This window comes from Ailuropoda melanoleuca, chromosome 2, assembly GCF_002007445.2.
Source record: "Ailuropoda melanoleuca isolate Jingjing chromosome 2, ASM200744v2, whole genome shotgun sequence".
Taxonomy (NCBI): Eukaryota; Metazoa; Chordata; class Mammalia; order Carnivora; family Ursidae; genus Ailuropoda; species Ailuropoda melanoleuca.
Window position 1 is genome coordinate 6,503,573 of NC_048219.1, and position 70,017 is coordinate 6,573,589.

General features: G+C 52.3%; 2 protein-coding genes and 1 long non-coding RNA gene across 3 annotated transcripts; 2 read left to right on the forward strand and 1 right to left on the reverse strand.

The window, feature by feature from the left end:
* Nucleotides 1–20,555: 20,555 nt before the first annotated feature.
* TRNP1 (TMF1 regulated nuclear protein 1) lies at nucleotides 20,556–26,536 on the forward strand. The gene is made up of 2 exons (XM_034647427.1): nucleotides 20,556–21,215; nucleotides 25,756–26,536. The coding sequence occupies exon 1, from the start codon at nucleotides 20,659–20,661 to the stop codon at nucleotides 21,046–21,048; it is 390 nt and encodes a 129-aa protein (XP_034503318.1). The 5' UTR covers nucleotides 20,556–20,658; the 3' UTR covers nucleotides 21,049–21,215; nucleotides 25,756–26,536.
* A 3,117-nt stretch (nucleotides 26,537–29,653) lies between these two features.
* Nucleotides 29,654–36,906, reverse strand: TENT5B (terminal nucleotidyltransferase 5B). The gene is made up of 2 exons (XM_002913314.4): nucleotides 36,468–36,906; nucleotides 29,654–31,594 (listed from the first exon to the last, which is right to left on the reverse strand). Exons 1-2 carry the CDS (start codon nucleotides 36,729–36,731, stop codon nucleotides 30,575–30,577), a joined length of 1,284 nt encoding a protein of 427 aa, XP_002913360.2. The 5' UTR covers nucleotides 36,732–36,906; the 3' UTR covers nucleotides 29,654–30,574.
* Nucleotides 36,907–38,627: 1,721 nt separating this feature from the next.
* Nucleotides 38,628–50,609, forward strand: LOC117797022. Its single transcript, XR_004621841.1, has 3 exons — nucleotides 38,628–38,792; nucleotides 39,330–39,478; nucleotides 49,271–50,609. It is a non-coding gene; the product is annotated as an uncharacterized LOC117797022 (long non-coding RNA).
* Nucleotides 50,610–70,017: the final 19,408 nt, after the last annotated feature.

The window sequence follows — 70,017 nt, forward strand, 5'->3', positions numbered from 1 at the left end:
AAGTTCAAGCCCCACGTTGGGTGTAGAGATTACTTAAAAATAAAATCTTAAAAGACGAATGAAGTTCTGATACATGCTACAGCATAGATGAGTATTTCTCTTAAGATTTTATTTCTAAGTAATCTCTACACCCAACACGGGGCTCGAACCTACAACCCTGAGATCAAGAGTTGCACATTCCACTGACTGAGCCAACCGGGCACTCCTGCACAGATGAATCTTGAAGACATTATGCTAAGTGAAATAAGCCAGACACAAAAGGACAAAAAGTGTGATTCTACTTATATTCAATATTTAGAACAGACTAATTTGTAAAGACAGAGATTAGAGGTTAGCAGGGGCTGGAGGGAGGGAGGAAATGGGAAGTTATTGCTTAATAGGTACAGAGTTTCTATTTGGGATGATGAAAAATTTTGGAAATAGATCATGGCAATGGTTGCACAACAGTGTGAATGTAATTAATGCCACATTGTACACTTAAAAGTGGTTAAAATGGCAAATTTTATGTTTTTATATATTTTCTTCTTTTTTTTTTTTAAAGATTTTATTTATTCATTTGAGAGAGAGCATGAGCAGAGGGGAGAAGCAAACTCACAAACTCACCACTGAGCAGGGAGCCCGATGAGGGGCTCGATCCCACAACCCTGAGATCATCACCTGAGCCAAAGGCAGACGCTTAACCATCTGAGCCACCCAGGCACCCCTATATATTTTCTTTTACTATAATTTTTAAAAAACCCCAAAATTGATGACCCTCTTTTTTTTTTTAAGATTTATTTATTTATTTATTTGAGAGAGAGAGAGAATGCACGCACAAGCTGGGGGAAGGGGCAGAGGGAAAGAGAATCTCAAGAACACTCCCCATTGAGTGCGGAGCCCAATGTGGGGCTCTATTCCGGGACACTGAGATCATGACCTGGGCTGAAACCAAGTGTTGGATGCTTAACTAACTGAGCCACCCAGGCGTCCCAATGACCCTCTTTGAAAACAAAACAACATACTTTATGGGTCCAACATTTGGTTTAACAAAGGAAAGAAGTCTACTGGAGTGAATTTTCCAGATAACAACCAGCCTCTCCTGTGTGCTTCCCTTTACAGTTTACAAAGCAAACACTTAAATTTGATCCTACAAGAGCCCGAGGCAGGCATTGTCATATTCATTTTACAGATGGGGAAACTGAGGCTCATCAAGATTCCCAAGGCCATACTGTGACAGAGCAGTACCCAGCCCTCTGGCTCCCAGTGTCATGTTCCTCACTGTGACCTCCTCCCAACCCTCAGAGCTGTGTTTGGGCTCCTTTCTAAGCAGAAAGGCCTGTCTTTCTAACCAGAGCCTGAGCTCAGTTTTGCCTCTCGGCCATGACCAGGGGCCATCATCTGTTGCTGATGTCTACTTCTCTGGTGTCCTTCCTCAGCCACCATTCAGGCTCCTTGGCTGGCGGCAGACTGGGGGGAAGAAGGATATGTCAAGACGGCTGGGGTTCTGGCTTGTGCCACTGGCTGGCTGGAGGTGACTGAGGGGGGCAAGTTTGGGGTGTTAAAGTATAGACTTGGAGTTAGAGTTGTTGGATTTGAGGATTTGTGAAATAGTCAAAAAATATCACGATTGTATATGTAGATGGCTTTCAGAGTGCTGTTTAGAAACTCCAAGAAGGGCAGCTTTGGTCAGGGGCCGGAGCCATGGGTCAGGGGAGTGTGAGTCGGGCTGCGTGGGTGTCTGCGGCTGGCCTCTGGTGTGCGTCTCCCCTAGGGGGCACTAGGGGGCAGTATGCAGCAGTGGAAATTGCCAGAACTTCAGAGACCGGATCTGAGTCGGAGTCCTGGATGTACACCGGTTTAGCGGCAGTGTGAATTTAAGCTTTGGAACCTCAGCATTTCTCGTCTGAGGCAGGATAGTACGGTGGTTCAGGGAGTGAATTCTGCAGCCCTAGGGCCTGATTTTGTGCCCCTGTTCTGCCACTTGCTCGCTGTGTGACTTTAGCCAAGCTATTGAACTTCTATGCACCTCAGACACTTTATCTATAAAGTGAAAGTAGCAATCGCTTCACGTGGTGATTACAACAGAGGCTGGCATGTACTTAGAGCTAAGTAGCTGCGAGCCATATTATTTTAACCCCTTCTTCCCTCTCTGCCTCCCCAGCCGTGCTGGGGCCAGGACTCTCTGAGGCAAGGCCACGGCCTCTGAGAACAAGCAGGAAGACGAATTACCGCCACTGCCCGTGACCACCTGTGACGTGCTAGGTATATTCTGGGCCTTATTCCGTATAATTCTCACAATCACTCAACGAATAGGTCCCAAATCCCCATTTTATAGCTCAGAGACCAGAGGGTCAGAGATTTAAGCCACGTGCCCAAGGTCACACAACCAGTAAGCGATAGAGCCCAGAGTTCGTCCTGCACAGATAGCCTGAGCTGTTGCAGTGGCCTCTCTGGGTACCCCAGAAACTGGGCCCTGGGGGTTCCAGGCCCCAGCAGAGTGGGGGAATATCCCCTCAAGAATTTCCTTCTGTAATCAGCCCCAGTTCTGCTCACCACGTGCCTCTTTCCCAGGTAGAATTTCCTGAAATTCTGAGTGGAATAAATGGAATGGAACCAGCGAAAGGGAACCCCCCAGGGTGGAAGGGGACAGAATGGTGGAGGATAAGTGGGATTGCACTATGGGAGTTGAGGCCGTTTTGGCTCCTCTGATGAGCCAGATGTGTCTGTACAGGTCAAACAATGGGCCAGTGAGTTGCCTCTCCCCTTTCCTTCATTGGCCAAAGGGTGGTGTGTCCTGGAGGCTGAAGAGACCCCAGGAAGTCTGGAAGTTATGCTGGGGAGTGAGGGCCAGTGAACTGGGGTTAGGCCTGGGAGGACACCGTGCATAGAGGTGCAGCTGGAGCCCTGGGATTCTAAGGAGCTGGGCCGTGGTGGCTTCTGGAACTCTAGGTAGACTGTTGGGTGGGAAATCCCAGGTCCACCTGTGGGGGATTCCTGGGGCTCCCCGGCTTCTGCTAGTGCAGCACCCAGTTGCTAGGCCTGGAGGGAGCTGCAGGCTGAGAAGCCGTCCTGTACCAGGTTGAGGCAATGGCTGTTCCTTTGGTCCTGAATTTGGTTCCGGTAGAAGTATTTTCGGCAGAGTCCTTGTGTTGAAAGTACCTTCATCCAATGCCCTCAATGTACTGATGAGGAAATGAGGCCAGAGAGGGGAATGACCTTAGCTGAGATCGTATGGTGACTAAGCAGCAGGCCCTGGAGGGGGTGGGCCTCTGCCTCTACTCTGTGCTCTGTGTGGTGGCAAGAGAGGCCTGGGTTCCAGTCCTGCGTTTATTGTTGTGAGCTGAGGCAAGTGGCTCAGCCTCTCTGGACTTGAGTTTCCACATCAGTAAAATCCGTTTATTCATTCAACCCTTTTCTTGTCTATCCTCCAGCTCACCCTGGTAGGGTTTCCTCACTCTCTTCACATACACACACGCACACACACACACACACAGCAGGGCACGGACACCCATGGCCAACACTGAGTCTTCTGGTCACTCACAGGGGACAGCAGTCAGCTCTGAACACTGAACACCAGCCCTACTTTCTGGCCCTCCCCCCAGCCAATCTCACATCCCCTGCTAAGCCTTCCTGGAGAGCTCCCAGCTTGAAGGCTATCTTCCTGAGCTAACCCCAAAGGCTGCCTGAGCCCCTCTGTTGCCCTTGACCTCCTCTGCTGCTTTCCCTGTCCCCAGATGGGAGCTCCCAGAGGGTAAAGTCTGGTCTGATTCATCTCTGAGCCCCCAGCACCCAGCCCAGGGCAAGGTCCAAAGGCTACGGCTGGAGTGTTTGTAGAAGGAGTACGTGAAGCAGGAGGCCCCTCTGACCCCTCTCCTTTCTCAGGTGCCCACGACCACCACCGTCATCCTCCCAAACCGCCGTCGCAGCAGAAAGAGCCCTACAGTGGCGTGATGGGGGGTGGGGGGGTCATACAGACCCACGATTGACTATCAGCCCGGCCTCTTCCTGTGTAAACATGGGGAATGATCATGACCTCAATTCTCTAAGCCTCAGTTTCCTGAGTAGCTTTCCTGAGGGGACATGTAACCTGAACCTAGATGGAAAGACCTACAGGAGGTCTGCTGGGCAGACTGGGGCAAAGGCCCCGAGGTGGGGATATGCTTGTCACGTTCAGGAAACAGAAAGGAAGCCGGTGCTGCTGGGGTGCAGTGAGCAACGGGGAGAGCCACTGGAGATGGGTTTGGAGACATGGCAGGCGCTGGACGACATAAGCCTTTGAAGGCCACGGAGGACTGCGTTTTAGTCTTGGTGATGGGGAACTGACTGGAGGGCCTTGAGCAGAGGTGCGGCTTGATCTGACCAAAACTCCAAAAGCTTCACCTCGGTCACTGGAGGGTGACTGGAGGGGAGCAAGACTGGAGGCAGGGAGCCCAGTGAGGAGGCCGTGGCCATGCTCCAGGCGCGAGATGATGGTAGCCTGGACCAGGGTGGTGCCTGGAGATGTGGTGAGAAGTGGTCAGATATATGATGTCTTCTGGGGGTGGATTCCACAGGACTGCGTGTGGAGGAGAAAGAAAGAGAAAATGCAGGAAGGGGCCTTGCTTCAGTTATCTATTGCTGGGAAAGAAACCATCCCAAAACTTAGTGGCTTAAAACAACAATGATATATTTTTTCTGAAAATTCTGTGGTTTGGCTGGGGTCAGTGGGTCAGTTCTGTGGTTTCGCCTGGGATTGCTCATGTGATTGCATTCAGCTGGGGCAGCTGGGGCTGAATTACTGAATCACCCGGGACCTCTCTTCACCTGACCTCTCATCGTTCAGATGTCTAGCTGACCGTCTACAGGGTGGCAGCTGGCTTCCGAGGAGACAAGCCCCAGTGTGCAAGCGCCCGTTGAGTCTCTCCTCCATGCTTCTTGATGTTCCGTTGCCCAAAGCAAGTCATCAAGCCAGGCCCAGAGTCCCCATGGGACGGCACACACACAGGGACATCCAAACCTGGAGGCCTGGCTCATGAAAGCCCCCAATGTGACTGTTGAGCCCACCCCTCTGGGTTTGTGGCCTGAGGAACTGGGTGAAATTCAAGGGTAAAGCGGAAAAGCCAGGGTTTGCCAGAGGCCCTGGGGTGGTGCAGTGTCCTGCCCCAGGACCTCCCAAGTGAGACACTGAGGAGGACGGTGGGCCCGGGAGACCGGCAGTAGTGGAAACGCAAAATGCTGGGCAGGTATGGCGAGGCCGGTGGGGATAGGGAGGCTGTGGTAATCAAGGTAGAGAACGTGAAAAATCTCCAGGCCATTCTCTCGCTCAACAGGCATCACTGAGCACCTACTCTGTGCCTTGCCCTGGCCTGAGCGCTGCAGACATGGAGAAGAATGAGACTTGCCATGTGATCTTGGGGAATGCACAGTGTGTGGGAGAGACAGACCATTCCCAGAAGGGCCAACAGTGTGAGAGGTGACAGCTTAGTGCTGCCTCGGAAGTTCGTCCGGGGTCCCAGGGGAGGGATTCCGGAGTGGTTCCCAGTGCAGGAGTGCTAGAATACGGAGTTGGTCAGACAAGATTTGGGAGCTGGAGCAGGTAGAGCCCAGCCTGGGCCACTGCCTTCCAGGCCTGGCAGTGAAGGGGTGAACGTGGACCCACAAGTGGGCTCTGGGAAGACCATCTGCGGATACTGTTCTTCCCATTCTATGGATGAGCAAACTGAGGTTCAGAGTACGGAAGTCATTCTACCCAGATCTGGCTCCTCACATCCTGTGCTTTTTTCAACTATGTTCAATTCTTGCCAAAATCATGGGAAAGGTGGGGGAAAGGACGGCTTTCTCCTGAGCTTGCAGGACCGCCTGTCGGGGCTGGTGTGGGAGCTGCAGTGGGGTACCCCTCCCCGCTGTGTCCCAGATTTGTCCCGCCTCCCCTAAAGCAGAGCCCTGTGAGGAGACATAAAAGGAGGCGGTGACATGGACTGGAGATGAGCAAACCCAGAGTTGGAACCCCCAATCTGAGCAGAGAACACCACTCTTGCCCTCAGGACCCTCCTGTGGAGTCCAGCCCTCCAGGTCCCCTGTCTGCGGAGGTGGGAAAACATAGTCTGAAGGATGAAGGATGGAGGGGAACTGTGTGGAAGTTAGGGGTCAGAGGTCAGGGCCAGGGGACAGCATGGGGTCCCTCTGGCTAGCTGGTTCTCTATCAAGGGGGGAAGGGTCGGAGGTTGTCAGGTTTAGCCCTGGGGGCTCAGGTGCGGGGAGGGAGGGAGTCTGGGAGCTTAGAGGCTGGTCTAGCTCAGCCTCAGCCTGAGTGACCTGGAGTTTGTCCCACTGTTCTAGGCTGGTGCCCAGAGTCCCCAGAGCTCTGCCAAGTGGAACCCCCAGCACAGGAGTTCAATAACACGAGAGCCAGGTGGGCCCTAACAGCCCCCACATCCGATGCTAGCTGGAGCCTTGCTGCTCCTTCCTCCCAGCTTTTCTGGAGGCACCAGTGCTGGTGGCTGCTAAGTCCAGGCCTCAGATACCTGAGTGGGGGAGGGGGGAAGAAGATGGAGGGAGGGGGAGGGCAGGTCCCGGGGGCATCCAGTGCACAAAAAAAAAAAAAAAAAAAATTAGGGTGGGGGGGGGGAGAAGGCAGAATCAGAGAAAGACCTGGAGAAGGAGGTGGAGATAGAGAGTCTGAAAGAGAGAAAAGGGAGAAAAAAGGCAGAAGCAGGTGTAGTAGGTATGAAGGTAGGCAAGAACAAAGGCTGTTTTTATGCACATTATTTTAAAAAGATTTTATTTATTTATTTATTTTAGATATATTGAGACAGCTAGCACATGAGTGAGCAGGGGAGGAGCAGAAGGGGAGGAGCAGAGGGGGAGGGAGAGGGACAAGCAGACTCCACGCTGAGGCCAGCTCAATCTCACCACCTGAGATCTTGACCTAAGCTGAAATCCAGAGTCAGACCCTCAGCCGACAGCCGATGGAGCCACCCTTGCACCCGAAAACAGACTATTTTTAAAAACTTACTCAGAGTCCTCATAATCGGTTGGGTGTCCGACTCGATCTCGGCTCAGGTCTTGATCGCAGGGCTGTGAGTACAAGCCCCATGTTGGCCGTGGAGCCTACTTAAAAAACAAAAATTCCAGAAGTTACTCAGAGCCCTCGTTCCAGCTGGCCAGGGGGAAATCCAGTCTCTATGATTGTTGGGCTCTCTCAACCTATGCCAGCCCTTGGACAAGGTCCTTCTGTCTGGTCACCTGGCTGGCATGACCCCATTAGGTCAGGTACTGTGTGCCATTCACCACCAGCCATGCCCAGGGCATGAAACCTTGGTGATCTGGGGGCCACTCAGGTGGCTCCAGTCAGTGTGGGATCCAGTGTTCTGAATGCCACTGGTCCCCTTGTGCTCAGGGCCTAGATCCATCCATGTGCGGGGACTGGGGAGCTGAACTACCATGCCCACCCCCATAGCAAAGGTTGGGGAAGACTCTCCCACTCTGGTCCCTAGAAGCCCTAGGTAATTGTCTGTCCCTCTGGCCCCTGAGTGTGGGGATCTGTCCCTTAGCAGAGTCCCTGTTCCTATGCATCCTACAGCTGAGCAGTCAGGGCCAGGCCAGCAAACCCTCTGGGGCCCAGAGTCTTTAGACCCAGCCGAGCGCATGGGGGAGGATCCCCAGAACCTCACCGGCCACCCCTGTTGTGATGGGGGGTGGCAGATAGCCAGAGCTGGAGCCTTATCCTGAACGATCAGGAGGGACCTGACCCAGGGCCAGACAGTCCTCACATTATTCAACACTCATTTATGGGGTGCCTGCAGCAGGCCAGGCCCCACCCTGGTCCACAAGGCCCCACACGACCTGGTTCTTACAGATTGTGTTGTAAAAATGTTATTGTGAATAATATGTAGAAGAATGTGTGTGTGCGTTCGTGTGTGTGCGTGTGTGTGTGTGCGTGTGTGTGCGCACGCGTGTGTGCGTGTGTACATACATATAAAATAATACGGTTGGGGGCGCCTGGGTGGCTCAGTCATTAAGCGTCTGCCTTTGGCTCAGGGCACGACCCTGGTGTTCTGGGATCGAGCCCCATGTCGGGCTCCTCCGCTGGGAGCCACTTCTTCCTCTCCCTCTCCCCCTGCTTGTGTTCCCTCTCTTGCTGGCTGGCTGTCTCTCTGTCAAATGAATAAATAAATTTAAAAAAATAAAATAAAATAATACGGTTGACCGTGAACATCACAGGTTTGAACTGTGCAGGTCCACTTACATGAAGAGCGTTTTCCATAAGTACAGCATGGCTCTGTAAATGTATTTCTCTTCCTCATGATTTCCTGAATATTTTCCTTTTTCTAGCTTACTTTATTGTAAGAATACAGTATATGAGACAGACATGTGCTTGTTGATTGTTACGTTATCAGTAAGGCTTCTGGTGAGCAGTAGGCTGTTCGTAGTTAAGTTTTTGGAGAGTCAGAAGTTATGCATGGATTTTTGACAGCACTCCGAGCCCCACACTGTTCAAGGGTCAACTGTATATGTATTTATACATGTATCTATATAAAAGTATATGTACCATTTAAAGAGTAAAGGTAAAAGGAACATCCAGGGGATGCCTGGGTGGCTCAGTCAGTGAAGCGTCTGACTTCGGCTTAGGTCATGATTCCAGGGTCCTGGGATCGAGTCCTGCATTAGGCTCCTTGCTCAGCAGGGAGTCTGCTTCTCCCTCTGCCTGCCGCTCCCCCTGCTTGTGCGCTCTGACAAATAAATAATTAAAATCTTTAAAAAAATCAAAAGGAACATCCAGGCACCCACCACTAGTTTAACAGGACACGTCAGTACCTTCGAAGCCCATGTAAGGCTTTTGTCTGTTGCCTCTCCATTCTCATCCTCCCAGAGAAAAATACCATCCTGAAAGTGGTGTCCATCATTCCGTTAATGGTGTTCATCGTTTGAGTTGATTTATCCATTGGGCACAGCACCTCAGACCCACAATACTTCTAGAAGCCGTAAAAATGTTTTCTTTTATAATCAGAGATGACTGAATGAATGGGTTAATAGCGCTTCATACTTATGTTGCTAAGAATTTTTAACATAAATATTGTTGAATTATCAAATGCATTCTCTGTATGAATTGAAATGTTTACTTGCTTTTTCTCCACCAGCATGCTAATGGAGATTAATGTGATTAATTTCACTAGTGGATTTTCTGCTGTTGAGCCAACCTTCCTAGAATAAGCTCAGCTTGGTGATGATGTGTTTATTATCTTTTGAATACATTGCTACATTTAGCTTGCTGATATTTCGTTGAGGGCATTAACATCTATATTCTTAAGTAACATCGTTCTGTAATTTTTCTTTCTCATACTGTCCTTGACTGTTTTCTTTTTTAAAAGATTTGTTTATTTATTTTTAGAGAGAGAGAGAGCCCACACATAAGCCGAGCAGGGGGAGGGGCAGAGGGAGAGGGAGAATCTCAAATAGATTCCCCGCTGAGCGTGAAGCCTGATGTGGGGCTCGATCCCAGGACCCTGAGATCATGACCTGAGTGGAAATCAAGAGCCAGACACTCAACCGACTGAGCCAGCCAGGCACCCCGTCCTTGACTGTTTTTGATGTAAATTTTTATTTTTCCAGGCATTTGCTGATTTTATCTTTTTTAAAAAAATTTTTTAAAAAAGATTTTATTTACTTATTTGACAGGGAGAGAAAAAGAGCACAAGGAGGGGGAGCAGCAGAGGGAGAGGCAGAGGCAGGCTCCATGCTGAGCACGGACACCCCCCCACCCGGGCCCCAACGTGGGGCTCGATCCCAGGACCCTCCCCAAGACGAAGGCAGACACTTTACAGAGAACCACCCAGAGGCCCCTGATCTTACCTTTGTTTTGAGTTCATTGTCGTAAAATTGTCTGGAATATTCTCCTGTTATCTTTTAAATTTCAGCTACTGCTGCAGTTCCCTAGTCTGTTTTTCAAACCCAACACTGTTTCATTGTGCCACTTTCCTTTTCTTTCTTGATCAGTCTTCCCAGGAATGTCTCAGTTTTGTTCCTGTATCAGTTCAGAATCAGTTTCAGCTGGAAGTAACACCCCCTCCCGCACTGTCCTACTGTCCCCAGAGTGAGGCCCTTGTCTTAAGGTTCTCTGTGACACCCATCACATCCCCGTTTCTGGCAGCAGGATGGGGAGAAGGAGAAGGAACTGCTTGTCAGCTGAGTGCTCAGGCTCTGTCCTTGGGGCTCCCCCTCTCTCCCTTCTTCATCCCACTAAATACTGCCTATGTCCTGAGAATTTGGAATTCACATCTGCAGCCTAGCCTCTCTCTTGAGCTCCAGACATGCAAATTCAATGACCCACTCAAAATTTCCACTTGAATATCTGTCTAAAAGGCATTTAGAACTCCACGGGGCCAAAATTTAACTCCCTATAAAAGAAAAATCCAACAAAATGCTGGAGCCTCAAAGGGTCCCTTTCTGCTGAATGCTTCCTGATTGCAGCTTGGAATTTGATTGCAACCTGGCTCCCCCTTCCCAGATAGAAGGCTCTGCAGCTCCTGGCATGATATCATTGAATGGAGCTCAATGAGCATTTTTTTAAGAGATGCTGTTTTTGAGTCATCTCTACACCCAGTGGGGCTCAAACTCACAACCCTGAGATCAAGAGTCACATGCTCCCCTGACTGAGCCAGCCTGGCACTCCAAACAGCACTTAAAAAGAAGATGAAGAAGAGGAAGAGGAAGAAGGAGGAGAAGGAGAAGAAGGAGAAGAAATAGAATAACACAGAATAGATGAGACCAGGAAATAGAAGTGTGCCTCACACATGTAATTAGGGTGAGTACAGCTTACACATCTCTCATCTGCATATTGAATCCTAATGTAAAATGTCTTATCATGTGTTGAAGTAAAAAATTTTGACTAGGCTTTGGGGTTCAATGGGTGCCTTTGGGGCGAACACCAGCTATAAGCCTCTTTTATTTCTGAGGAATTGTCCTTTCTTATCATCTCTGGCCTCCCTTACTTTGTGGTCAGCTCATTGATACTTTACAAAAGATAATTTAAAAAATTATCCATTGTTTTTTAAAGACTATATATGGGGGAGTGTTTCTCTGCTCCCCTTTCTGCCATTTGCTAGAAATGGAACTTTCTTCCTGTGGTTCTATCCCATTTCATTCCACCACCACGGCTCATTATATGTCAGCTTCACTTGCCTCCTCTGTGTGGCCCAAATGCGCCACATTCTCTTCTGCAAAGAATCTTACACTTCCTTCTCCTTGCACCTGGATCATTTCTCCCTGGCGCTTGTAAGCCTGGCTCCTTTGCATCCTTCAGGGCTTCTTCATCAACCAGGATTTGTTCAATTATAAGGACAGAAAACCCAGGGGCGCCTGGGTGGCACAGAGGTTAAGCGTCTGCCTTCGGCTCAGGGCGTGATCCCGGCGTTGTGGGATCGAGCCCCACATCAGGCTCCTCTGCTATGAGCCTGCTTCTTCCTCTCCCACTCCTCCTGCTTGTGTTCCCCCTTTCGCTGGCTGTCTCTATCTCTGTCAAATAAATAAATAAATAATCTTTAAAAAAAAAAAAAAGGACAGAAAACCCAGCTCAAAACAGCTTAAGAAAAAAACAAACAAAGAAACAAAAACAACAAAACACTTAACTGAAAAAGCCAAGGGGAGTACCACCTTCAGGTACAGCTAGAATCAGGTGCTCATGTAATTTTTCCGCTCCCCTGGATCGATCCCATCAGCGTATCAAGGTGTTCCTGGTAGCTCCCATCCTACCGAACTCCTGTTCAACCCCAGTTTCTTGCCCACTACCAGCCACTTCTCTGTTTCTTTCCAAAACAAAACTGCACAGAAGCGCGGTCTACATTTGCCATGACTTCTTCGTCACTCTCAGTTTATTCAGTCACTTTCTTGTTTTGCCTTTTTATCACCAGCCACTCCTGCTCAGATTCCTTGGCTGGTTCCTTGCCATCAGCCTGATGTCTAAATACGGCACCTCTGCTGCTCTTCTCTTCTCTCTCAGCTCTTCCTCCCAAGGCCGTTCATCCTGCCCCATGCTTTAAGTGCCATCTGTATGTTGATGACAAATTGAAGTCTCCAGCCCTGACTCTCCAGTGCTGACTTCCAGATGCATCTATACACCTGCCTACTTATCATGGATATTCAATTTGGGTATTACGAAATAATAGAAAAAATATATATAGGTCTCTGCCCCCAGTTTCTGGCACAGGGCTCCTAAAACCCTTGTGATTTCCCAAGTGATAAAAGCATAAGGACCATCCTTTTGCTCCAATATTCAGTCTTTGACCCTAGTTCCAGACACTGAGCTCCTAGATCCCTTGGAGTTTCCTGGGTGGCAGAAGCATCTTTGGCTCTAATGAGGTGACGACTCTTGGTGGGCTCCTGGATAGCTTCAGAATGGGGGCTGGTCTCCAGAAAGACCAAGCCATGATTAGAAGCTTGAAACTTTCAGCCCCATCCTCTGGGAAGGGGAGAGAAACTGGAGATTGAGTTAATAATTGATTATGCCTGGGGTGCCTGGGCAGCTCAGTCTGTGAAGTCTGACTTCGGCTCAGGTCATGATCTCAGGGTCCTGGGATGGAGCGGGGCCCAGCATCAGGCTCCAAGCTCAGCGGGGAGTCTGTTTCTCCTCTTCCCTCTCCCACTGCCCCTCCCCCTGCATGTGCTCTCCTCCCAAATACATAAATAACATCTTTATTTATTTATTTTTAAAGATTTTATTTATTTATTTGACAGAGAGAGAGACAGCCAGTGAGAGAGGGAACACAAGCAGGGGGAGTGGGAGAGGAAGAAGCAGGCTTCCAGCAGAGCAGGGAGCCCAATGCGGGGCTCGATCCCAGGACCCTGGGATCAGGCCCTGAGCCGAAGCCAGATGCTTAACGACTGAGCCACCCAGGCGCCCCAATAACATCTTTAAAATAATTTAAAGGAATTAATGGTGAAGGCTCCATAACAATTCCCAAAGTAGGGGTTTTGGAGAGCTTTGGGTTGGTGAGAACATCCACGTGCTTGGAGGATGGGACCCTAATTCTCTGTAGACTGGAGCTCCTCTGCTTGGGGCCCTTCTGGACCTCGCCTTCTGTATCTCTTCTTCTGACTGTTCATTTGTATCTTTTATCACATCCTTTATTATATAATAAACCGGTACAGATAAATGTTACCCTCAGTTCTGTGAGCTATTCTAGCAAATGACTGAATCCAAGGAGTGGCTCCTGGGAAACTCGTATTTGCCAAGTCAGACAGGAGTTGTGGGTAACTGAGGCCCTAGTGCTTGTGACTGGGGTCTGAAGGGGACAGCAGTCTTGTGGGAAGGAGCCTCGTCCTCTGCAGTCTGTACTAGCTCCAGCTGGTGCCAGGATTGAATTGAACAGCAGGACATGCCGCTGGTGTTGCAGAATTGGTTGGTGTGGGGAACACACACACACATACGCATTTGGTGACCAGAAGTGTCAGAAGTCAAGTATTCTGGGAGTAGAGTATTTTTTTTTAATTATATTATGTTAGTCACCATACAGTACATCCCTGGTTTCTGATGTAAAGTTTGTTGATTCATTACTTGCGTATAACACTCAGTGCACCATGCAATAGGTGCCCTCCTTACTACCCATCACCGGTCTATCCCATTCCCCCACCTCCCTCCCCTCTGAGGCCCTCAGTTTGTTTCTCATAGTCCATAGTCTCTCATGCTTCATTCCCTCTGGGAGTAGAGTATTGAGAGTAGAGAAGAAAAACAGAAAATGGTTTCCAAAATGTGTCCAAACCAAAATTCTTTCCAAAAGTTTACCTACCCACTATGTGTGTAGACCTTTACTGGAAATATATTTTTTCCTCCCCGTATTTTTTTGAATTTTGCCTTTCCACATTAGACTGATACTTAATGAACATGATTTTGCAAGTTATATTTCCATTTTCCAGTGCACAGTAACTCAAACCATATTCTCTGAATGCTATGTTAATGCCACTTGTTTCAAATAATCGTTCACCTTTGAAACTGAGTATATACCCCCTGTAAAATATATTTCTTAGCTGGACTAAGATATGGGAAGATATAATGAGCTATTACCACAGACCCCTTCTGTTCTTATTTTTGTAATGAAGCAAGTAACATTTAGAGGAAAAGAAAAGAAAAATCCTCTTGACCTTGATTTCTCCATGAAACTTGTCCCTCCCTTGGTCTTTTCCATCTCAGTCAAGGGCACCACAATCCATTCTGCTGCTCTGTCCACAAACCCAGAGGGCATTCTCTGCCCGCACCCCACCCCTCCCCCACTAATCCATCGCAAGTCCTCTCAGTTCGCCTCCAAATAGCACTCAAATCCATCCCCCCTCCCACCTCTTGCCATTACTCCTGGCCTGGCCCCCGTCCTCTCGGCTGGTTTACTGCGGTAATCTCCTAACCCGTCTCCCTCATCCTCCTCTTGCTCCCTTGCAGGTCACTCTCAACAGGGCAAACAGCACAATCTTTTAAAAACAAATCAGATCACGTTGATCCCTATTTAAGCCTTTCAAAGGCTTCCCCTGCACTTAGAGTAAAATCCTAATCCTCGCCCTGACCTCCAGGCCCAGCCTGATTCTCTGACCTCAGCTGTCCCCATTCACCTATTGGCTCACCAGGCACTGAGCACACCGATCTTTCCGTCTCAGGACCTTTGCACGTAATATTTTTTTTCTGCTGGGAAATCTCTCTCCCTAATTCCACGTGACTGACTCCTGCTTATCTCTCAGGTCTCCGTTGAAATGTCACCTTCTAAGGCGAAGCCCTGCCTGACTCTCCTTTCTATCATGTCACCGGATGATTCCTTTTTCATGATTTCTAGGGAAGTACTATAGATAGCATCATGGTTGAAAATAGGTTCTGCAGACAGTTGCCTGAGTCGAATCCTAGCTTGGCCATGCCTCGACCATGTGACCTTAGCCACATTACTTAAGAAGCTTGTTCTTCAATTTCTTCATCTGTAAAATGGGTGTGCTAATAATAGTGCCTGCCAGGATTAGTAGCCAATGCACAGAGTAACCACTAAGTAAATATTAGCAGGTATTTTCTTCACGGCACACTTCTTGGGCCTTAATTATTTTGATTTCTGAAATTTAAGCTTTGGGGGAATCTTTTACTCACTGCCGTGCACCTTGCACGCGGCTGGTGCATAGCAAGGGCTGGATAATTGTTGAATGAACACATGAAAACAGAGGCAGTCTCACCCCTTTTGGACCTTACAATCTAGAGATCATGGAGTCTGACTTTGTTCTACTTACCCCTTGACACTTGGCCACTTTAGAGATGTGGAAACTGAGACCCATAAAGGTGGAGTGATTTGAGTGAAACTTCAAGGTGGGAGGAGCATTGCTCTCCCCAAGTTCCCGAGGGAAGTAACATTTCTATTTGTCAAAAACGTGACGGAGCACCAAATGCATGCAGACCTGATGTAGGAAAGCCGTTCTGGTTTTCGATGCCGTTGGCCAGAAAGAATTCTTGAGACATCTTTGGTGCAAAAAAGGTGGTTTTATTACAGCACGGGGACAGGACCCGTGGACAAAAAGAGCTGCTCTGGGGTCCTGAGGAGTAGAGCATTATATGCTTTCAAGTGGGGAGGGGGTTAGGGATAGCGTAAGCCTCCCAGGTATTTTGGAAACAAGATTTCCAGGATCCCGAGGGGGTTAGCTCTTGTTGGGAAAGGTCATTCATTACTGTTTAGTACAAGCTCAGTCATGAGGCTCTTCAGATGTTTATCTGTGGGTCGTACTTGGGGGATGTTCTTGGGGTGGAGGGGGGTAGAGATAAAGGAAGTTTCTAAAGGGATTTTTTAAAAAAGATTTTTAAAATTTATTTATTTGAGAGAGAGAGAGTGAGTGAGAGTAAGCACAAGCCAGGGAGGGGTGGAGGCAGAGGGAGGAGCAGACTCCCCGCTGAGCAGGGAGCCCTAGATGTGGGGCTCCATCCCAGGACCCTGAATCAGGACCTGAGCTAAAGGCAGACGCTTAGGCGACTGAGCCACCCAGGCGCCCCCCCCCCAAGAAATTTGTATATGTTAAAATAGACTTACAAGATCCTGGAGGGGCGGGCTAAGATTGCCTTTTGTCCTTAGCGAAGTATTAACATTGAGGCAGCTGAGTCCCCAGAGGAAGATCACTCTGCCTGTTTCAAGGCCTTGTCAGTGGGCTGTATGTAGGTAGTAAGGACATTCAGTAATTTTTCTTCTGCCTTTGTTTCCCACTTCAGACCTGCTGCTTCCATTGTGAGCACAAGTCATAGCCTTTTATTCTAGGAATACAAACCAGGGCAAAGTTTTCATCACAAGAGAAATGGAAAACAAAGAAAATCTGTGAGCTCTCAGGAGGGAGCGGCAGGGTGGGTAGCAGTGCTGTTGACTGACACAGAACTGACGCTGGACTTGTGCCTTCCTGGGAAAGATGTCCAGTCCCCTGTCCAAATAACTACCACCCTCCAGACATTTTCTCCATGCTACTGCTAGGAATCCAGAGGCCTCATTTTATAATTGTGGGAACAGAGGCTTAGAATGATGGGACTTGCTCAAGGCCTCGTGACTTAAACCCAAGATTCCTTTAAGCTCTCATTAATATGAAAGCTTTTAACATGAGAGTGGAGAGAAAGAGGAGGTGAGGAGGAGGGAGGAGATGGAGAAGGAGGTGTCACGTGCTCCTTGGCAGGCAGGAGCCCTGGCAGGTGTGGGGTAACCAGAAACCTTGCGGGGAGGGCAAGGGAGTCTGTTGAGGAAAGAGGAGTTGGAGGCTGGGGCCTAGCCGGGTTATTTTCAGAGCTGCTATCTTTGCCTGCATCTGCTGAATTATTAAACTGTTATCACATCCTAGTAGGGGCCAGGCCAGGTTGCCAGGAAGAGGCTGAAAAGGAGGGGTTGGATCTCTTGGCGAGGCCTCAAATCTTCTAGGCTGGGATGGAAGCAGACTCTTCAGGCCTTGATCTCCTGTCCCACCCCACTCTCAGCTGATAAAGGAGGATCCTGTCTGGGCCATAGCCTCTGGCAGTCTCTTTTTCTCTTCGCTGGCTTCTGGCCTGGGAGGAGCGTGTATATAATGGAGAGTCTGGAACCAGGTCCCCCTCGCGGGGGCCTCTTTTCTTTCGGGTCTCTGACTCAGACCGCAGACAGATATGATCAGCTTGTGAGACCTTGGAAAAATCTTTGCATCTGTGTCCTTGTTAGTGCTGTGGGTATTGGCAATTCCGTTCCTAGACCCCGAAGCTCACAGAGGAAAAGTACCTTTCTCAGGATTGCACAGCTAGGAATGGACTGAGCTTCAATTCAGACTGAAGTCTCTCTATTCTAGATGCCTTTCCCCTCCCTCCCTTTTCTTTCAAAATATTTTAATATGTTCTTTGTTTCTCATCTTTTCTACAAAAGGAATGTATAACTTTTGTAAAGATCAGACAAGCCAATAATCCTTACAGTTTTGAAACGTATTCCCTAATTCCAAATGTATTTGTCGGGCTGGCTGTGTCCTTAGAGGTGGTTGCCTGTGCCCCCCTCCCCCCCATCCACCCCCAGGAGCAGGAGCGCAGGCCAGTTAAGGAAGCTGGGCAGGAAGCTGGCAGATGCCAAAGGTCTCTCACCTCTGGTCCTGTGCACCTGGTTTCTCATCCTGAATCTTCCTTCCTTCCTGTCCCCACCCCCCACCCCCATCTGTGCATCACTCAATTTGATTCATCCTTCAGGTCTCAGTTTAAATATCATCTCCTGCAGTGAACTCTCCTGAACCCCTCCCCATCCAGCTGGGCTCAATGTCTGCTCTATGTCTCCACAGCCTCCATGTTCCCCCCATCCCAGTAGATATCTCACTGAAATGCCATCACCTGGCTGTGTTCCCCCAACTAGACTGTGTGCTCCCTAAGGACAAAGCCCCATCTGATCATTGCTGTACGTCCAGCAGCCAGCCTGACAAAGAGATAATGATCACTTTTTTTTTTTTAAGATTTTATTTATTTACTTGAGAGAGAGAGAGGGAGCACGGGGTGGGGGGTGGGGGGCAGAGGGAGAAGCAGAGCCCGAAGCTGATGATCCCAGGCTTCTGGGATCATGACCCGAGCCAAAAGGTAGATGTTTACCCGACTGAGTCACCCAGGTGCCCCTCAAATTCACTGAATGAGAGAAAGAAAGGAAGGAAGGAAGGGAGGAAGGAAGGAAGGAAAGAAGGTAAAGAGGGAGGGAGGGAGGAGGGGGAAGGGTTTCTACATTCCCAACAAGCTCTACCCTTGCATTATTTTTCAATTCAAATAAACATTTATTGACTGTCCTATGGGGTCAGGCACTCTACGTAACTTGAGGTGATTCTAATGATAAGCAAAACCAATCTAGGGAGAAAGACTATTGAACAACTAAACAAATACATAGATATCTGTAACTTATGGGAAGTGCCATAGAGAATAGGAACAGGGGACAGATCAGAATAACAGGGAGGTGAAGGATGACTTTGGAGTGGGTCAGATCCATGTTTGAATTCTTTCTTGGCCGCTCATCTGCTGTGTGGTCTTGGGGAGAACTTTTCACTTCTCTTTGGGCTTTGTTTTCTTATCAGGAAGAAAAGGCTGCTGATGGCTGTCTCTTGGGGATGCTGTGAGGATATACAGAATATTCATTCATTCATTCATTCATTCATTCATTCATTCATTCATTCATTCAATAAATATGGGTTAGGTATCTCCTATTCAGAGAAATGACTTGCTCAAATGGGCAATCTGTGTGGGATTTGAATTCAGGTCTGGGTGGGTCTCTGGATCTGGCTGACAATGGGGGTGGGGGGCAAGTTCTGGTCTTGTTCCCCTTGATTTGTCCCCCAGAAGTTGGGAGTAGTGATCTGCCTGATGTAGGCAACATGCCTGTCAATCTACCCACAGTGATGGGGGTGGGGAGGCTTCTGCACAGAGAAGGACACAGGCTTTGACACAAAGGAGGCCATTCAAAGAAAGGACAGCATTAGCAGGGCATTCCTCCTTGCTGGGGGCAATCTGGAAACTCCTGAGCCTCCATCATCCCCATGGAGCCTCTCTGACTACCTGAGCCCCCATTCCCCTCACTGATCCTCCCTTCTCCCTCTGTGAGCCTCTTCCAGCACTAGCGAGGCCACTAGTTCTCTCCCCCCTTACTGAGCCCATCATGTTCACTGAACCCTTCTTCTTCCCCTCACTGAGCCCCTCCCTCCTCTTCCACTGAGCCTGGTCACTGATCACTCTCCTCCTCACTCCTTCCAAGTCCTCCCCCCTCTTCCTCATGAGCCTGGCATGCTGTCATGAACCACTCCCCTCTCTGAGTCCCGTCTGAGCTGCCTCTTGGGAGCCAACCTTTCTCACCCCATCTCTCAGTCTAAGGCACCTGAAAGTACTTAGAGATCATGGTTGGGGGGGGGGGTCTCCATTCTCCTCCTCAACATCAAGTGAGTGCAGCTTCCCCATCAGCCTCCTCTTCAGGCTCAGACAGTAGTCACACGGGCTACACATTTTTGGCAGGTCCTCCAGAGTATAAGGTTTGCTGGGGTTCTTCCCAGTCAGTCTCAGAGCTGGTTTCTGGCCCCCCAGCCCCTGCCCCTGCCCACAACAGACACGTCCCATCTCTCATGGCACCTTCAAGTGGATGGAAACTGAGGCAGGGCCATGGTGTCTGGGTCAGTGTTTGGAGGTGGTAGGGCAGGGTCACTTCTACTTCAGGGAAAAATGGGCAGGGGTCAGTCCTATCATTTTGCCAGGATGACTGAAGTCCCATTTAAGGAGGGTCCCTCAATGATGGGAGACCCAGGTATCTGAGCTCCGAGAGGGCATGAATGGTCCAGTTGGTCCCATTCAGTGGTCCAGATTCAGCCACTGACCTGCAGTGTGACCTTGGACAAGGCACCACTGCACCTTCTGGGTCTGTTTCCCCCCCTGTTTCTAGATGTGGGGATACCCACCTACTGGGAGGAGCAAACAGGAGCAAGGACACAGGAAGAATTTTGTACACCATGGGGTCTGGGGCTCCTTTGTGAAAGCCGCCCCAGGCTCAGCTGCTCCACTGTGGTTTGTTCTGAAAGTGAAGGGCTTCCTTGGCGGGGAACCAACTGGGCCAGATCTCCACCGGGACGCCAGTCACCCCTCTACATTAACCTCTCCACTGACCCAGGGAGATTGGAGAAGGGGTCCTGGCGAGACTTGTGGCCCAAACCAGGCAGAACCGATTCGGCCAAGCGCCTGCGCGCGGTACGAGAAAGAGCACTGCTCGAGTCAAGTCTCCTGAGTTCTAGGCCAGAGTCACTCGCACACAGTGTGGCCTCAGGCTCCGCCCCCCGCCCCCCCCTTCTCCGCGAGGGGACTGGAGTCCATGATTTCTAAGCATTAGCTACCACAGCTTATGACTCAGGGACCAGACGAGAGAAGATGCGGTCCTCTTTCCACCCCAAATTTGGGGGGAGGTGGATGGGGACCGGATGCCTGGGCAGGGCAGAGCTGGACGACGAAGGACCGGGGACCCGAGGGGTTTGGGCAGGGTCCTGAGGAGGCGTGGCCTGGGAGGCGGGCTCAGGGACGCCAGTCTCTGATTGGCTGTGCTGCCCACCGCTCCGCCCCGTGTGTTATAAGACGCACCCGCGGCTCGCGCGGGGGTTGCCGCGGCATCTCTCTAGCGTGCGCGGCGTCGGTCCTCCCTCTCGCGGGGGCAGCTGTCCAGACCCGCGGACTGACAGCAGTAGGCCGCCGGGGGGCGGGGGATGCCGGGCTGCCGCATCAGCGCCTGCGGCCCGGGGGCCCAGGAAGGGACCGCGGAACCGGGGTCCCCGCCGCCGCCGCCCCGGGAGCTCCTGTCGTCCCCTCAGCCCCCGCCCCCAACTCCGACCTTGACTCCGACCCAAGCTCAGGTCTCGCTGCCCGCCGACGCGGCTCCGGCGTGGGCGGGCTCGGCGGAGGGGCTGGAGCTGCAGCGCTGGCGCCAGGGCGCTAACGGGGCCGCGGGGGGCACCGGGCCGGCNCTCGCCTCGGCGTTAGGCCTGGGTGGCTGCGTGCCCTGGGGCGCCGGGCGCCTGCGGCGGGGCCACAGCCCGGAGCCCGACTCGCCCTTCCGCCGAAGCCCGCCCCGCGGCCCCGCCTCCCCCCAGCGCTGACCTCAGCCCCGGGACCCCTGGCCTCACCCGACGGGCCATCGCCGAGGTTGCCGACCGACGGATTGGGACGTCGGCTGGATGGACGGCGTCACCAACGCGGATGGACGGACTGACGGACCCCAGGAAGAGACAGTCGGGGTGCCGGGGGCCCAGTAAAGGAGGCTGAGGTGCGGTCTTAGCGTCTGGTGCATCTGAGGGGGCGGGGCGGGGTGGTGCCGGCCCCGAATCTCCCTTCCCTGGGGTTTCTGGAGTCCGTTGGGTCCCTAATAAAGCAGGCCACTTTGTAACTGCCTCTCCCAGCCCTCCTGGGGAGTGAGGTGGTAGCACCAAGTCCCCATGATAGAGTTGGATAAATTGAAGTTGCTCAGATTCCAGGAGGGGTTTGCCAGCAAACTTTTACCAATTGGAGTCTGATGCACTGACGCAGGCCTCCCCCACCCCCTCAACCCGCGTTGCCTTTCCTGGGTCCCTTGTGGCTGTAAGAAGAGTCTTGCCCTTGAGACTTCTGCTTTCTGGCACTGCCCAGCTCCACACCTTCGGGGAGGACAGAATAATGAGGTCCCAGGATGGGGTGGGGGCTGGGCCAGCGATGTACCACTGAATTCTCTAAGCCCCTGTTTCCCATTTGGGGGGATGGCATCCCAGAGAGGGTGAGGATTTGTTTCCAACATACTTAGGCCCTTCCACTTCTAGGAGATAGATCTTTTCTCATGCTATCAAGCAGTTTTGCCAGGAGTATGTCCTGACTTAGATAACCAGGGTGAGGTGTTTGGTAACTGCCTAACCCCTCACCTGCTCTCCTAGGGACCCCCTCCCAACCTGTCTCTAAGATGGCTCTGCCAGGGATGGAGCCAGGTTACATCCTTTAACAAGCCCCAAGGGGGCAGCTATGTCATCTGCTTCTAGAAAGGGAGGTCTTAAAGGGCCAGACCTGAAATGAGATTGACTTCTTTTCCTGTCCACATGCCCTTCAGGACCCCCCCCCCCCCCCCCCCNGGCTGTTGCTTTGCTGCTCATCAGCTGATTGGACTGCAGCCTCCCTTGTCAGTCTGTGAAGTGGTTATCCTCACCTCTGGGAAGGGCTGTAAGTGAGGTTAGCACAGAGCAGAGGTCTTTCTTCTTCCCCCTGAAGTCACAGAGGAATGCTTTATTCTTTTAAATCCCACCTAGATGGTGACTAACATAATATAATAAAAAATCGTTAAAAAAAAAATCCCACCTAGAAACAGGCACTGCTTTTGCTGATGGAGCTGGCAGCTAATTTAAAGTCCTCATTTTATAGAGTGGCAAGGTCACATGCCAGTACTGGCCAGAACTAAGTCCCAGGCCTGTGTGTGTTCTTCCCATGGTGTCTCTTCCCTTCCCAGGGGCAGGGGCTACAGAGAACTGGTGTCCAGCCTATCTGCTAATGTGACCTATAACAACTCTGTCTCCTCTTTGGGCCAGTTTCCTCAGTCCCTCTCTGAACATTGCTATCTTTCCTCATGTCAGGGCTTGGGAACAGGGAGGAGAGGGTAGGATGAGAACATCAGAGTCACAGGTATCTGGTTTAATCCTAGAGTCTTGAGGGCCAGGTGCACTGCTCCGAAAGGCAGAGCCCCAGGGGCCCTCCCCTGACTATCATCAGCCTTTCCTCAGGTACCAAACTTTGGGGCTGGTTTCTAACATCCAGGCCTTTCCAAACCCCATTCTTAGCTGGGGAAGGGAAGTCCAGGAGGAGGTCTCAGGGAGTCTGAGAGAGCATGGGGACCAGGAAAGCAGTGAGGGGCCCTGACATCCTCTGGCCTCCGTGGAGAGGGAGAATCTTCTCAAGCTAGTTGGTTCATTTGGGGTCTAGAGGCCCAGAGAGAACAAGGACTTCCTGGAGGTGACAGTGAGGAGCTCAAGCTGCAGCGCTGGGCTGCAGCCAGGACTGTTGGTTTTCTGCGTTGTAGGAGAGGGGCACTTGGTCCAGAGAAGCTTTTAGCTAATGGTGTAAAGTGCTCTGTGCCATCACAGTGTGCCTTTCTCTGAGATTTATTATCATCAGCTCTGTGCTGATTTGGAGGGGGCAGGGAATGAGGAATTAGAGCTGGCTCTTGCTGGAGAAAGTGATGCATGTGTGTGGGAGATGGAGATTTGTCCTAGTGTCACAGGCAGCTCTGTCCCCCCTCCCCCCTTCTAGGTGTCCCACTGCCTCTCACCCAGCGTTTTGACCTGGGGAACACAGTACTCAGTGACTTGAACCCCAGCTCATGGTTCAGTGCTTTGCCCACTACTCCTCAGCCAACTAGTAAAAGTCACTTTCCCACCCCTGTCTGTCCCACTCAGCCCCCTCTAGGAGGTTCCGTTTTCCCTCAGTCAACAAACACTGGTACCTACTCAGTCCAGGGGCACAAGAAGGAGCACTAATTTCAGAGGGTCTCTGCTTTTAAGGATTTGTGTCTCCCAGCCCTCCTCTAGGCTGCCTTGGCAATCACTATCCCAGGGGACCCACTGGGGCTGGGCAGTTTGTGGTGTTGGAAGGCTATTTTTAGGCCTTCACAAATAACTACAGCCCCCGGTCTGGTGACTGACACACCCCTCCCTCTTTCCCCCAGTTTCCTGAACACTTTCTTGACGGCCCCAGCCCTGGGAGTCTTGACAACATCGATGGCCAGCAGTGAATCTGGGATTTCAGCAAAGGGAAATGAGAACAGAAGCCTTTCTTCAGGCCAGCGTTTGGGGCTGGGAGAGAGCTCAGGGTTCTAATTTAGAACTTGCCCCTCCCCTGGATAAGTCCTTCCCTCTTTTGGAGGGCCCTAGCCCAGTGAAGGCATCTCGGAGCGGCGCCACCAGAGGGCAGTGTGGGGCTGCTTCCCGGGGCGTGGGGGCGTGGCCTGGAGTAGGCTAGGTCCCCAGGGTCCGCGCCCCCGACCAGCCCCCTCCGGTCCTGCAGAGCCTTCCTAGGCCTTGAGTTTTAAGAGTCTGGCAGAACGAGCGGGGTGTGGCGGTCATTCAGAGAAGGGGCGTAAGGTTGGGCGTGTAGTTGGGCCTGGGCCCCGGACCTCAGGAGGAAGGTCCATCAAGAAAGACTTTACTGGAAAAAGGTTGCTCCTGTTGGCGGTCACGGTCTGAATGAAAGCCTGTAGTCATTTCGCTCCTCACAGATTTGTTACACTGATAATTGATCAGAACACCCCATTCTGCAGCCACCTGGGGACCAGGGTGGCTTCCTAGAGATTAGGCTTAAACAGGTCACAGCTAAGGTGCTCCAAACCTGTAGCTGGCAGTCTCATGGAGGCTTCCTCAACCTCCCCGCCCCCCGACCCGCCAGGTCCCTAGAGAAAACCCAATAGCCCAGGCTTCTGGGAGATAAAAGAGAAGCTCCCTGCTTTACAGCCGGGGAGTGGGGAGGCACTGGGGAGACTTGGGAGATCTCCAGCCTATTTCTTCCTCCATTAGTCCTTGAGGAACCCTGGCCAGGTTCCTTGGTTCTGGAATATATTAACCACCTCCGTGCTAGGCACTGTGCTGAGCACTTAACACCCTTTGTTATACTCCTCCCAGCTACTCTGTAAAGTAGGGGTCATTATCCCCATTTCCGGATGAGGAAACTGAGGATCGGGTAGAGCAGGTGACTTGCCCAAGGACCTAGAACCTGTAAATGAAGGGTCCTTTAAACAGTCTATGTGGCTTTTCATTTATCAGGCTAATAAGGGCTCTATTTGGCGGGTGGTGGTTCTGGGCTTTTAGCCTTTAAGTCTGAGTACCATGACCCCTGGTCCTCGGATCTGGGAGGGATGTGATGAGATGTTGGAAGGGTGGCAGAAGGTGCACCCCCACCCCCAGTCACCACCACCAAGGTCTAGGCACACCCCCAGAAGCTGGCTCCCCACCCTGGTTGTCTGGGCTCTGAGGGGTGAGTCAGGCTGAATCAGCACACCTGGCTTCAGGCAAGGACAGGCCAACGATGCTCAGGGCCTGGGCTTGCCTTGGAGGGCTACCTCCTCTCCCTGCACACCTGGCTGGAATATTTGGTGCCAACAAGAGCAGAGAGCCTGGGCTGGCAGAGGAGGAGGATGACAGGCTCCATGGCGGGGGCAGAAAGCGCCCCAGGCTTGGAATAAGACAGATCTGGGATTCAGTGTTTGCTTGTAACTTCTCAGCTGGAAGACCTTGGGCCAACGACTTCCCTTCTCTGGGCCAGTTTCTTGTGTGTGTGTGTGTTTTATTGGGGAGCTGGAGAGGAGATAACTCCTATTTAGTGAGAGGTCACACTAAGCACCTGGCACATAGTGGAGATTCATAAATGTTTGATAGGGCCCATCTGCCTAGCCCAGGAGAGGCTACTAGGACAGAGCCCCTAGGCAGTGTGGGCCTTTGCTTCCCCGGAGCATCGGAGCATCGCCATATCAGGAATCCCTGGAACGATCCCCCTTCTCCCCCCACTGTGGGCCCTGGGGAACTCCATAAGGGGAGAGGTGGTGGAGGGGCAGGCTTTTCTTCCCAGGAACATTCCATTCCAGCTGCTCAGACCAGTAGGGATCCCAGCCAAGGACAAAGGCCCAAGGGAACCTCAGCTTACCCCAAGAGCCCCCATCCCTTCCAGGGCAGGAGCCAGTGGAGCCCTGCTCCGGTACCTTCTCTCCACAATGGCCCTTCTTGAGGCAGATGTTGAAGGGTTTGGGTGGGGCTGGGTGGCTGTGGGAGGGAGGTAATTAAAGCTCTTGAAATGATTCTTTCCAGCTCCTCCCAGTTCCTCAGAGCCTCCACTCTTCGGATCTGGATTCCTGGATTCTGCTTCTGACCTGGGCATCTCCTTCAGGAAGACGTCCCACAACCTTACACAACCGAATCGATCCCATACAATCTTGGCACTGTCCTCCCTTCACAAGGGCCTTGCACTCAACGGTGGCAAGGTGCTCAGTTCTGGGGAAGGTGCCTATACTCTGAGTTTCCTTATCTAAGCCACGTTTGATTTTGGCTGACACCGTGTGATTGGAAATGTTACGACAGGTCCTCTGAGATGCAATCAGATTATTTAAGAAAGCAGCAAACATTCCCAATGTGAAAAAGAAAAGGATTTCTTTTAAAATACAGTCGTCATTCTTAAGTCACAGTGCAGCTGGGGTCCCCATTTTGGTCTATGTCATGGCTTCCCACTCTGACAACACTGGGAGGCTGTTTGAGGGGAAATGTTGGTCTGAGAAAGCCCTGTTTCCCTCCCCCACTCTCCTTGCCCTCCCTGACTAGGGGTGTGCCTGTGGCCCCTCAGGAAGACCATCAGCTGCTGGCTCTGGGGGGAGGGGCACCTCTTTCTCAGGGAGACATGGTGGCAACATAAAAATTTGGAGTAAAGTTTTAAATGACAAAAGGGAGCATATTTATTCACATCTACTGATAATAAAGGGGGGGCACATTTAGTCACCATCAACCCAGAACTTGTATTCTGCAAAATGAATGTCTATTGAATCAATCCCCTGATTTATACATTCAGGAAGAATAAATTTCAATAATGTGAGACAAAGGGCTGTGGTTTTGAGGTTTAGTTTGCAAGTGTCCCTACTGCCTTTGCTTTTGTGTGTCTCTCACGACTCTTCAGGTTGGCAGCTCCTTGAGCAGCTTCTGTTTGGTTTCGGTTGGCAGTCTGGCCCTGTTGACAGATTTGCAGACTGCTTTCCCCCTTGATCTGGCTCCAAGCTCACCCTCTCCAGGATGTCTCCCCAGTTAAGGATGTGAGGAGGAAGCTGGGGGATGGGCGTGCACACGTGGGACCGTGTGCCACACGGAGGAGAAGGTTGCACGCATTTGTGATAACATGGCAGCGTGGTGACCCATGGAGGATTGTGTGTGGCTGTGCTGGTGACAACAGGGGTCTGTCAGTCAGGACCCCAGCAGGAAACAGGGCACCCTCAAACTGGGAAGAGATTTCAAAAGGGATTATTTCCAAAAATGTGGGCTCAAGCAGGGAACAAGGGATGCTGCAGCTGCCCGGGGCTAGCAACAGTGGGGAACCTTCACAAGGCAGAGGGAGGGCACTGCCCGAGGGTGTAGCTGTGTGGGGAGCGCCCCTGACAGGAGCAGTGGCCTTTGGTTGAGAGATGCAGCCAACCAGGGCAGCCTGGTGGGGAGGGAGCAGGTGGAATAAACACCCCATTCTCCTCCTTTCTGTCTCCTGCCGGGGCCTCTCATTGGCTGAACGCAACAGGAAGGCTGAGGACAAGGGAGCCATTGATGCACACGTAGTCCACAGAGGTCAGCCTCCTGGGGCTCGAAGCATGGAGAAGGGTGGCGAGCAAGCGAGCAAGCGTGGGACTGGAGGGGCCAACACATCATGTCGCTGCTTGAGGGCATGTCTTCTGTTCCCTAAAGTTCACAGCAGTGCCTCTTCCCCTTTTGGAGCTCCCCCTCCACACGGTGGCCCATAAGGGGCAGGTGGACTGTGGCTGGGGGAGCCCGGTAGCATGGGGGGAAGGGCTTTCCTCCCTCAGCCTTCCCCTCTCTGGCTCTGATTCCCAGGTCTTGATTTCCGCCTGTCCTGGCATCTTAGATGGCTGCAGAACTGTCCATGAGAGAACAATGCCAGCCGCTGAGTCATTGTGCTGCTCACACCCAGAAACACTGCACCACCCCCAACACACCCACAGGCACACCTGCTGCCACCATGGGCCTCTGACATAGTCACCACAAGCCATGGCTGGTGTCATGTCCATCAAGAAAATGTACCTCTGTCCGCACTGCCACTCTGCCCTAGCCCTCCATAAAACGGTAGGTGCACAGAAGTACAAATGGCCACGTGCCAAACACGCCCCATCGCATACAAGTACAAGAGACAGAGGGTCCGCTCATCCATGTGAAATCGGAGCAGAGGGGCAGGAGGGCGCAGGGGTTAACAGGACCAGCTTTGGAGCCAGCCACACCTCTTTGACCTCTCTGGCACCAGCTTCCTTGTCTGTCAAAGTGGAAACAATAATCGCTCTTCTCTCAAGGATGAAATGAGAGGTAGTGGCCATGAAGCCTTGGAGTAAAGACTCCAGAAACGGCAGCTGTTCCTGGGAACTCCCGGCTCATGCTCTCCCACCTCTCATGCCCATGCATGTTGCAGACCAGCAGCGGCGAGCATGCACGCCTGTGCAAGGCCAGCCAGACACCCTCAGGCACCCGTGCCCTCCCCCGACACGCCTGCTGGGAGCATGTGCACGTTAACAGACAGGTTCCCTCTGCCCCCAAGCGCTTTCCCCAGGCCACTGCCTTTGCGTCTTTGTTCCAGCAAATGTCACCCTTTCGAGGAGGTCTCTCCTGACTTTTTAAAGTCACATACCCCAGCACTTCCAGTCCTACCCTGCCATATACCTTTAAGCATCACTGATCTTCTAAGACTATATATTTTATTTTCTGTGTTCCATATTAGAGTGTCATCTTCATGAGAGTCGGGAATCTTGGTCTTTTGTTTGCTGATGTATTCCAGCTCCTACAGGGGTCACTGGCACGCGGTGGGCTGAATTCAGTGTATGCACTCATCCTGTGGCTGTCTAGCTTTCTTACGCTCTGAAACAAGCACATCCAGGTGAACCGTAGTGCCCACCCCAGCAAACTAAACCTGCGTGTTTATGCTGCGAAGGTCCCCTCACGCCCACATCCGGAGCTGGGAGAAACGTAATCTCTCCCAGGCCCTTAGCTGGGGGGGCACAACCAGGATGGAGTGGGGGGGGCTGTTTTCAGTCACCAAGGCAAGAAAGTCTTTCCACTCACCTGTCTAGCCCTTTTGAGCCCTGCAGGAACTCACTGAGCGGATGAGGTGGCTGGACTCACCCAGGTCACCTGGGGCCTCCTCTGAGGCCTTGTTTTTTTTAGCCTACCTTGAACCATCAAAGCCACCCCTCAGAAACCACTAATGAGGCTGAATATGTTAAGGGCTTTGCAATCCCTGGATCAAAGGGGCTGGGTAAACAGTAGGCAGCGTCCAGGCCAGTGACTGGCTGATGCCCGGAGGGAATAGCTCCCCAAGAGCCTGGCATGGCCCCAGCTGGGGTTTGGAAAGGAGAGACCCTGCCCCTCTTGGGGACCTGTTTAGAGCAAGTCAGAGTGTGCCCATCAGCACTTGGGAGTAAGAGAGGGAGGGAGCCAGAGGATTGAGGGAACTTTCCTCCCAGGTAGGGAGGCCAAACCTGGGCTCTCGCTCTGGAGGGTGCTAGAAGTCCCCCAGTCTCAGCTGCCACTACTGAAGGGGTCTCCAATTCACATTCACTCAGCCTGTCCTCCACCTGCTTCCTGAGAAGGAGTGGGGTTGGGTAGGCAGAGCTGGGGTCAAGTAGCCCTGAGCACTGGAATGTGAGGCCAAGCCCAGGATCATAAGGACTCCAGGTAGGAAATACTGAAATACTTACTCTTTAACAAGAGATTTACTGAAGTAATTTGCAGGTACATGTCCGACGTGTAGACATGAGCTCCTAGCACGGTTCTCCAGCCAGGGCTGGTGTTGGGGGAAAGAGGTGCAACTCCCCAGCTACAAGCCTAGGACTCAGACACCAACCCACCCAAATGTCCCTGCCCCATAGTACAAGCCTGATGCAGGCTGGGAGAGGCAGCCCGAGCCCGCAGAGCCATGGAAGGTCCTTCTCCCAGGAGAAATCATGGTGCCAGGTTTAGTGTAGACAATTTTTATTGGCAGGTGTTAAGAGTGCAAAATGGTGACAAATCCAGAGGGATGGGAAAGGAGGTGGGGCATGGTTCCCTTCCTCCAAGTGAAGACCCTGTAACCAGGCCAGTGGGGTGGGAGCACTTGACTGTGGCCACTTTGGAGCCACCCTTCGAAGAACAAGCTCCTAGGCAGAGGGATCCTTACAACATGGGGGAAGGGAGCAACACCCCAGAAGGAGCATGGGCTGTCTCACCCCTGGCAGCTTGGCTCATCACCCGTGCACCTTAACAGCTTGGGGTAGGGGTGTTTGGGAACTGGGCTAAACCTATCCCTCTGCAAACCCAGGTAGCTGCCTCCTGCCTCAGTTTCCCTCCTCCCAGTGATTAGTCAGGTTGGATTGCCAGGCCCTGTCAGGGGTCTGGCCCAACCCAGAGTGAGTAGTTCCTATAACATACCATATTTTAGCCATGGTGTGGGCTGCGGGCCTTCCGAGGCTGCTGGGATCACTGTGGGCTGGTCTTACCCAAAAAGACCCTTTCTTGGCCACAGAAATCAACCCAAGACCTTTCTAGGCCACAGAAATCAACCTAAGATGATGAGCATTGAGGCTACCACCCCAAACATGCTCTGTCTCTTGAAGGCAACTGACCCCCAAGACAAATAGCCCCTGCACCCCACCATCATGCCGGTCCACAAGTGGGGTGCAATAACCCAAAGATCTATCAAGAACCCCAGCTTGGCCTTAAGCCCCCCGGGGCCTCACTCGGGGATGGGCGGGGTCTGGCCTCTTCAGTCAAAGGCCCAACCCTGCAGCAGCGCTGGGCCACTTGGCACAGGCTGCCTGTCCCTGGTCACATCCCTTACACACTCCTGGAGGCCCCACTCCATCAGGGAAGGCCCAGTACTTTCTGGCCAGGGTCTGAGTCAGTTACAAGGCAGCCAGGTGGGATAGGAGTGGGCCCGAGCCAGCAGAGGCTGCACGGGAGTCACGTAGTAACTGACGGTGGCAGGCACGACCCCGTCGGGGCCAGGGGGGCGCCAGGCCAGGGCGGCCGCCGCAGCCGGGCCCTGCTCGGCCAGCGCCTGGAGCGCCAGCGTGGCGATGAGGTCCAGCGTCTGGCGACGCTCGTGGCTCATGAGGCACACGGTGCTCTCATTGACCACCCGGTGCAGCGTCACCAGGCAGGCGTAGCGGCGGGCCACATCGGCCCCGCTGAAGTGGGCCTCCAGGTAGCGCTCCAGCGTGCGCTGCTGCTCCCCCAGGTCTGGGAAGTCGATGAAGAAGCGGGAGCACATGTAGCGCTGCAGGGCGCGCACGTCGGTGCTGGGCCGAGGCCTGAAGCCCCGCACCAGCAGGTGGCAGTACTTGAGGAGGCCGCCGCCGCGGATCTCCTCGGGGCTGCGCGTGGCAATGACGCGGTGCCGCAGGTGGTCCAGCGCCTCGGCAAAGTCGCCGTACAGGCTCTCACCTGTCACCGTGGGGTGGAAGGCCTCAGACATGGGCGTGGATGAGCACTGGCCAAAGAGCAGCAGGGAGTCCAGGATGATCTGGAAGGAGTCTACACTGAACTCAAACTGGCGCCTGACCGAGTCCACAAACTTGAGCTCCACGTTCTTGCCGCTCTTGTTGGACAGCGAGATGAGGCTCCAGCGGTCCGTGTCCGTGCACACCTTCACCAGCTTCTGCACGTACGCCTCCTTGAGCGTCAGCGGCGTGATCTTGGCCCGGTTCACGCCGGCCGGCAGGAAGTCCAGCAGGCAGGCCAGCACCACCTCCTTGGTCAGCTGGAAGGACGCCTCGCTGCGCAGGTCCACGCGGAACACCAGGTCCAGGTCCTTGTAGCCCAGGCCACTCTCCGGGTGCAGCACGTGGCTGGCAGCCGAGCCGTGTAGCCGCACGCCCTGCACATGTAGTCCCCGCTCCTCCAGGCTGCTGCGGACCACCTGTGGAAGAGACGGCAGGGCCGAGAGGGGTCAGGAGCCTGGGCTCCGGGGAACCGCTAGGCGATTGCATGTAATAATCACGCCAACATCAACCACGCTGACCACTTCTCAGCGGTCATGCCTTTGGAAAGTCTTTTAACCCTCTAAAGCTTTGATTTCCTAATCTGGAGAATGGCTCATTTGGAGGAAAGACTTGGAAAGAATAGCACCAATGACAGCAAACACATACATAGAATTTACTAAATACCACGTCCTGATCTAAGCACTTAATACATTAGGGTATAAACTCGGATAATTCTCACAATTACCTACACTCTGAGGTAGGTACTATTATTCCCATTTTACAGATGAAGAAATAGAAGCGCAGAGAGGCCAAGTAACTTGCCCAAGGTCACACAGCTGGTGAATTAAACTCAGAGAGCTCAGGTCTTAACCACTATGCTATTCCCTGTCTCTAAAACTGCAGGTAAAACACTTCATTTTGTGCCAGGCATGATGCTAACTGCTCAAATGTGTTAGGAATGTAATTGCAATTCACGTGCATTACTACATTAACCCCCACAAGAATCCTGAATTTGGGCATTATTATCCCAATTTACAGATGGGGGACCAGAAGCACAGAGAGGTTAAGAAACATGTCCAAGGTCAGAGAGTAGCCAGGCGGAGATTGGAACCCAGGTCAGCTGGCTTCTCCAGTCAATGCATGCTCTTTTGACTAGGACATATTCATCTTAATTCATCTTTACAAGGACCTGTGAAGCAAATGTTGCACTGGTTTTAGAGCTGAGGAAACTGAGGTTTGCCATGGTGAGACTCTTGGGGTTCAGGGTGGGGGGCGTTCAGAAGTGGTGGGGCTGGCAGTGGAAACCCAGACCCTTCCTGCTCTTGGGACAGGAGGCGGGCGATCATCTCAGGAAGCACTCAGCGCTCAGCCTGAGTGGGAGGAGAAGCAGCAGACCCTGTCTGCTGACATGGGAACAGGACCCGCAAACCGACCAGTCATCTTGAGTGTGTTCCTTTGGCCAGAGGCATCTTTCTGGGCCTAGGACCATGTGGGAGAGAAGAAAGGAGCTGGGCCCAGATATTCAGTTTTCTCAGCAAACCAGTGTACTTCAGGCACCATCCTGAAAGTGACCAGGCAGCATTCCTGCCCTGAGTGATTCTGCAACCCCGCCTGGCTGCCAAGTCAGCGCCCAGCACTGGGCTGGGCTGCCCTCCTCGCTTCTCTGCAAAGAATGCACTGAAGTGCTGAGGAGGCAAGCCGCAGTGGGGCAATCTGAGGCGGGCGGCTCCCTCCAGGAAGGCTTCCGGGAGGAGGACCCAGATTAGGCGAAGGTATTGTAATGGCTGCGGGGGTAAGCAACTGGCCATCAGGAACATGCCTGGGAGGAGCTGGGGGAGGAGGGGATACCAGCTCACCACATAATGAGTACCTGGACCTTCCCACCAGAATCTATAGGGGATAGATCTTTTTTATTTCTTCCTCTTTTTAAAGATTTTATTTTTAAGTCATCTCTACACCCCACATGGGGCTCGGAACTCCCAACCCTGAGATCAAAAGCTGCGTGCTCCACTGACGGAGCCTGCCAGGCACCCTGGTGGGGGCAGCTTTTTATGGTCCCAAGTCATAGATGGGGAGACCAAGGCTCGCAGGAGTGTCGCCATCTGCCCGAGATCACGGACAGGCACCTTCAAATCCAGGCGTGGCTGACTCTCCTCCCATCACATTGCCATCCCAGGGTTGAGAGGGAGCAGAGACCAGAAACTAGGGTTCTAATCCTCCCTGTCTTTCAAAACTTCAAAGTGAGGGTGACCCTCCGGTGGTCAAGGTAGTAAGGAATGGGAAGGTGGGGGTTGGGAGATGCCTTGGCCAGACAGACTGAGGAAGCTGGAGGTAAGGGGCCAGTTGCTACAGTCTGGGCTCTGGGACTTCTGACCCACACCCTGGAAGCTGGCAGCTGTGCCCATGTAGGCCAAGGAGAGAGAGGCAAGACCTTGTCCCAAGGACATTGCCAGACTTGCAGAGCAGACCAGCCCCCTCCCCAGGTCCCAACAGAGCTGATTGAGCCTTACTCAGTGCCAGCTCCAGCTCCCAGGCTGATGCTCACCCCAGGGCATGGCATCTGGCCTGGTGAGTAGGTAGCAGTACCCTTGTTAAATCGCCTGCGTCAGGCCATGGGGCCGGCTGTGTCAGCCAGCCAGCAGCTGTTGTCTCTCTCCCAGGTGTGACTACAGCCAGCTTGGCAGACGGACCCCAGATACCGCCACACCCAAAGACTGCAGGGCAGCTTGGAGCCTCCTGAATCAGACTTTCCAGCCATGAAGGGGGGCAGTGGTTGCACCTTCCTTTCTCCTGTGCCAAGGGCCTCCCCAGAATCACTCTGCTCCTGGGCTACTGCCGAGACCTGCAGGGGTTCTATAGGTGCTGTCAGCCAGCAGGCTTATAGAACTCAAATCTGGAGCTGCCTGATGCAGGCCCTCTGGCTGCAGCTAGAGAGATCAGATTGTCTAAATCAATTCCCTGGGCCCAGAGAGGGCAAAGGACTTATCCAAGGTCACCGAGCCAGTAAGTGGCGGAGCTTAATTAGAATGAGACCTCCCAGGGCTACCGGCAGGGGAGACTCCTACAGGAGAATGAGTCCCTCTAGCTCAGGTACAAGCAAGAACAGCATCTCTAGCTGCTCAGATTGCTGCTGTAGGCAAAGTCTTACAGGGGTACAGAGGGAGAAAGGTTCTCATTCTTCAGTCATGAACAACCAGCATCCCCCACTACACATACCGAGCGTCCCTCCCTCCATTCCCCCCAGCACCCCCCACCTCCACACATTGCCAGCACGGATGGCCCTCATCCCCGTGCACAGCAAGCACCCCTATCCATGCCCCATACACACCCAGCAACCCCACCACAGTTTGTGAAGCTGCCAGCTGCAGGTGCTGCCAGGAGATGGACTTTCTTCCCTGGGGATGCAATTGCACAGGCCAGGGGACGGTACCTGTTCCCTCTGGAGTCTTGAACCTGAAAGGGTGTGGGAGAGTAGTCCAACCCATCAGCATTGAACGGATGGGGACGCTGGGCCCAGCAAAGGGAACCGACAATAGTCCGGGCCCTGAAGCCAGATGTCTGACCTCCCACTCCAGCTCTGAAGTCTCCACTGCCTCTCCCCACCACAGCCAGCAGCTCCCTGCTTTGTGATATCTTTGACCCTAGTCTAGGAGAACACTGTACTATTACAGCCTTGTAAAGTCAGCTCCTATTGGCCTGCAGTCTCCACCACCTGGCAGGGAGCACCTCGAAGGCAGAGACTGGGTCCCAGTCACATCTATAGCCCTGGTGTCCCGAATAGGGGTTGGCACAGAGCAGACAACAGTAAAGGCATTTGGGCAGGAACTTCCCCTCCAGAGCACCCTTTGTCCCTGCAGAGGGGAGTTTCCACACTGGGCTCCTCCTTCCCCCATGTCCGGGACAACCATCCTGGAGATACAGCAGTTGGGGCCCCAAGGTTGACCTAAGTGTCCTGGGGAGAAAAGCCTCAACTGGTTTCCTAATTACCCCATGACAGCGGGGAGCCGAGGAATGCCTCAGTGAGCACCACTGGGGCTTCGGGTGAGTCAGCCCTGGGGAATCTGCCCCCATCCCCTCCCATTCCCTGGAAGGGAGGGCGAGGTAATCCCTTAGCAGACACTCCTCCTCCTCAGTGGAGGTTGAGACAGCAGGAGGCAGGGGAATGGCCTGCCTAGCTTCTAGCCTCTGTGGATAACTCCCAAGAAAGAAAGTCCATCTACCGGCAGGAATACGCAGGAATTGTGGCTGGACTTTCTGGTTTCTATCAGAAGACTTCCGGAAGACTTAGAAGTTGAGTCTAACAGCTGGGCAAGGGGTAAGAAACCTTGACCCTGTGGCAGGTGGCTCCCAGGAAGACCCATGATTCTCTGGGTTTGATTTTCACCTCTTTAGGTAATCTTAGGCAGCTCATGGCCCTTTTTAGAGCCTCATCTTCCCCAGCCACAAAATAGGTACAATAATATTACCATATTCTGGCATTTCAGAGTATGACAGCACCTAGGTTATACAGATGAAAGAGCAATTTTAGGGGTGCTGAAAGTTAGGTAAAGGAAAAAGGGAGTTTGAGGAAGGGGAGAGAGCTACCAGAATTCTTTTCCTGCCTCTCAGGAGACACCAGGGCCAGCCTTCATTTCCAATTTTGGGGAAGGGGAGAAACACCTAAACTGGACACCTGATGTCGCCCTCCAGCATGCAGGCACCGGGTCTCCGTTCATCTCCTCCTGCCACAACCCCAGCTGAGAGGGACAGAGTCCTTATTGGGATTTCTTGGCCTTTCCACTTAGCCACGGGCTCTTGAGCCAAGGGCTGTGGAAGCACAGGACAAAGTCTGTCCCTAGAACCTTGAGAGAGGGAAGGGGTGTTTGTGTGGGGGGTGAGGCCCAACGATGAAGATTTGGGGATAAAAAAAAAACTATTTTGAACCCAAGCATGCACACCTACCCCCGCAGGGCTGCCTGTCTCAGCAAGCAGAGCTTTTCTCCCCCCCCCCCCCCCCCCCCCCCCCCCCCCCCACCCTATCCCGGCAACCTCCGCCAAGTCCCTCCCCATTCTCCTCCCATTTCCTAGCTAGGACCAGGGTGAATGGTTCGAGAGGAATCGGACTCTCCAGAGGCAGGGTAAGGGAAAACCAAGTGGGGAAGGAGCATGGTCTACTATCCGCGTTCTGTGCGATTTTGTTACAGTCCCTGTCTAAGCCTCATTTCCCCCAGCAGTCCAGAGAATCGAACAGACTCTGGGTGCCTCCCAGCACAAGAAACTGAGACTGGAGACCCCATAATTCCCCCCGCCCCACACACACGTCCCGCTCACCTGCACAATCTGCCGGGGCTGCACGCTCAGAGTGGGGAAGTTGCCGCGCCCGTGAATGGGAATCGGTTCGCTCAGGAGCGCGTCCAGTCGCTTCACCTGTGGCCAGCCCAGCCTACTCAGGTGCCGTCCGAGGGAGGCCGTTGAGGCCTCCGGGTCGGGGCCGCCGCCTGTCGGGGCGGCCGTGGCCACCGCCGAGGCCGCAGCCGTCCCCACCTGCGCAGCTGCCTGGTCCGGGCTCTCAGCTCCACTCTCCGACGGCATCATTAGCCCGGCCCCGGGGCCCCGACGGCAGAAACCGGGGGGGTGGTTAAGGGGGAAAGGGCAGGGAGAGCGGCTGGGCCGGGGCCAAGGCGAGGGGCGCGGCTGCAGGGACCGGGTGGCAGCGACGGCGAGGCAAACTTAGGGCACACCTCCGACAGCGACGACCAACCGACCCTAGAGCCTGTACTCCAGGGCCCCGCGGACTCTTATAGGCCGCGGGCGACATGCCCATTGGTCCAGACAGCTGTCACACAGTGGGAGCACCCCCTCCTCTCGACGACCTTGCCATTGGTCAGCAGAGCTTTGCACGTGAGTCACTAGTCGCCTGGGAGATTCCGATTGGCTGGCTGGCACGCCCCTGCCCCGCCCTCCTGAGCCCGCTGAATTCCCTCCTTTGGTCTTTAAAGAACTTCTGTTCTCAGTGATTGGCCCGGGCGGAGGCAGGCCTAGACTTAAAGGGACTGCTCCCTCCAGGGGCGGGAGGGAGTGAAGGGTCCTGTGGAGTTTGCAGCAGAGTTGGACCACTAAGAAGTTCCAGAGTTGGAACTGGAAGGAATTTGGAAGTCGCCTGGCCTGGTCCTGGTCATCCGCTATTTTCAGAAGCCCAGAGAGTCTGTGCCGCTGGTTCAACTCCTCCCAGCGCTCCTCCTGCTCTTCCAGAATCGAGGAAAGGTAACAAGCTCTATGTATACCGAGGTAGATACTATTTAACGTTGTCAACCACAGCCTCAACAGCGTCAATGTTCCTATTGAGGGGAGGGGACACCTGTTCAGAGAGGCGGCGTGACTCCCTCAAGGTTACACAGCAAATGAGTTGAGACCCGGTGCTGAACCCGGGCTATAGCATCTGTGGTGCATGCTCTTTCCATTACATTTGTGCAGACCCAGCGCCTTTACGGGGCTGGAGGATGGAGGGCAGCCGGAAATGGGAAGGTGGTTTTCCAGACCCAGCGTCTTGGGCTCTTCCGCAGCCCCCTCTGGTAGAGACTTCCTAAGCAGCTGATGGAAAGTCTTTCCTGCCAGCTTCTTCTCAGCCTTATCAGGTCCTGTGTGCCCCCAGGCAAATCACTAACTGCTCTGAGCCAGTTTCCTTTTCTGTCCCAGAGAAGATGTTCAATAAATATTTTTAAAATTTTGATTTGATTACTTATAGTTGGCAAAAACGTTTTCATACATTCTATTGAAATAATATGTTTACATGGTTTTTTTCCCCACTTTACAGAGCCTAGAGGGATGAGGCTTATTTTTACTTCTGAATTCACTTTTTCTTCTGATTTTAAATACATGTACCTGTGGCAGAATTTCAGAAATTGAGTCAGCTTGATTTAACACTACAATATTTTCTCTTAGATTAAATATCATTCTTCTAATACTTTCCCATTTTGTACGGCAGGCCAGGCAAGGAGTAATATTCCCAAAGTACAGAAGAGGAAACCAAGGCCTACAGATGATAAACTACATTCCAGGGTCACCAGCTTGTCTCTGACAGACCTGAACCTAGAACCCAGGAGGCTGACTCTCAGACTAGAGCAGTCATTTCCTCTTTCCGTAGGCCAGCACAAGCAAGATCCTGCCTTAGTCCCCTCCCTCCGTTTTGTCTGGGATCAGGGGCTTCCTGTGGCCCCCAGGACAGGGAACTGCTGCTCGCTCCACTGCTTGGCTGTGTGACTATGGGCAAGTCCCTCGTGCTGTTCTCAGTGCAGTTGCTTGCTGTTTTGTTTTACCTTCTTTTTTTTTTTTTTTTAAAGATTTTATTTATTTATTTGACATAGACAGTCAGCGAGAGAGGGAACACAGCAGGGGAGTGGGAGAGGAAGAAGCAGGCTCCCAGCGGAGGAGCCCGATGTGGGACTCGATCCCGCAACGCCGGGATCACGCCCTGAGCCGAAGGCAGACGCTTAACGACTGCGCTACCCAGGCGCCCCTGTTTTACCTTCTTTTGAAAGAGAAGAAATAGATGAGAAACCATCTTCGCTGAATCCAGAGTCTCCAAACCTCCATGGCCCCAACAGAGGAAGGAGAAGAAAGGAAACTAACGTTTACTGAAGACCTACTATGTACCAGGTCACTTTACATACACTACCTCTAATTTCTGAAAATACAGCTTAAGATGTGGGATCATTATCCTCAATTTGCAGATGAAGAAACCAGGGCTTAGAGAGGTCAAGCGACATGGTTATACAGCCACTAATTGATAGGGTGGGACTTGAATCCAGGTCTCCTGACTCCAGAGCCCTATCTTCCAACTGCTCCTCATGGAAGAGTTGGCACAGATCACAGTATCATGCTTAGCACAGCCCTGGTACCACCCTCAAGGTGTATTCATTCATTCATTCATCAACCAACACATATCTATTAAGCACCTATTGTGTACCAGGTGCTGGGGTAGGCCCTGAGATATGATGGGCAAAGTCCCTGCCCTAGAGCTGACATTCTAGTATAGAAAGACAGTAGTTAAGTAAATAAAGAAATAAGATATTTCAGATAGTGCTAAGAAGAAAAGAAAGCAGAGAATGGGAGAGAGAACAACCATGTATATATGTGAGTGAGTAAGAAAGCGAGAACTGCAGAGACTGATGTCCGTTGCTGATGTGATTACAGAGCCTGCCCGAGGAGGCGACATTTCTACTACAACTGCTGGATCGACTTCTGCCCTATTTCCCCGTGCTTGGCCCCAGAGAGCCAGAGCAGCAGAGAAGGTGCCAGCCACACATTCCTACAACCCTGAAGGCCTGAGCTGGAGGGGAGAGGTGGGCTTTGACAATCATTTTGTTCACTCTCTTCTGACTTTATATAGGGGGAAACTGGGGCCCAGAAAGCCAGAGCGATTTGCTCAGGGAGACTGGCTATGGCTGGAAGTACACAGGGGTAGGGCCCCCTGGGGGTGGCCTGGGGCTATGCCCACCCCACACTCCTGAATCAAGTTCTCTGAGAAAGGAAACAGAGATCTCTTTTTCCTCTCACCTTCCTGCTGTCCGGGCTAGGAAGAGCAATTAGCAAATTCATGCGCTGTGAATCACCCTTCTGTTGACACTTCTATTCCAAAGCTAATAGGTCCAGTGTTTGCCCAATCACAGACCTGAACATAACTGCCCTGGGAGTGGGGGATCTGGGAATGCAGGAAGGGGCGAGGCAAGATGAGAGAGTGGGAGTATACTCAGGAGGGTTCTTACTTCACCAAGACCAACTTCCAATAGTCCCAGTGAATGGAGGGGAACGACGCCTGGGATACCTTCTGAAGAGTCCATCTGGCTTTCAAATGTTATATATGAGCCTTTTCCCTCCTGTACGTATTTCCCGTCTTAATCCTGACTCTGATTTTAGAAGGGAATATACTCTCTATGATAACTGAGTTGTAGTGACATAGGTATGTCACTTTCCTTTTCTGGGCCTCAGTTTCTTTTTCTGTAAAATGGCAGTGAAATAGGAGTCAGGTTTTTCCATTCACCTGTGATTTGAAGTGATGGGAAAGAGAAGGGGTCCTGCGGAGGGTGTCGGCCTCCACACTGGCCCCTCCTCTGCTCTGGACTCCAGACAAGAGCATTCTGGGATCGGCCCACATTACTGAACACCCTTTGTCTGGTACAACACGAGGCAATTTCCATACAGTTTCTTACTCAATTTTCAGAGCACAATCTTTTTTTTTTTAAGATTTTATTTATTTGTTTATTTATTTATAGCATGAGCAGGGGGAGGGTCAGAGGGAGAGGGGGAGAGAGAATCTCAAGCAGACTCCATGCTGAGCACAGAGCCGATGCTGGGCTCCATCTCACGACCCTGAGATCATAATTTGGGCTGAAATCAAGAGTCAGATGCTTAACCCACTGAGCCACCCAGGCGCCCACAGAACACAATCTTTTATTTTATTTTTTTAAGATTTTATTTATTTGTTTGCGGGGGGCGGAAACACAAGCAGGGGGTGTGGTAGAGGGAGAAGCAGGCTTCCCGCTGAGCAGGGAGCCTGACCCTGCTGGATCCCAGGACCCTGGGATAACGCCCTGAGCCAAATGCAGATGCTTAATGACTGAGCCACCCTGGCACCTGCAGAACACAATCTTTTGGCAAAGGAGTGATTTCTCACTTTGTGTGAGAAGAAATGAAGGCTCAGAGAGACAGATTAATTTGTGCAGGGCCCCACTGTTGGAAGGACGGGCCTCACACCCAGGTCTGGCTGAACCCCAGGCCCATGCCCTAGCCAGGGCCCTGTCTCTGAGGATGACTTGCACAGAGATGGTCCCCCATCCCCTCCTTTGTGGTTCTTGTCCTCCACCCTGCCTCAGCCCCTCACGGCCAAGGCACTTCTCTGGACCTTCTCAGTACCCTGCGTAATTTCAATAGCAAGCATCCCATCCTCCTAACACCACCTCCTGCCTTTCCTACTCACTGCCTCCAGAACCCCGACGGCAACGGGTCCTGACTCCCCAGGCCCTTCAATTCTTGGACCCTCCCACCTTTCCCCCATGGTTTCTAGCCTCCTTAACCAGCTTTGATTCCATGGACCATCATTATAATTACTGCTTGCACACACCCTCACCCCCTTCCTCCTCTCACCTGGCAAAACCACACCCTCGTTAATCCAGCTGTGCGTTTGTACCCCACAGTTGACTGAAGCTGGAGAAGGACACAGCCCTGCTGACAGGCCTCGAACATCATCAGAGCCTCCATCCTCTCTAGGAGGCCCTTAGCACCCTCTGGCAATCCTACCATGGGACCTGCTGCTTTCACTCCCCTGCGGTCCTAGACACAATCGCATACCTCTCCTTGTCACCTCAACCCTGGACAGCTCCTCCCCCACCCCCTCTCAGTGGAGGACCTTGCTTCCTGTATCACTGAGAAAAGAGAAGCAATCAAAGGAAAATTTCCATAGACTCTCAATACCTACCCAAACACTGGGTCCCATGCCTCATTTTTAGCCTCCCTCCTGCTGCCTTGGGTGAACTTGCTTGTTCCTCTCTGCGGCTATCCCTGCACTGGTTGCACGCCAGACGGCCTGCCTCTCACCTGCTCAAGGATTCACTCCAGCGATTTCCCCTTTGCTACTGGATCATTCCAACTAACATGAAAACATAATTATCTTGCATCTTGAAAAACAACAACAACAACAACAAAGCCCAACAAAACAAAAATCTCCCTCCCATTTCTCTATATAGCAAACTCTGAAAATGTCTGTGCTTGCTGTCTTCAGTTATTCTGTTCTTTCTTGAGCAACTTCAGTCAGGCTTTGTCCCCAGCACTGCACCCAAACTGCTTTGTCAAGGTCACCTGTGTCTTTTAGTCATCATCATCAATGTCTTTTAGTAATAGGTTTATTGAGATATAATTCGCATTGCATACACTTCACCCATATAAAGCGTACAATTCAGTGGGTTTTTTTGTATAGTCCCAGAGCTGTTCAGCCAGTACCATAATCAATTTTAGAACATTTTTATTACTCCTGGGGCACCTGGGTGGCTCAGTCCATTAAGCATCTGCCTTCAGCTCAGGTCATGAACCTAGGGTCCTGGGATTGAGCCCTGGGACTCCCTGCTCAGCGGGGAGTCTGCTTCTCCCTCCCCCCTACCTCTGTGTGCTCTCTCTTTCTCAAATAAATAAATAAAATCTTTTTAAAAATGTTAAAAAAGGAACATTTTTATTCCTCTGAAAAGAAACCCTGTACCCTTTAGCAGTCACCCCTCCCCCCATTTCCCTTGAGCCCCCTCAGCTCACAGCCCTAGGCAACCACTGATTGACTTTTTGTCTCTATATAGATTGACCCATTTTGGACATTTCATACAAATGGTGGTCCTTTGGGACTGGTTTCATTTACTTAGCATAATGTTTTCAAGGTTCATCTATGTTGTAGCATTAGTATTTCATTTTTTCTTCATTGCCAAATGATATTCCATAGGATATATGGATATCCCACATTTTATTTATCCACTCATCAGTTGATAGACATTTGGGTTGTTTCCACTTTGGGCTATTAGGAATGCTGTTATGAATATTCATGTACCAGTTCTGTAAAAATATTTTTAGAGCAGTTTTCAATTCACAACAAAATTGAGAGGAAGGTACAGAGATTTTCCATGTACTCTCTGCCCCTGCACATGCACAGTCTCCCCCATAAGCAACACCCCCCACCAGAGTGGTACCTTTGTTACAGATGAGGAACTTACACGGACACATCATAATCACCCAAAGTCCGTAGTTCAGGGTCTCTGTTGGTGTTGGCAAGTTTTTGTGTGGACATAGGTTTTCATTTCTCTTGGGTATATTCCTGGGAGTGGAATTGCTAGCCATAAGGTAACTCGATGTTTAGCCGTTTGAGAAGCTGATGGGCTGTTTAACACAGAGGCTGCACCCTTTTCCATTCTCACCAACAGTGTACAAGGGTTCCAGTCTTTCCCCATCGTGGCCAACACTTGTTTTGTTTTTTTAAATTATCTCCATCTTAGTGGGTATGAGGTGGTATTGGCTTCTCACTGTGGCCTTGATTTGGATTTCTCTGATGGCTAATGATGCTATCTTTTCATGTGTTTATTGGCTGTCTCTGTCGTTGTTCTAGAAATGTGTGTCAAATCCTTTGCCCATTTTGTAATTACATTTTAACATTATTGTTGAGTTTTAAGAATTCTTTATATATTCTTTATTGGATATATGCTTTGCAAAGTTCCTTCCATTCTAATGGTCAATTCTCAATCCTTGTTTTACTAGCCCTATAAGCTGGCTGTGGCACCGCTGATCACTCCTTCCTCCTTGAAAGACTATCTTCACTTGGCAACTAAGACAGTCTCCCACCCTGATTTTTCTGTTTCACTGACTGCTGTTTTGTTATGGCCTCATTCTCTCATCCTCTAAGCAGCGAAATGCCCAGGACTCACTCCCTGTCTGTACTTACTCCCCTGGTGATTTCATTCAGTCTCAAGCTTTAAATGCCATCCGTGTGCCGGCAAATCCCAGCTTTACCTATTCCAGGCCAGAGCGCTCTCCTTAGTTCCAGGCTCATTTGTTAATTGTATTCAACATCTCTACGGATCTTTTTTTTTTTTTTTTTTTTTAGATTTTATTTATTTATTTATTTGGCAGAGAGAGAGACAGCCAGTGAGAGAGGGAGCACAAGCAGGGGGAGTGGGAGAGGAAGAAGCAGGCTCCTAGTGGAGAAGCCTTATGTGGGGCTCGATCCCAGATCGCCGGGATCACGCCCTGAGCCGAAGGCAGACTCTTAATGACTGCGCCACCCAGGCGCCCCTCTACGGATCTTTCTCAACTTGCAATGGGGTTCCCTCCTGATAAACCCATTGTAAGCTGAGAATGCATTTGATACATCTAACTTACTGGACACCACAGCTTAGCTCAGCCGACCTTAAATGTACTCAGAATGCTTCTATTGGCCTACAGTTGAGCAAAAGCATCTCACACAAAGCCAGTTTTATAATAAGGTGAGGAATATCTCCAGCAATGTACAGAATACTGTACTGAAAGTGAAAAACAGGGCGGTTATGCGGGTGCAAGATGGTAGTAAGTGTATGGCTTGTTTCCCCTTGTGACCCCTGGCTGACTGGGAGCCACGAATACCACTGCCCATCATCACGAGAGGATCTAGGATCTAACCGCGTTTCAAACCCGGGGAAAGATCCAAATTCAAAATCTGAAGTGTGGTTTCTATGGAATGTATATCACTTTCATACCATTGTAAAGTCAAAAATCATGAGCTAATCCATCGTAAGCTGGGGACTGTCTGTACTTGTATGCTTATCATCTTCTCAAACCTCACACGTCCAGGGCTAAATTCTTGAACTGAATTGCTTCCCTTGTAACTTCCAGCTCCTGGGCTGAAAATCCGAAGCTATTTTTTTTTACTCCTTTTTCTCTCACATCCCACGTCAAGTTTGTCAGCAAGTCCTGTTGGCTTTACCTTCAGAATAGAGACAGAATCCGACCCCATCTCACCCCGGACTGCAACTCACCGCCACCTCATGGCCATTGCCCTTCTGCTGGATTATTGGCACCTCCCTCCTGGCCCAGTGCGACTGCACTTGTCTCCTGCAGCCTGTTTTCAACCCAGCAGCATGAATGATTCTTTCATTTTAAAAGAAAAATTTTCCAAAGATTTTATCCATTTATTTATTTTCAAGGGGGCGGGGGAGGAGCAGAGGGAGAGGGATAAGCAGACTCCAGAAGGGAGTCTGATAAGGGGCCCAACCCCACGGTCCTGAAATCATGACCTGAGTCGAAACCAAGAGTAGGACACTTAGGGGACTGAGCTCCCAAGGAGCCCCAGATGGTGCCATTTTAATGCCTCCATCTCGCTCGGAAGAAGGCCAAAGTCCTTCCAGTCACAAGGCTCTACAGGATAGCCTCAGTCTCGTCTCCCCCTCTCCCCTGACTCTGTTGCAGGCGCCCTGGCCTGGATGCTCCTGTCCCACCCCAGGGCCTTTGCAATTGCTTTACCATCTGCCTGACCCACTCTTGAGAGCTGCCTGGCTTCTCCCCTGTCCCTCCAGGTTCTTTTTCTCACTGAGGCCTCTTTCACTAACCAATGAGCACGGTGACCTCCCACCCCAGCTATCCCCTCCTCTGCTTTATTGCTTCCACAGTACTCAACACCATCTACACATCAGGCTGTGTGTTTATTTATTTATTTCCCTTTCCCTGTTGGAACAGAAGCTCCCGGAGGGCAGAGATTTTGCCTGTTTTTGTTTTCTGTGTACCCCGGCTCCTGAAACTGTAGTTGCCAGTTACTGGGTGCTCAATAAATAGTCATGGGATAAGCGAAGGGGTGCTTGAGGAAAGGAGGAAGGAGCAGTCTTCCAGAAGCCAATCTCGCAGGGAGTGGTGCAGTGTGGCTGCAGCCAGATCCCTGAAGCGGGACTTTAACCTGAGTCCTCCCCAAGGTCACTGCAAATTGGTTCCTGTTTTCCAGCTGAGGAAGCCTGCTGTAGCGGGAGCCAAAAGCTTGAGTTATAACTTGGGCATAAAAGACCCAGTGTGTGAGTGCTGCCTGGCATGGAGTCAGCACTCTGAACGTTTGCTCCTCCCAGAAACAGTGCTCATTTGCTAAATGGGAGCAAGGTTTGGACAGGTCAGGGAGGAAGGAAGAAGGGTAAGACCATAGACAAAGACGAGGCTCCAGGGGGAGAACCAGGAGGGCTGGGGGCTGGATCCTGAAGGACAGGAAGAGGCACCAGGAGGCAGAGCTGCGAGCAGGGCACTCTGGGACCTCACTCCCTTCAGGCTCCAGGCCGCTCACAAAGCCCCTCCCTATCCCCAAGCTGGCTGGGGTCTGTCAGAAGCGGCAACGATGGCTGATTAATTATGCCCGTTTCACGGGTGAGGAAACTGAGGCTCAGGAAAGTAGTGATATGAGTCTGTCTTCTCTCCCCTGCTAGAGTGGACTTTCCTCAGGTTCAAGGGCTGCTCACCCCCGTTTCGGTCTCCTCAGGGCTGAGGTTGCTGACTGAAAACAGGAGTGGGTTCTCATCAGTGGGCTTCTAGCCCCAGCAGACTCCACACTCCATTTTACTACAAATATTCTAGAGTGCCTCTTTCCTGTAATGGAATACGATTCATAGGTAATAGATCTTACTTATACATTCCTCATTCGGAAAAAACAACAAGATAATGCCCTATCTGAAACATAAAGGATAAATCAAAGGAAGGTAATCTATGTCTTTTTTCTCATGATTTTTTTTTTTTAAAGATTTTATTTATTTGAAAGAGAGACAGCGCAGGAGCGCAAGCGCGGTGTGGGGGGAGGGGCAGAAGGAGAAACAGACTCCCCGCTGAGCAGGGAGCCCTAGCCCCATGTGGGGCTCAGGGCTCCATCCCAGGACCCCAGGGTCATGACCTGAGCCCAAAGCAGACGCTTAACTGACTGAGCCACCCGGGCGCCCGTCATGATTTAATTTTTAAAATTGAGATATAGGGACGCCTGGGTGGCTCAGTCTGTTGGGTGTCTGCCTTGGGCTCAGGTCATGATCCCAGGGTCCTGAGATAGCGTCCCCCATCGGGCTCCTTGCTTAGCGGGGAGCCTGCTTCTCCCCCTGCTTGTGTGCTTGCTCTCTCTCTGGCAAATAAATAAATAAATAAAATCTTTTTTAAAAATTGAGATATAATTGACATATAACATAGATTTCAGGTGTACAACATAATGATATTTGCGTATATTGCAAAATGATCACAGCAACAAGTTTAGTCAACGTCTATCACCAGTTACAATTTTTTTCTGTTGTGGTGAGAACTTTCAAGATCTACTCTCTTAGCAATTCTTCAATATCAAGTACAGTATTCTTAATTCTAGTCACCATGCTGTACATTACATCCCTTATGTGACTTATTTATTTTATAACTGGAAGCTTGTAGATGTCTTTTCTGTAACCTGCAAATACGCGGGCCGACTCTTGTTAGAACAGGACTTCTCAAATTGGAATGTGCATAGGAGTCACCTGGGGATCTCGTTAAAATGCAGATTCTGAATCAGCAGGTCTGGGGAAGGACCTGAGAATCTGCATCTCTAACCAGCGCCCAGGCGGTGTCCAGCTGGGGCTCCTTGGCAGGAGAAGGGTGCTTCCCGCTCCCTGGGCCCACGCGGCTGCCCTCCCAGCCGGCCTCCGCCCAGAGCCGCCCCCTCCCCGGGCCGAGCAAGGGGCAGCCCGGTCCAGGTCCGCCGCGCCCGCTGCCCAGCCTCATTCCTGGCAGCCAGGTGGCCGGGCGCCCGCTGCCGAGACAGCAGTTCCCACGGGAGGAGCCCGCTCTGGGGAATGGGCCGCGGGGGAGGGAGGGAAGCCCCGGGAATTGACGTTCAAGGGGGCGGGGCTTCCGTGTCCCCGGTCCCGCCAGTCCCACCCTCTTCCCTGCCGCCGCCGCTGGGATCCCTGAATCCCAGCGCACTGATCACTTCTTTATCCTCTTCTTTCATTCCCTTTGCCCTCCGTTTGGGCGAGGCTCCTGTGGTAGGGAGCCCAGATGAATGCAGCTCTTTTCTACCCCGATGAAACTCCATGGAGGGGCTAGCAGACAGGCAGGCAGGCAGACACCGTTCATCTTTAAGCCGGATTTCTGTCAAAGGAGGGGCGTGGGAGGAAACTCACTTTCAGCTTTCTGGGTGCCAGTCAGGGAAGACTTTCTGGGGGAGGCAGGAGCCCAGTAGAGCGTGAAGGCTGTGGAGGGAGGCCCTGGGCAGCCCCTCTCTCTCCCAGAGGCCCCCCAGCCTGGCCAGGGCCTCCTGACTTGGGGCACCGGCAGGACCACGGCTACTTGAGGATTCCAGGGAACACTGTTTTGGGGGCTGAGATTAGAGGAAAGAGTCTTATAGGATGGAGAGGCCTGGGTCTGAGCCCCACTCTGCCACTAACATGCCGTGGGCCTCTTGGGCAGCCCCTTTCCTACCTGGGCCACTATAAAGCGATGGGGGGCCACCTGGGTGGCTCAGTCGGTTAAAGGTCTCTCTTCAGCTCAGGTCATGATCCTAGGGTCCTAGGATTAAGTCCTGCATCAGGCTCCCTGCTCAGTGGGGAGCCTGCTTCTTCCTCTGCCGCTCCCCCTGCTTGTGTTGCTCTCTCTCTGACAAATAAATAAATAAAATCTTAAAAATAAATAAATAAAGCGATGGGATCTGACGAGCCCCAAGGCTGTGTCCAGCTGTAAAGCCTGTGACCTGAGGGGGCCAGCGAGGAAGACTTGTCCAACCCTAAGGTGGGGAGGCCAGGTGGCAGGCTTATGCTGGGCTCAAGCTGGTTCTGGGCAGCGCTGGGGTAGTGGGTCCTGGGGAGACTTTGAGGAGGTCTCCCACTTGAGAGCTACGCCAAATTGATCCACTTTCTGGGCTCTGCCGGAAGGCAAAATATTAACCCACACTAACAGCAATAATAAGTGCCCCTCTCTCCCAGGAGGACTGTCGCCTACAGCTTCCAAAGCACTTTTCTTGCCACCCTCTCATTTGATCCTCACAAACTTGGTATTACTGCCATTTGACAGATGAGAAAACTGAGGCCCAGAGAAGCCAAGTCACTAGCACAAGGTACCAGAGCTAAAAGGATATGCGAGGACCTGGACCCAGTGTCTTGTACATGTTTAACAAAAGTTTCCTGGGTCTCATGGATCTCCTGGGTCTGAATTATCCAGAAAATACAACCCTTCCAATGTTTGAACATGGAATCCTAAATTTCTGTCAGGTTCCCTAACTTTGGATATTAAAGCTAGAGGGCTAAATCTCTCACTGTAGAGATGGGAAAACTGAGATCTGGTGAGGGGAAGAGTCTTGCCCAGGTCCGTAAGCCAGATAAGATCCTGGCCTCCACCCTGAGGCTCTCAGATGAAGTTCCTGGGACTTTCATAGCTCCCTCTCCTCCTGGCAAGAGGGAGCCTTGTGTTCGGGGGACAGTGAGGAGGGACAGTTTAGGGCATGAATCCTCTAGATCAAAGAGGGAGCCTGGCAGGGGTGGGGAGAGGTTAGGCCTTAGGAAATGTGCTTTGCCTTCAGGCCTTATTTCCTAAGACAAAAATGTGTCACTAAAGCAAGGAGGAGCTGGTGATGAGTTTTAATTTTGTTTTGTTTTTCACAGTTTGCTTCCCCAAGCAGAAGGACTGCCGAGGTGAACGGTGCTGAGCCGCTCCCTCTCCAGGCCTGCTCCCCTTAGGGCTCAGGGGCCCCTGATTCTAGGGCTGAGCCAGGGCCTGTATGCAGATGGAGGTGAGAGTGTTTTCTGCTGCCGATCCAAGCCCAACCCAGAACTAGGGTGGGGCTCTGTCTGGGCCCGGGTGGAGATCTTTGTCACCAGGCTCAGGCCCAGTTTGTGACCAGGGTCAGGGCTCATCCTAAGATCAGGGAACCGGGAGAAGCAGCCCTTCAAGGACAGACTCAGCTCAGGATTCCAACTCTAGGGCGGTGAGTCAGGCAGCCTGGCTGGGAGCCCACAGGCCTTTAGGCTCTGGAGCAGAGGCTCCGGTGAAGGCAATGTCCCAGAGCTAATGCCCAGGGTCTCTGGTCCCCTCTCAGGTAGGTACTGGGGGCAGATGACCTCCTATCCGCCCCCGCCCACCAGACAGCCTGCCCTCCAGACTCAATGGCCGTGGTTGGCTGCCTCCTTCCGAGGACTCTGCTCCAGGCTCTGGAGTTTACATGGACAAGCGGTGGGCTCAGCGTCTCTCACCATCCTCAGGGCTCTGTCCAGAGGTGTGCTGGTGAACGGACTGCACTGCGCTTGATTTCAGGCTGCCCACGTGATGGTACCGCCTGCAGAGCTGGGGAGCGATTCACGGAGTCGGCTCTCGCAAGCCAGGGGGAGCCTACGCCAGTCCCCTGCTGGCTGTCCCAGGAAGCTGGCTTACAGGGTCCTGCTAAGTCGCAGGGCCAGGGTTTCCTAGCTTGTCCTCGTGAGGGTGACAGTGAGGATGATGGTGGCTGTGGTTGACATCGTGCTTGCGGTGACTGACTTCGATTGCTGCCATTGGCCTCTTTTCAGTGACAGGGGAGGGGCCGGTCAAGGAAGCTCCTCCATCTCCCAGGGGAAGCCGCTAGGAGGTGCCTGGGAGCTCGAGGGCTGATTAGGCCGTGGCTTCCTTACGGCTAGATCATGACTCTATCCCAGACACTGGAAACCTGATGTGGCTAATGGACACGTGTCCTGCCACTATCCCCCTCCCCCTGCCCAGGGATGACCTAGCATCATGTCACCGAGGAAGCAGGAGCCCAGTGTGGGGGAAGCCCTCCCCTCACCCCTGCTGAATCCGTGCGCCATCTCCTCGTTCTTCCCAATTTCTGCTTGACGACAAGTCTCTCCTCTTATTTAAAAAAAACAAAAAACAAAAACCAGCCCTGGGGCGCCTGGGTGGCTCAGTAAGTTAAGTGTCTGACTCTTGATCATGATCTCTTGGGTCTCGAGATCAAGCCCCACGTCGGGCTCCGCGCTCTGTGGGGAGTCTGCTTGAAGATTCTCTCCCTCTGCCCCCCCCCAAATAAATAAATACATCTTAAAAAAAACAAAACAAAAAACTAAAAAACCCAGCCCTCAGTGGCTTCTCACTGACTGGAATAAAATGCCAGTTCTTTATCCAGCTGTTTTTTACCTCATCTCCTCCTCCCACCTGGCTTCTTACATACTCCAACTACACTGGCCCCGATTCTGTTCTGGAAGCCTGTTCCTGCTGCAAGGATTTGGAGCCCACAGCTGCCCCGATCGCTGCACTTCTGGGGGCTCGTCCTCCCAGCCACAGCTCGGAGAGGCCTCCCCTGACCGCTCCCTCCAGAGGGCTCCCCAGTTCCTCTCTGTTCTGTCCTTCTCGTGTTCCAGGCCCCACAGTGGCCTTGTCTACTTATGTGAAACTGGTTTGCCTGTCTTCCCCACTAGATTGTAAGCCCCGTGGGCCAGGGATGTTCTTTGCTCTATCAGTACCGGGCTGGGGCCAAATAAATGCATGTGGAATCAGTGAATAGATGTCCATGTTTCTTTCCTCTTCATTCTCCCCGGGCCATTGATGACATCTTGTTGGAATGTCTATGCCTGGTTTCTGCTCTACACCGGCCTATAAAGGGAAGGGGCAAAGTGTCCCATCTGCGCTTGGCCAGAGTGTAAAAGATGGACAAGTGCTCCCCAGGGGCCCCAGGTGGTGGCAGCGGAAGCTGGTGGGTGATCTCAAGGGGCTTTGGATCTGGCCAGGGTTGAAAGATCCGGTCACTTTCCTCTGGTTTGGTTTTGGTAAAGAAGGCAGCATCTCCTCTCAGCTTCTTTATTCCATTACCACCAGGCTTCCTTACCGAGTGGACTTTCATCATTTTTTGGCCGCCCTGTCTCCAAACCCCCTTTCCATTAGGGGGAAGGCCCCCCTGTGTGAGGCCCCATCACCCTCTACTCAAGCTGCAGGGGACCGCAGACGCCTCCCTGCAGCCCTGGCAGGTAGGACAGGGGCACATAACCTGGGCTCAGCCAAGTGGATGTTCTAGCCCAGGGTTTTGAATCTCAAGTGAGTCACGCAAAGACAGGAGGGCTTAGAATTTGCTCGGAACTTTGCAGTGGTCAATGTGGTGTCTGATGGTGACAGTCATATCTGGGTGTCCTGCGGTGGGGCCTGTCCTGTCCAATGCTGTCCCTTCCTTGGTCCCTGCCCTTCATCTGACCTGGATCTCGGGCTTTGTGTCCATTCTGGAAGGCTGGAGACCCAGCCCCAGAATGTTGCTGCAGAAAAACCTTGTGTTACCGCGACATTGCTGGCCGGCAGGGACAGCCTAGAGGTGGCAGGAAATAAAAACCACACACGGGGCGCCTGGGTGGCAGGGCGGTTAAGCGTCTGCCTTCGGCTCAGGGCGTGATCCCGGCGTTGTGGGATCGAGCCCCACATCAGGCTCCTCCACTGGGAGCCTGCTTCTTCCTCTCCCACTCCCCCTGCTTGTGTTCTCTCTCTCGCTGGCTGTCTCTATCTCTGTCGCATAAATAAATAAAAAATCTAAAAAAAAAAAACAAAAACCACACACAAACAACCCCCTAGCCCTACCCCCACCCCCAACAGCAATATCAGCTAACGCTTACATAGTGCTGAGCACACGTCAGGCCCTGTTCTATTATTGTTCCTTCTTTACAAATGAGAAAACACAGGCTCGTGCAAATCTTCAGCGTTCCAAATCTAGCCCAACGGAATCAAATTGGTGGAGTTTATTCCACATGGAAATGCTGCAAGGGAGGGAAATGTAGCTTTCCAGCCTCCCCATCTGGAAGGTGGAAAGGAGGCTGAGAGGGCCCCGCCACGAGGTCCGCCTGGCGTCATCACTACTGCTGTCACCTCTCCATCAACGCTAGGATCTGCCACCCCCCTTAACCATCCCCTTAACCACCATCAAGTCAATCACCAGCTCCGTCGCCCCCTCCACCAACTCACGATCTGACAGAGCCAGCAGCTTTTCCGTCACTTGACAACGTCATCGTCAGTGTCCCTGTCACCACCTCCACAATTACCCTCATTACCTCCATCCCCAGCGGCAGGGCGGGGTTGAGTGGCCAGTGAGGTCACTTCCTTGCCTCGGCGCTCACAGAGGTAATTGCCTAATGAGATGCTTGCCGCTGGAGCTATTAGTTGCCCCGAGTAACTAGGAAATCTTCCTTGGCTCTGAAGAGGCTGAGCTTGGTTCACATACCGGAGGGTCTGCGGCTGTGCGTGTGGGCGTGAGCGTCCCAGACAGGCCTCTGGGAGGCCATGTGGTCCATCCCCCTGCCTTTGTGCTGGAGAAAAGCATCAGAGTGTAGTAGTTAAAAGTGCTGATAGAGGGGTGTGTGGCCGGCTCAGTCAGTGGAGCATGTGACTCTTGATCTTGGGGTTAGGGGTTTGAGCCCCATGTTGAGTGTAGAGGTTACTAAAAATCTTAAAAAAAAAAAAAGTGCTGATTGAGTCAGCTTACATCAACTTCGGCAGGTGATTTCACCTTTCTGGGGCTCGGTCTCTTCATCTGGGAAATGGGAATTATAAGACCTGTCGTATAGAGGAACATGAGGAGTAGAAGTGATGGAAATAAAGAACCTGGCACAGTGCCCAGCACCCAGGAGGCTCCAAATGGAAGTCGCCAATATCTTTCATTTTTTGAGTATTTATATAGTGCTCACTTTGTTCCAGACACTGTTCTGAGCACCTTACAAATTTCAGATTATTTATTTATTTATTTATTTATTTATTTATTTATTTATTTATTTATATTAAAGTAGGCTTCATGCCCAACGTGGGGCTTGAACTCACAACCCTGAGGTCAAGAGTCACATGTTCTACCGACTGAGCCAGCCAGGAGCCCCTTCAGTTTATTAATTCAAACTTCATAAGAGCCCTAAGACATAGGTACTACTTTTGCTCCCATTTTACAGATGAAACCAAGGCACAGAGAGGTTAAGTAGCTTACCCAAGGTTGCACAGCTGATTAGTGACAGAGCTGGGATTTTAACACAGGGAGTCCTGCTCAAGTCTGAGCTCTTGACGCTGAGGCTCTTTGTCAGCAAGTGCTTCCCCGTTCTCAAAAGTTCCCTTTCCTTCCCGCTCCGGTCCAGTTGGAGAACACGCTGCCCTTTTTGCCCAGCAATCAGAAAGGGGACTCTGGAAGTCACTGCAGCTGATGCCTCATCTTGGGACAGAAATGCCCCCATTCACCTTGTCCAGGACCTCCCATCCCTCCCAGCCAGGAAGTCCTTCCTGTTGTCTGACCTGAATTTGGGTTGAAGCAACTGTTCCCAGGGAGGAACCACCTTAGCTGGGATACTTGTCAGGGGGATCTCAGGAGAGACGGTAGAGGAGGGACGGGTATTGACTCTGGGCTCTGAGGGAGTGGAATTGGGGGCCTCCAGGTGCTTGAGAGGGGGCAGAGCCCTGGGGCAGGCCTCCTTGTTAGCTGCTCTCCACAAGGCCTTGTTTTCCCCACCTCTTTTTTTTTTTTTTTAAGATTTTATTTATTTGACAGAAAGAGAGAGGCAGCGAGAGAGGGAACACAAGCAGGGGGAGTGGGAGAGGGAGAATCGGGCTTCCTGATGAGCAGGGAGCCCGATGCCGGATTTGATTCCAGGACCCTGGGATCATGACCTGAGCCAAAGGCAGATGCTTAATGATTGAGCCACCCAGGCGCCCCAGCCCCACCTCTTCCTCTAAGACTGCACAAGGGACCTCTCATGCCTTCCCTGAGCCCCAGGCCCCTCACCAAGCCCCCCTCCCAAACTTCCATATGCCTCCCTCAGGCCTGCTCTGTTCCCGAGGGGCCCCCCTTCTCTGCCCTCTCGGTGTCCGATGGCATTACCCGATCCCTGGACTCTGAGACTCCATTCTGTCTTGGTCCCCCACCCCCTGCAATCCCCTTGTCTCTTCTCCCTCTTACCGTGTCTGGTGGGGCTGCTTGGGAGCTGGCTTGGGGTGTCTCGGGTGTCTCAGTCACACCATGGCCTTGGCATGTCCTAAACCCATCACAGCTCTCTCCCCAGTTTGGCCGCCAACTAAGCCAGAGGCCCAAACCAGAAGGAAAGCTGGGAGTCCCCCTAGACTTGTCCCTTTCTCCTCCCTCCACATTCTAGTCTGGTCATGTAGCAGTTAGTGAGTGCTTACTGCACACTAAGCCGAGTAGCACCCACAGCTGGGGCTGAGCAAGGTGGGTTCCTGAACATATATAAACCACCCCTGAAGTTCCCACAAATACGGGGAACGGGGAAGAGCTTTGTAAAAGGTCTAAATTTTCTACAGTTAAACTGGGGTCAGAAGAGCCCCTCTGGGGAGTCGTATGAAGGAGCCGCTCGTGGATGCTGGGGGCACCACCCAGACCCCCTTCAGGACTGGGACACTCATTCCCCCAGAGTCTACCTTACAAGATTGTGCCCCCTCCCTGGGGTAGCCTGTATTCAGTGACCGGTCACTGGGGAGGCTCAAGGCCCGGCTTCTTTGCCTCAGTTTGGGCCAACTCCGAAGGGCCCTCCCGGCTCCCGAGCTCCTCGGGGGACAGGCTGGGGCCTCTGTGGTGGCTGCACACGGGCCCCCATCTGCTGCTTTCCTCACTCCCTTACAGGAGCCGTGCCTGCCAGTAGCACCCAGTAAGCCTCCGCACAAAAATCTCATCTCCGTGTCTGCTTCAAGGAAGCCGAGCCCACTGTGACGGTGCCTGCGACAGCCATCCAGCCGTGGCTGAGATTCCCCAGGGGTCAGACTTCCTGCCTCCTCTCTCCGTCCCCTGAGCCACCACATAAGGCCTAGCATCATCTCCTGTCCGAATTGCCAGAGTCCCAGCTGGTTCCCCCTCCTCTCCTGCCTCTCCTTTGCAGGGCAGCCAAAGGGTCTCCAGGAAACTCAGAGTTAACCCGGTCACTCTGTGGTGTCAAGCTTCCCCTTAGTCTCTAGGACAAGGAAGCTCCTGACACCAGTGGCCGCACTCGCCTCCCACCGGCTCCCCCGTCGCTGGGACGCTGTGGCGTCTGGGCTTTCACACAAACGCTTCCCTCTGCCCGGAGTGTTCTGTTCCACACTTCAGATTTCCACTCAGATGTCCCTTTCCCAGCGACAAGGTCCCTTTCCCAGCAACAAGGTCCCTTTCTCCAGCGACAAGGTCCCTCTCCAAGTGACGAGGTCCCTTTCCCAGAGACGAGGTCCCTTTCCCAGCAACGAGGTCCCTTTCTCCAGGGACAGCCCATGACTGTCTACAGGGAGGTTCGAAGGCTCGGCCCCCTTGCCTCAGTTTGTATTAACTCTGAAGGGCTGTCCCCCTTCCGGCTGACATCCTGCCGCCAGTTAGGCGAGGCCTGCTCCCTGGTCTGTTAGACTTCCTTATTCCACGTCGTGATTGTCTTCGCCCTTCGGTTCGGTGCGTCCTGTGTCCCAGGCCTGCTCTAGACGGGGAGACAGGCGATGTAACACAGAGGATATGAGGTGGTGATCCACCCTGAGGAAGAAAGTGAAGGACAAAGGATAGAAGGAGGGAAGATGCTATCTGTTTCAAGAGTTTGTGGGAAGTGAGAGGAAGCCACAGAAAAGTCTGGGTGTGGAACATTCCAGGCAGAGGGAACAGCACGTGCCAGGGCCCCTGAGGCCCACGAACGTGAGAGACAAGGAGGCCAGTATGTCCAGAATGGTAAGAATGAGGGCCAGATCAACAGGAGATGAGGCCGCAGAGGTCCGAGGACGCCGGTCACGCAGGGCCTCGTAAGGCACAGGAAAGAGTTTGGATTTTATTCTGAATGGGAAGCTGATGGGAGGCAGAGGGAGGGCATTTAGGAGGCTCTCGGCACTGTCTGCTGGGTGGAGAACCATGCAGAGGGGAAGCGGGAGGCCTTGTTCGCAGGATAGGGCAACCATCCTGACGAGAGATGGTGCTGGTGTGGGCCAGGCGAGAAGGGGGTGGACACGGGATGGGGAAGGTAGAGAGCTGACGCCCCTGCGGTTTGCCTCACATGAATGAGGGAGAGAGATATCACAAGGATAATACCTGTGCATTGAAACCCTGGTTTTTATGTGACCATTTGATTACTTTCTATCTTTTTTGTCCAGGAGAACAAGGACCTTGTCTAGTCTGTTTTGCTCACTGCACTTAGCCTAGAATCCAGTACACTGTAGATGCTTCATGAATGTTTGTTGAATGACTGAATGATAGAGATATGGCATTTGCTAGGACTTGAATCCTGGTCTTTCTGCTCCAGGCCCAGTGCCTTTTCTCTCCCACCAGGTTTTTGGTAAGGATCAAAGAGATAGGAGTTAGGCAAGGGCTTTGCAAGTGGCAAAACAGCCCACAAGCTGGGGGCTCTGGGGTCATTACCAAACAGCAGCTCAACAGACTCAATTTGGAGCCCAGTCCAGCCTACAGCCTGCTCTGCCGACAAGATGGGCATGCAGCGAAGCCAGCTTGGTCCAGCCTCCACTGGTGAGCAACCCTGCCCCTACTCACAGCCCGGCCCCCGGAGCCCACGCTTGGAACAGCTATGCCCAAAGGGTAGGCACAGGTACCCAGGCTGACGCCCATGGGAGGGACCAGCCTACTCTGCCCTTCAGCCCCCAGGGGCCTGAGCTGCTCCCCCCGCTCCTCAGGAGATGCGAAGCAGCGGGGGAAAGCGCAGGCCTCCACACGGGCTCGCTCCCTTTCCTGGCAGCCCCCCCACCCTGCCCCGCTCCAGGGAGCATCCTTTGGCGGAGCTCTCCGTCCCCTGAGGTGTCAGCGGGGTATGCTGCGCCCCTGGTTCCTTCACCCCATCTCACTGGTGCCCGTGGGCAGGCACCCGCCCTGTCCTGAGATCCAGGGTGTGCACCGAGGCAAGGGAGTAAGTTATCCTCGGCTGCTGCTGCGTGGTTCTCTCGAGATTGAATCAGGGCCCCTGCGGTTGTCTCTCCTGGGCCCTGTACGGTTCTCCCCTAGCTCTTGACCCAGTTTCTACCCACCCGTTCGTTTGTGTGATGAACTACTGATGCCAGGTCCCCAGGTGCCCGGACGGTGCCTGCCTCCCTCGCCAGGAGACGCCCAGCACCCAGCCCCGGGCTGGTATATGCAGGAGGCTCTCAGGGAAATGCTGACTGAAGGGATGAGGCGCTTTGTAAACTACAGAGCAGGAGTGATGGGAAAGCTCGGGCTGTGACGGTCCACGGGCAGGCGAAGCAACTCAGCAGGAGGCTGCCTTGCGGGGTGGTGGCCGGTGGGGTGTAGGCTGAGCGCCCCCCCACCCCTGCACTTCGTGTCACTGAAAATAACAGTAATGACAGCCTTTTCATCCACGCTACCACACGGAATCTGCACAACAAAATCACGAGGTGAGGACTATCGTTAGTCCCACTGTAAAGATTTGGAAACTGAGGCTCAGAGAGTTTAAGGAGTTTACCCAAGGTAAGTAAATGGTGGGGCTGGGATTCAAACCCAGGTCTGTCAGAGGCCGAGTCTGCCAAAAGGTTAGTCATGGCACCTCCCTGCTCCTCTCCTCTCCTTTAAACTTCGAAGCCTTCCCCTTCCCCATCTTGCCTCCTCCAGACTCTGTCCTCAGTCACTTTGAGCAGGCGCCTCTCAGAGCCTCTGTTTATCCATCTGTAAAATGGACACACTCATCCCTGCCCATTTTGTAGTGAAGTTCTGTGAGGATGGGGATGCTTTCTGTCAAATGTCAAGGTTGGGCGAGTTGGGGCAGAGGTAAAGGAAGACACTGCAGGGACCTGTCCGAGGCCCCCCTGAGGGAACAGATGAGCAGGTGTCTGTCTCCCAGCCCTGCGTTCTGGCTGGGCACGGTGGGTGAGTGAGCATGAGTGTGTATAGGTGAGGGTGTGGGTGAGTGTGACAGTAGACTTGCCTCTGGGGAACTCTTGGAGGGCAAGAAAAGCCCCTCCTGCTTCTAATTGAAGGCTTCCAGTTGATTAAATAAAAAAGTAAAAAGAGCTGCATAATACATGGTATATTTTAAATGTTTACATTTAACAAATGAATGCTTTTAACACACCAAATACAATGCAATATAATTGTGCTATTCACAAGATAATTACAGGATTTATAGAAAATATTAATTCATAGTGCACTGCGGGAGGTGTGGCTGGGGAATGAGACACAAGTTTAGAGCTGTCTAATGAGTGGCTCTGGGCTTCTCTCCCATCGTGTACCTCTGTCGCTACACGTTACACCCTCATGTGGGCATCCCAGTGGCTTATAAGGCCCCATTCCATCTGGCCCCCACCACTCCCCATGCAGCACCCTGTCTGGGTTCTTTACTGCTCCTTGAGCTGCAGCAGGCACAATGTTGCCCCAGGGCATTTGCACTTGCTTTTCCCTCTGCCCAGGACCCTCCTCCCTTAGAGATCCTGGAAGCTTACTCCCACACCCTTCATCTGGTCTCTATCTTCCTGTATCACCCTATTTAAAATTGCAAACCATCCCCACAGTGCCCTATTCCCCTCCCCGTTCCCTTCCTGTCTCTGTTTCTCTCCCTAGAAGAAATTTGCAACACCACTCACGCTACTGTGGCTTACTGTCTGCAGCATCGCCAGGGCCTCCACCAGCTGGAACACAGAAGGTATGTAAGAAATAAGAATGAATTCTTGGTTCCACCAAGGGTCTCTATCCAATGCCCGCTCTGCCAGGCCCACCCCAGTTCCCCGACCCGGCGCCCATGCAGTCCTTACATGGTAGATCTGCCGTCTGGTGGGTTGGGTGCTGGGACCCAGGGATCTCCTGGGTCTGCTATCTTTGAGGCGCTGCTTTAAACCAGATGGCGCTGTGGTCCCCTCCAGTTCCGAGTCTCACGCTGCTTCCTGCCGGCCTGGGGGTGGAGTGTAGAGGTGTGGGGGGTGGGGGGATGACAGCCAGAGGCCATGCTCCTGAAGTGCGTCTGGGGTGGTGGGGCAACCGGCCAGCGAGACCAAAGGTTCCCTTCCATGTGCCAGGCCCTGTGTCTCATTTTATCCTCATCCCATTTTGTGGAGGAGGACTCTTGAGGCAGAGTCAAAGGAGGGATTTGTTTGCAGTGGCTCGCGGATGAATTCCCTGCAGACCTCCCCTCCTCCCTCGGCCTTCCTCCTTGAGGCTTAGAGCTGGCCGTGGGGGTTCTCCTGCCCAGGCCCTCGCTCCTGCAGCAGCCTCGACCCGCAGGCCTTCCTTTATAGGTCTCAGCTCTGCGGCCGCGTTGGCCTTAGGGCCTCAGGGCAGGGCGAGGTTAGCAGGCTCATCCCAGCTCCTGAAGCTCTGCGCTGCCCTCTGGGAAAGCCCTGAGGGAAGGCGGGGTGGGGTGGGGGCAGGGGGTTAGGAAACGCATCTGCGCTTTACCCATCTGCCTTCTCACGAGACTGTCAGTGCCTCGAGGGCAGGGACTAGTTTGTGGGCTCTATTTTGCTTTAGTTTTTTTTTTTTTTTAGTTGTTTGTTTTTTTGTTTCTGTTTTTATTTTTTAAGAAGTCTTGTATTCATTCACTGATTTGTTAGGTCATTCACAAACATTTACCGAGCACCTATTCTGTGTTCTGGGATCAATTCTGAGCTCTAGAGACGCAGCTGCAAAGAAAACAGTCTATAGGTCCCTGCTCTCAGGAAGCCCACAGTCTTGGTGGGAGATCAACACTGAACAAGGAAATCAGGCTGGACAAACAGTGATGAGTGTCCTGGAGGGGATTAACGGGGACTGAAAGGGTGACGAGATCCTGGCGCCCCGTGTAGGATCCGGCACAGTCGGCACATAAAACATATTTGATTTAGAACTAACGGGCCCCAAAGCCGACTGTCTGTTAAGCAGCAGGACCAAGGGCCTCACCGCCCCTCTCCGCCCCTCACCTCTGTAGAGAGGAGCTCTTCTGGCCCACCTCCTTAGATGCACAGCCTTGGGAAAACTCCTTCACCTCTCTGTGCCTCGGTTTCCTCATCTGTAAAATGGTGCCAAGTATTACCTGCCTTGTAAGATTGTTCCAAGGACTAAATGTACTACAGACCCGAAAGGTGCTGGACATTGAGCCTGAAATATATTCAGGGAGAAGATGAGGTTGAAGAGGATGGAGGCCAGGAAAGTTGGTGGAGTGTTGGCCTGGGTTCCCCTCACTCGTGGACCTCCGGGCTCTGCTCAGCCTGGATGGGCAGTTTCAGGAATGGCCACGAGATGGCGCCCAAACCCCAGTTATTCAGGAATCTGATATCAGCTGCTTAGGGAAGTAGGGGCGGGGGAAGCAGGTGCATTGGGTGTCGTGAGATCAGCTAGGGAGAGGGCTGGGACTTTCAGCTACTTGAAATCCAGTCTCTTCCAGTCATTCTCTTCCTTTGGTTTTTCTCCTGGTGTTCCTGTCCGTGTTCAGGGATCCAGCCCTCCCTTTCCCCTCACCCCCCCAACATTGGAGTCCAAGGCTTCTGCTGAGTAGGTCCTGCTTCTTGTCTGCCTGATGAGGGCATCCTGGCCTCTCAAGCCATTACCCCTTCCCCTTCTCATTCATGAACCAGGCGGGGTACTTACTGAACACTTCCTGGGGGCCTTGAAGGGTGGAGAGCCAAAGGAAACTACCCTGTTCTTGTTCATAGTATCCTGGGGAGGGGGGAAGCAGGGGAGGTGGCAGTAGAAACCGAAAGAGGGAAATGGAAAACATGCAGCAGTTCCTGAAGACCTTTCTTCTCATCAGCATGTAGGAAATAGCCTCATTTCACGCACGCAGGGACCAAGGCTCAGAAGGGCTAGGCCCTACACGCATGCATTGCCCTTCCTATGCACCAGGCTCCTTCGCCAGCAGCGAGGTGTGGTCCAAACTGAGTATATTCATAAATTCATTCAACAGCATCTACTGAGCTCTGCAGATCCAGCAAGATTCAGACCTGGCCCCTGCCCTCGGGAGCTGGCAGTCTGGAGGGAGGTGCTGGCAGAGAAACACGCAAGGGCAGCCTGTCCTCGAAGTCTGTGCTGGGCACAGTGGCGATCCAGAGGCTGCGGTTGCTGGTGCCACCTGAACAGATTGGGGGGCAGGAGGGATGGAAGGTGTGAGAGACTTTGTAGATTCCTTGGGGACCAAGAAGCTCCACAAATATCATTTCAAAAAGGTAAAATCACGACCTCCTACAATCAAAACAAGGGAACGCAGGTCAAAGATTTTCTTTAGCTCATTAACTGACCAGGAACCAGCACGATGTTAACACAAGCTCAAATGAGGGTTCCACAGTCGGCCTTTACATTCTCTACTGGACAAAACTTGTCTGTGTTATGAACAGGACTCATTTGCTTGCTATGGGCAGAAATCATTTCCATGATTATCTATTTTCTACAAATTGCCCCTATCCCTATGGAGTTATAAAGTCAATCAAGTAATCAATAGCCCACAACCCTAAAGAATCAGATGATCGTCAGAGGACATGTGGCTGACACCCTGACCTCCTCTGAAAGGACACCCAGGAATCCCTCATGCCTCATGATATGCTTTCTTGACTAACCCACGGAAGGATCGGGATAAATTAGGTAGCAGCTGTTCCTGAGGGGGCGGGTCATCTGGAGAGAGGCTGGTCTCATCCTTCCGCCCTGCCCTGGCACCCAGGTGACCGACTTCCCAGTCTGGCAGGGGCTGGCCACGGTCAGCGCCCACCAGCAGGTGGCGCTGAGGCAACTTCTCAGCAGGGCCGTAGCGCGTTCTGGGGCTGGGAACTCAGGGGCAGCTCCCAATTTTCGACCATTGCTGGTCTCCAGCAGTCAGGTTCCACGATTTCAAACTTTTAGAGGGCCGTTCCTATTGAGAGTTGTTGGTTTAGTCATTCACCGATCCAGTAATTTTTTTCATTCAACAAACGTGCCCCGGCCCACCAGTCACGTTCCTGAGGTTCTCCAGACAGAAACTCACATGTATCAAAGAATCAGTCCTTGTCTTTGCTTGTCTGAGTTTGCTGCCAGGATTTGGAGCCACCTGAAATTCCGAAATCTCACTCCGCCCCGCTCCCGCCCTGCCTCCCAGTGTGCTCACCGCCCCCACCCCTGGAAAATTCACCCCCTGAGAGGTTGACTAAGGGCTTTACTTCTATAATCTCCTTTTAAGATCTTACTATTCCCATTTTCCAATGAGAGAGCAGACTCCTCTCCTTCTGGAGCCGTTCTGGCTGTGCAGGAAGCTGAGATGCCACCCCGGACCTCACACCGTTTCCCTGACCTTCCTATACTTACACTCACAGAGACCCGCAGCAGAGGCACCTCCCCAGCCCTTCCCCTGGGTCTCAACATTTCTGCAGAAGGTAGTGGGAGTAACTAGAAGCTTAGCGCCACCCAACTCAGCAGACAAGGAGCTCTGGAGTGACCTCACCTCCTTCCTCAGCTGAGGCTCCTGCTTTGGTAGAGAGGCAGCTGGCCCAGGGTGGAGCCAGGCAGGCAGGGTCCTGAAGGCCGTGGGTGGTGAATGAGATCTGCTTTGGGCCCCAAAAGCGGGGGTGGGGCTGCAGCATGGGGCCACCAGGGGGTGCATCTGTCCCCTGAGGACTGGGCAGCGGTTCCTAGGAAGGTCCTACACAATCCTTGGCCCTTCCCTGCATGCTGGGTTCAGGATCGTGGAAGAAAACCTTCTTCCTACCATGGGTGGGGAATGAGTTAGTCTAGGGGCCCTGCACCATGACCATGACACCAGCAGGACAGAGGTCACCAAATGCTGTTGTCAGGTCCCTCAGGAGTTTCCTGAAAGAAAATCTTTGAGAGAAGAGTGGGGCTGTTTGGAAGTGGATCCTGGGGGAAAGGGCCCTGGCATCTGAGCACCTGGGCCTGCAGGCAGTGAGATATGGTGGCCATGAGGTAGAGATGAGCGGGGAAAGCAGGAGGAGAATGAGAAGGCAGGAAAGGGAGGGAGACTCATGAAACCCTCAGGGGCCTACATTTTCCTGAGGGAAATGGCAAGCCCAGACAGGCCACGAGAAGTCCCCATGCTGTTAGCACAACCTTGAGTCGCCCTTCTTTCCCGGGAAGCATGCAGCCTGACTCAGCATTCCAGGAGGGCAGCTTGGATCGATGGTCTGGACTTTTTTGCTCTAACAAATCAGGACATCCCTGAGTCTTTCCTTCAGATAGATCCCTGGGTGTTTTGTGGAGGCAATATTTTATTTCCTCAGATATGCTCTGAGAAACTGTCTGAACTTCTGGTTTGGAGAAGGCTGTGCAGGTGAAAATGGGCCCCCTCAGTGGTCTAGACCAGATTTTCTGGTTTCTTCGGCCACCAAGAAAAACTAACCAGGATGGCCTCCGTTGGGCTGGCAGACATTCTGGGATCCTTAGACTCACCTCGGGAGAAGAAAAGGTGGACCTCTCACTAGCCTTAGGAGGGGCACTCAGCAGTCCCGGTATTTTCTATGTCAGAGGAATTGTAAACGTAATTTGTCCGTCATGATGATGAAGCAGGATATCCCCTAGAAGGCCTCGGGCATTAGCAGCTGCTTCCAACGGTTTGGGTTCCCTCCCTCAATTGCCAGAGAAGCGTCCCTTCCTCTTCTCCCTGACATAGAAGTTAGGGGAAACCGCAAGGCCGCCTTTGGTGCCTGAGGTCCCATGAAGCCAGTTTGGGCCACACAGTTTTACCCTGTAGTCCCCCCTTTGTGACTGCTTTCTGGAGATGCTCCGTGCCAGCACATTCTCATCCTCAGTTATTAGTTACCTATTGTTAGATCACAGAGGACTCCAAACTTAGCAGCTGAAAACAATAGACATTTCTTCTTTCACAGCCCCTGTGGGTCAGAAATCCTGGAGCAGCTCAGCTGGTCCTGACTCAGGATCTCTCCTGAGGTTGTGGTCAAGATATCCATTGGGATTACAGTCACTTGAGGGATTGACTAGGAGGTGGCTCACTCACGCTGATGGTTGGCAGGTGACCTCAATTTCTTACCTCATGGGCCTCTCTGTAGGGCTGCTTGTGTGTCCTCACAACACGGTGGCTGGCTTCCCCAGAGTAAGTGGCCCAGGAGAGAAAGCTGAAGCTGTGATGTCATTTATGACACGGCTTCAAGAATCACATGCCGTCTCTCCTGCCATATCCTACTGGTCACCCAGATCAGCCCTATTTAACACAGGAGATTACCCAAGGACCTGACCACCAGGAGGGGATTGCTGGGGGCTATCATGGCTACCACATCAGCCTTCAGATACATTTTCAGAAACAGGAACCATAGTCACTGAAGTTTCCCTGTCTCCCAGAACTATTTAAGTGATCTTAAGCATGACGTTCATTCCTTGGTGGGCTTTGTCTGAAGAGGGAGGAGGGTGATGCCCAGTGCAGGCCCTGCCAGCTTCCCCTTGGCTTCCACCTGTGTCCCTCACTGATCTTCTGTCCGCATCTCAGGAGCGAATTGTCGTTGTGGCGCCAAGCGCCGTTCCCAGGCTTCCACAGCTCTTTCAATACAAAACCTTTGACATCTTGTCCTTCCTCAGAAAACTGTCCAGACGGGCCCGTTTCTTAGGGACAGCCCAGTTTGGAATCATAAGGACCACCTCAGACATGCTAGCTCTGATTCCATCTCACCCTGCCAGCCCGTAGTAATTAAGGTGCTTTCGGAAGCCAGAGGACAGAAGCTGACTCAGCCAAAAATGGAATTTAGTAGGAGGATGCCAGAGTGTGTCACAAGATGGAGGGAAGCCGAAGAACCAGGATCCAGGAAAGGCAGGGACCAGGCAATCCTCTCCCTCAGCAACAGGGTTTTGTGGGCTGTCACTGCGGAACACAGCCATTAACAGACAAGGTATCAAAGACCCTTACCTCTGTCCAATTTCCTGGCAGAGAAAATTGATTAACCCAGCTTGAGTCAGGCGCCCACCCCAGTCCAATCAGCTGTGGCCAGGGAACGGGTGGAATCCCTGCCATGATGGGTTTTGATGAGGACAGGTCCTGGGCTGGGTAATATTGCTGAGGGCCGAGACCCACTAGGGCATATCTGTTCAGAGCAGAGGTTTGTTCTGTGCAGAAATAAAGTATCTGAAATCTTACAAAGCTCCAAAATCACATAGTATCCCTTTCCCCTTTCTGGAATCTTCCTGGAACTCTGACAGCCATTCACTTATTCAAGAAGCTTTCCTCTCGCTTCTTCTTCCCTCTCTGATTTTCCTGCCTAGAAGCTGGTACCAGTTTATGGGCTTTCAAGTCACTTCAAAATGTGGTTCAAAGACCACCTACTTCAGAATCACCTGGGAAGCTTGTTAAAAATCCAGGTTCTGGGGGTTGGTCCTCAGAATCTGTATTTAAACCCACCCCACAGGTGATCCTAATACGCAGCAAAGGGTGAGAAGCATCACGTTCGAGGGCTTGGGAGGTAGCCTCATCCCAGCTCCCCTGAGCCCCGTTCCCTGGCCATCTCCTTGATCTTGCCAGACGCTGTCCAGTGACCCTCCTGTCCCTCTCAGCAGCATGGGCCCGCGGGACACACACCTCTTATTCTGACCCTACTCCTGACACCATCTTTTCTGTTTTTTCTGCCTGCATTCTCCGTCTGTTCTTTTTTTTTTTTTTTAAGATTTTATTTATTTATTTGACAGAGAGAGACACACAGCCAGAGAGAGAGGGGACACAAGCAGGCGGAGTGGGAGAGGAAGAAGCAGGCTCCCAGCCGAGGAGCCTGATGTGGGGCTCGATCCCAGGACTCTGGGATCACGCCCTGAGCCAAAGGCAGAAGCCCAACGGCTGAGCCACCCAGGCGCCCCTCTCCGTCTGTTCTGATTCTTTCCAATACACATTTTAAATTTTCTTATCCTTTAAAAATCTTTTGCATTTACATAAACAACCTGAAACCCTTTTCTGGAGGTTGGTGATGAATAACCAAATAAAGGAATGCATTTTAATTGTCCCAGTTCCTAGGGGGTTGTTAGTCCCTGTGCAGAGGGGCCTAATGAGCACTGTACTAGGATTTCTAATTACCCATAATGAGCTTCCAAAATTCATGGGGCACAATAGGGTAAGGTTGATTGTTATCCAAATGGCCCAATGAATCAAGCCTCGTAGTATCTACGCCCTTGATTGAGTAGGCCCCTCCCACATGGATGCTGAGCTTGGCCATGTGACTTGCTTTGGTGCATGTGAAGCATCAGCAACCAAGACACAAACAGGGGCCTGACGAGCGCTTGTGCTTTGAGGCTTTCTCTCAGAATGCTCACGGAAACACCATGTGAGGAAACCTAGCCTGGACTATCTTCCTTGGGGACAAAAGACCACATGGAGAGGGAGTCTAGCCATCCCCAGTGTCCCAGCTGAAACCCAGCCCCGTCCATCCCTCCAACTGAAGGTAGCTGCACATGAAATCCTGGAAAATTCAGCAGAAGAAGGTAGCCGGCCTACAGATTCATAAGGAATAATAACTTAGTGTTTTAAGTCCTAAATATTGGGTGGTTTGTTAGGCAGCAACAGCTAACTGATACATAGAGTCGTAGTAAGAGTCACAGAACAATGTTCTGTGCTGGTTTCCACTTGATATCCTGGAGCCTCGGGTAGATTTGCTGCAGTGTAGCAATCCAAAAATGCGGCGCCTTAAACAAGATTGCTTATTTTTCTTGCATGTAAGAGGTCAGAAGTAGGCGGTTCCAGGCTGGTAGGGCAACTCTGTCCACCTTCAGAACGGCTCTTCCATTTCTGGATCCAAGATGACTGCTCCAGCTCTTGCTATCTTCCTACCAGCAAGAAGAGATAAGAATGAGGGAGGGCATGCCCTTTTTAAGGGCAAAACCTAAAAGCGGCACACTTCTATTCACATTCCTTTGGCTAGAACTTGGGCATATGGCCTCCCCTAGTGGCAAAGGAGCCTGGGAAATGTAGTTTCTAGCCAAGTAGCATGTACCCAGTTAAAATACGGCAGTTCTTCTTATTAAAGAAAGAAGGAGAAACAAAATATTCGAGAATAACTAGCAGTCAATGCCATGGTCTGCCTCCAAGGTGAATATTCTCATCAATACATATGAGTGTCTCTCAAACCAAGTGGTTTTATTTCTCCTCCTACATCAATAATGGGCATCTGGCTTTTATATATGAATTGGCTAGGATGCTTTAGGCTGCAAGTAACAACACTCAACTACAAGTTGCCTGAAGAGTTGGGGATTTTAGTATCTTAAGAGGTCTTTAGGCAAGCCGTATTGAATTAATACCCTTTCTTCTTTCTGCCCTCCCATCTTCCGTGTCAGGGTCCCTCCTTCATGGCTGAAAGATGGTACAGCGGTTCCGAGCATCATATCCACAGACGACAAAAATAGTAATAATAGCTCTCATGTATCGAGTGTTCACCACGTGTCCCAACTGTGCAGATATGTTAGGTGTGCTCACTCGGTTGATCTTCGCAACAACCCTATGAGGAAGGTGCCATTATGGTTGTCATTTCGCAGGTGAAGAACACAAGGCAGAAGACAGAGTAACTCATTCAGGACCGCACAGCTCATTAGTGGCAGAGTCACGCTTTTACCCTGACTCTGGAGCCCCCGCTTTTATCGACGGGGCCGCTCTGCCGCAGACAGCAGCCCAGCAAAGGAAAGCTGGGGCAGAGCTTGCCTTCAAAGGGCAAACTCTGCTTTTATTAGAGAGGGAAATCCTTTCCAGAAGCCCCCAGCCCTCCTCCCCTTCTGTCTCATTGGCCAGAAGAGGGGCACTTACGTACACACGTACCCGACCCAGTCACCGACTCAGTCACTGCAGAGGGGGCGTGGGGACACACACAGACCAGTCCTCACCCCCCTGGAGGTGGGCACACCGCCCTCACACCTGAATAAAAGGGGCTTCTTTTAGTGAGGAAGGGGGGGGGCAAATGTCTGCCCCAGGGCAGAAGCCAGGCTTAGCTGGAGGCTCCCAGCTTGAAATAAGGTTGGCTCAGACCCCAGCCCTCACCCTCCACACGACTTCTGCAAAGTCTCAGGCTTCAATTGTGTGGCTCTGGCTTCCTGCTTCTGCTGAATTCTAGCAGCTGTTCCCTTTATTTCTGCCCTGGAATTGACTCAAACCTAGGATGCAGCCCATTTCTTCTCCCAAGAAGCCATGAATACCAGGCTGGTTTCACTGAAGATGTGTCAGCTTGAGGAAGTTGTGGCTGCTCAGCGCACGACTGAAAGTGGCACTGGGACATTCCTGTTCTTAAAAAGCTGTGGCCATCAGACATCCCCCCTGCCCTCCCCCACCCCAAACCCCCACCCCTTCGTTGCCAGCCCCTCATCTTCCACCTGGCCTCCTTCACAGCTCCCACCAACCGAGGCCCCAGGGGCTCCCAAGCCTCACGTGACACCAAACAGTGTGGGCAGTTGGGCCTCCCAGTCCCACCTTCTCCCCCCCACTGGCTACCAGGCTGTCTCGGCCGGACCAGACCCAATAAGAGGCCTCAGAACAAAGGGGCCTTTTATTTAATGAAGCAGGATTTACTCTCTTGAGAAGGAAGCTGTGGTTATAAATAACAATGGTCCCCTTCTGGACTCTTCCAGGTGCATCGGAAATTCCAATTTCAGAATAAGCTGACAGCCAAGAGAGCCCTCCCCGTGTCAGGACCTGCCTAAACACCCTCAAAATTCACAGTGAAGGACACAGCCACTTTTCCAGAACCTGGGGAGGTACAATCAAGCTGCATTGGAATGACATTGTCCCTCTAGAGTTTTCTAAAACGCTGTCCTTCAGACTGGTGCCTCTGGATGCCTTCACGGGTTCCTCTGCCTAGCTAGCAGGTTCTCCGCGTCTGAGGCTCAAAAGCTTCAGAGATTCCTTTTGGGAGCCTGGTTGTGAGTGGTTTTGAGAGCTGAAGGAGGAGAGGGGGAGATCCCCTGCCATACGTTTGCAGAAGTCCCAGCATGCCCACCAATGTTCCTCGAGTCATCTCAGGGCCAGGAGAGCCCAGAAGGGAAGCCCAGTCCCCACTCCAGCTCATGAGGAGGTGGGCAGAGTCCCACCCTAGCCCCCATGCACTCCCTCCCAAACTCCCAGGATTGGACCCACACCCGAGCTTTGTCTGTGGTCTGTCCACCCTCAGGGTTTGCTCAGATAAGAAGCACCCCCTTTCCCCAGCAGGGGGGCTTAGCCCCATTTCCTCACTCACACTATCTCATAGGCATTTCCACCACTCTCCTGCCCTGGGCGCTCTGTGCAGGGGTGGGGGTGAGTGTTTGGCCGCAGGCCTAGCAGAGGGGAAGGGGGGTGGAGGGAGCTGCTCAGTTCTGGTTGCCCCAGGGGCAGCTAGGAGGGAGGGGAGGGCAGGAGAGGAGGAAGGGAGAGGAGCTGGCTGGGCCCCGCCTGGAGTGAAGGGCCTGTGAGAACATGCAAACCCCAGGGTCAGGGACCGCTGGGCTTTAAGAACAGGACGTCTCTTGAGTTGCTTTTGTGGCGTGCTGTGTCTTTAGTAAGTCACAGAACAGCCCATACGCACGCACGGGAGCCGGGGAGAATATTCTCATCCCTTGTCCCTCGTTTGGGTCAACTCCAGGGTA

What these genes read in the sequence shown, in the direction of transcription:
- TENT5B (XM_002913314.4), bottom strand. Translation starts at nt 36,731, where the DNA reads ATGATGCCGTCGGAGAGTGGAGCTGAGAGCCCGGACCAGGCAGCTGCG. An exon ending in AGCCCCGGCAGATTGTGCAG is followed by an intron (nt 31,595 to 36,467) that starts GTGAGCGGGACG and finishes TCTCTTCCACAG; the next exon opens with GTGGTCCGCAGCAGCCTGGA.